This window comes from Paroedura picta, chromosome 1 (genome assembly GCF_049243985.1).
Source record: "Paroedura picta isolate Pp20150507F chromosome 1, Ppicta_v3.0, whole genome shotgun sequence".
In the NCBI taxonomy this organism is placed as follows: domain Eukaryota; kingdom Metazoa; phylum Chordata; class Lepidosauria; order Squamata; family Gekkonidae; genus Paroedura; species Paroedura picta.
The window spans coordinates 169,100,845-169,169,260 of record NC_135369.1 but is presented as its reverse complement, the minus strand read 5'-3'; the positions used below and the strand labels follow the sequence as shown (position 1 = coordinate 169,169,260).

The window sequence follows — 68,416 nt, the reverse complement described above, 5'->3', positions numbered from 1 at the left end:
AAGGCAGACTTCAAACGATGGGCAGATCGAAAGCGCCAGAGCTCCCCCCAGTACACTGTGTGGGATGAGGTGTACATCTCCACGAAACACCTAAAAAACCGGCGGCCCTGTAAGAAGCTGAGTTACCAGTTCGTGGGTCCCTTCAAGGTGGTGCAAGTACTGAATGAGGTCACAGTCCAGGTGGAACTTCCCAAGGCGTACTGCAAAGTCCACCCGGTCTTTCATGTCAGCCTGGTCTTGGCATGCTTAAGCTTTCTGTGGACTTTGCCTAATAAAGCTCTTCTTAGAAATTTGCAACCGGCTGTTGGATTTCGGATGTGCTTTTACTTGGGACTCCACAGGCTGGGCTCAGCCTGATTCCTGACACAAAGTTCCCAGTGCGGAAATGATCCTAGACCATCCAACCATGTACCTTCTGGGGATATTTTGCAAACAAGATTGGAATGCTTCCTTGCTGTTCTAACAATTTGCCTTTTATTTGTGATTGGGATGGGGAAGGGGGGAGAAAAACCGCCAGCAGGATTTGCCGTCCTGCATGGTTCAGAACCTCACCTTAAGGGGAAAGAAGGGCTACCAACTAATCATAGCAAATCATGGCCAGTAAAAGTGATCCCTACCAATGCGCTCAGCAAATCCATGCCTAAGGCTATACAGCTGCTTGTTTATTAATTTATTTTTGCCTCTAATTAGAGTTGCCAGAATCACAAGAGAAAAACTGGCCTTTTCAGCAAGAAAATGGAGGAAGACATAAAAAGAGGAAGAGAAAAAGAGAAAGAGCTCTTTCAGTCCAACTTACTTCATAAGGTGCCTGTTGTGGAGAGGGGAAGGCGATTGTGAACTGCCTTGAGACTCCGGGTAGTGAAAAGTAGGGTATAAAACCCAACTCTCCTTCTTCTTGTCCCTGTCTTCTTCTGGCACAGGGAAGAAAGGCAAGGTATAAAAGCAGTAAATATAAATAAAACCAGTTATTCCAATCCTATTGCTTGTTTTCAAAGCTTTTGAGAAAAAAGCAAGAACACATTGACGGGAAGGCTCCCCTCCCAACTAGCAGGAAGATATTCATGGGGGACAGGGATGCCTGATCTCCGGTCCATCCATAGTGCAGAAGGAGCAAAATACGGGCAGGGAGGAACCAACGTTGGCACATCACTTCTGCCAGAAGCCCAGAACTGACATCACCATATCAGGGCACAGTTCTAGGATCCCCCTGAAGGTAGAGTTTGGGGTGAATCCTATAGCAGTATCCCAAAACGGTGACACCAGCCTGATGCCAATTCCATTCTCCCTGCCTCTAGATCAGGGGTAGTCAAACTGCGGCCCTCCAGATGTCCATGGACTACAATTCCCAGGAGCCCCTGCCAGCGTTCGCTGGCAGGGGCTCCTGGGAATTGTAGTCCATGGACATCTGGAGGGCCGCAGTTTGACTACCCCTGATCTAGATCTTCCTGGCAAGTGTTCAAAAATATTGCAATCCACATAGCCTTGAGTGGCACGATCTACCCTGCCAGCTCAAGATCTGCCAGCCCATTCCACTACCTGTGTACCTGCAAATGTCACTGTGGCATAATGGTTATAGCCAGTAGTATAGTAGTTAAGTTCCACCAACCACACAGGGCGCCTGCTGTGTTTGTAAGCCAGTTTAGGATTCTTTCCGGTAGTGAAAAAGCAGGCTATAAAAACTAGCTGCTCTTCAACACTCAAAAGCATAAAGGAATGCGAAGTAAATGATGCTGACTTTTGTCACTCTAGATCCCAGGTCTTGCGCACTCTTTGTTCTTGTCCCGATCTTGTCCTGGCCCCTTCCTGTCGGAGCCACTGCTGCTCTCCGTTCTTTGTTGTCGCCAGCCAGCCACCCACACCTTTTCCACCTCTCCCATTCCCGCAAGGGAGGGTGCCAGCTGGGAAAGACTTCCGGCTTGGCACGCCTGCAAGGGTTTTGCCATCCCCTGCCTGCTTCTCCTTCCAGGAAGGAAGTGGAATGGCCTAGGCAAGCAATCCATTAGGAACTGGACTGCCCCGTGGCAGACAGTCTGGGATAGCGATGATGATTAAGAAGCAGAGTTTCGAGAGTTGTGCAAAATGGACACTCCTGGGCAGAACCAGAAGGAGGAGACTTCTAGATAGACGGAAGGGAGAAAGTTTAACAAGATGCCACTTGGAAAATGCTAAGAGGATTTCCCCTCTATGCGTTTGGAATCGGATCATCCAAACTGATGAACTGTAGAAGTGGGACCTGGAGATCACCTGGGATTATAGCCCATCTCCAGGGGACAGAGGTCCCTGGAGAAAATGGCTGCTTTGGAGGGGGGACTCCACTGAGGTCTCTCCTTGTCCCAAATCCTGCCCTCTCCCGGCTCCACCCCAAAGACTCCAGGTATTTCCCAACCCATAGCTGGAAACCCTAACTGTAGAGAACATAAAAACATGCATCATAGCTTTTGTTTGCGGTTTTTGCTGTTACCTGCACCTTTTATCTGGGAAAAAAGTAACCAAGGTAGGTGTGTTTTTCTGCTTGCTGGCCACAGGGTTGAAGAGGGGAAGGGGAAGCAGAGGCAAGACAGAGTGCATTTCCATACCCATTAAATGTAGTGAAATGCTTATCTAATGTAGTTATGTTCCGGCCCCTCCATATAATGTTGCCAACATCCAACATCTGGGCAGTAACCAGTGGGCTACATCTTCCATTTTAAAGCGCGAGTTGGAGAATCACATAAAGTGGATTCCACAAACTATTTAGCATGAGCTACTAGAGAGCAACCAGCAGGCAAACAGCAGAGGGAAGGTATGGAGGCTCAAACATGCTAAAGGCACTTGCCTCATCCCACCCTCGCACCCACCTCCCTCTCCCTTGTTCCCAGGGATGGGAATTTCTTTTTTTTAATGGCTAACTTGCTGGAGCAACCAATAGGCAGACAAGCATGCAGGCACTGCCAGAAATAAAATGTTTTTTTCACAGTTATAACACAATGCATACCTCTCTCTCTCCCCCCCCCCCATCCCAAATCAGGAACAAGATTAATTTTTAAAAGTATCAAAACACTTGTGATCCCATAAGGGGTGGCGTTCAAAAAGCACTATGACTCTATGCATAGGCGTTTCAACGGAGAAGAATGAATAAAAAAAATAGCAGGCATCACAGGACCTTTAAAACATGGAGAAAGGGGATTGGTTGCCTGGATTGATAGACAGGTGGAAGCAAATTGTGTATAAGGTACATTGCTCTCTTCCATCACTTTTAGCAGCAGATGTGGAAGGTAAGACACATGAAAAGAAGGCAGACAAAGGCGAGACAGCAAGGTGAGGAGGGGCTGAGAGGCGCAATATGATTTAGCACTACGCCATTCAGCTGGCGTAACGCTGTTTTTACTGATGTGCGGAAATTGCCAGAGATTCTCAGCAATATTCATACTGAAGCCTGTCACAGTCACTGCTTCCTTCATAAATGCAATCCGTCTTCTGCCCTGGCCCCAATCTGCTCTGACTTCCCAAGATTCAATCTGTCCTCAAGCTTAGATTCCCTGAATATGAAACATAGAGATTAAATCCAGATTTGGAAGGCATAGAGGGGTAGCAATCACAGCCACATATATAAAAATGTGAAAGAAGGGCCAGATCAGGACCTTACAGGTGTGCCTTTTAAAAGCCAAGCAACAGATGCACTTTCCCTAAACAAACCACTGCACACAGCTCTCTTACTCTGATATCCGTATGCAAATCTAGTCTGCAGAAAGCCACTGTGAGTTTACGGACAAGCTAGAAGCTGCAAATTGGGACACAGTTGTGTCCCCGTACCCCCCCCCCCCCTCAAAAAAAAAGTATAATTCAGGAGATCGTGCTTATTTTTATATATTTAACCTTTCTCTCCTCCAGACCTTGGGAGAGAGCAAGGTGCCTAAATTAACGTAAGCAAGGGCTCTAGCACCAATTAGAGATAATGCAGAAATATTTCACTGTTGAGGGAAGATGCACTGTCAGGTTTCACATCAGAATGCAACACCAGCCTCTGCAAAAAAACGGAAAATGCTGGCTTAAGCTCCCTCACTCAGAACTGACTAGTCCAACCCTACAAACGGGAGCATCACTCCTCATTCAGGGCAAAGATGGGAAGGAGATCCTCGACGAACCTGCAAGGTTTGGAAGAAGGATCTGAGGAGGAACCCTGGCTTTGTGATAGAGCATCTGACTATAAGTAGGTTTTAGAGGAGGACTGTGACTTCCTTTTTGCCCACTCTACTGCTAACTCCATCATGGCAAGTGGTCATCCCAGCCAAGCAGCTGAGCGTAGTAGCCAAGAGTGGCAGCCTCTAATCTCGAGGACCAGGTTTGATTCCCCGCTCCTCCACATGCAGCCATCTGGGGTACCTTGGGCTAGTCACAGTTCTCTGAGAGTTCTCTCAGCCTCACCTCCCTCACAGGGTGTCTGTTGTGGGGAGAGGAAAGGGAAAGGGAGAGCCAGTTTGGTGTAGTGGTTAGGTGCACGGACTTCTAATCTGGCGAGCCGGGTTCGATTCTGCGCTCCCCCACATGCAACCAGCTGGGTGACCTTGAGCTCGCCACGACACTGATAAAGCTGTTCTGACTGAGCAGTAATATCAGGGCTCTCTCAGCCTCACCCACCTCACAGGGTGTCTGTTGTGGGGAGAGGAAAGGGAAGGCGACTGTATGCCGCTTTGATGCTCCTTTGGGTAGGGAAAAGCGGCATATAAGAACCAACTCTTCTTCTTCTTCGAAGGCGACTGTAAGCCACTTGAGACTCCTTCAGGTGGTGAAAAGCAGCATATAAGAACCAACTCTTCTTCTCCTCTTTGATGCTTATTCTGCACCGTTTGACCAAGGAGGGACTACGTTTAATGGCCTCTGCTACAAAATCTACACATTGTCGTCCCTAACTCTCCACATGGCAAACTTTAATGCCACTCTGGGGCACAACCAATGGCTACATTCGTTGATTGACTCCTGGAAGAGCACAAAACGGTGTCCAAAGCACCACGAGCAGAAGACTTCAGCCTTGGAAAGCAGCAACAAAATGCTACATGGCACATCACAGACTCATGCAGTAGATTCATCGCTTCTGCCATAGGCCTTTGGCCCCACTCCTGGCTCCATTGTACCACCACACCCAACGATACTAAAGCGTCAATTGAGGACCTCGCTTCTGAAAAAAGGCATCTGCTGAACTCCCAGACAGACGATGTTCTAGAACAGAGGTGGCTAAACTGGGGCTGTCCAGATGTCTACGTACTACAATAACCACAAGCCCCTGACAGCTGCAGGGATTCGTGGCAATTGTAGTCTAGAGGCAACTGGAGAGCCACAATTTGGCCACCCCTGTCCTAGAGACTGTTTGTGAAAGAATAAGGTCTTTGCAAGTTACCTTGGCATCTCTGGTCCACCCGCCCAGACTCACAAACCTCACATGAAGCTCACCTGGGTTCAACCAGGACCATGGCCTTTTTCGTCCTGGGCCCTACATGGTGGAATGAGCTTCCAGAAGAGCTGAGGGCCCTGGCGGAACTGACCCAGTTCCGTAGGGCCTGTAGGAAGGACCTTTTCCACCAGGCGTTTGGATGAGGCTGGTCTGAGGAACTATAGCCCCTCCTCTGATGTTCCAGCTTAAGCAATCTGCCCTGGACATATGGCAGATAGGAGTTAGGATCAAAGAGAGTCGGGGAGGGTGGGAATATTTTTTAATGGTACTGTTCTTTGCTTTTTATTTTTGGAATTACTGTTGTTTTATTGGGGTTTTAGTGGGGACAATGTGTAACCTGCCACGAGCTGGTCTTGGGAGTGGCAGGAAACAGAAATAATAATAATGAATAATACTTGCTTGGAAAATGTCTCATTGAAAGGGAGATCTTCTCTGTGGATGGCCCAGGCTAGCCTGATCCTCATCAGCTCTTGGAAGCTAAGCCGATTCTGCCCTGACTAGTATTTGGTTGGGAGACCTCCAAGGAATACCGGTAGGGTAGGAGCATGGAGGCAGGACAGAGGCCAACCATCTCTGAATGTGTTTTGCCTTGAAAACACGACAGGCTGTGACTTGACAGGGAGGAAAAAAATAACTAAAATAAACATTGAAAAGATCCGGATGGACAGAGGAGAGGAATTCCCATTTTCCTTTCCTTTCCCCTACTTACAATAAAACCAGAGTCCAGTAGCATCTTTAAGACCAACAAAGATGTATTCAAGGCATGAGCTTTCGAGTGCAAGCACTCTTCCTCAGACTACTTACAAATAACTTTGATAGAAAAAAAAGGAAACGGTGTTTCTGAGCATGTTCAGAGTACTGAATTCTTTCTCATTGTCATGCACATCTGACTGTAATGAACGCAGTTTGGATTTTTACCCGGCAAAACCGAAAAATGTGCAAACGTCTCCTGCAAAGTGGATGCTCCGTCTTTACTAAACAAGCATATCCTTCACGGGTGAAAGAAAGAGCTTAATACTCCGAAACGCACAGGGTTTTTCTAGAACTGCTGTCTAAGGAACAATTTGTCATTGGATTTCATTCAGCGTTGCTGAACTGGGGCTGTATGCATCAGACTATTCCATCCCCAGGTAGGGCTGCCAACTTTCACTGGCATGGCTCTTGTGTCTTTAAAGAGTGACTGACAGCTAAGGGGGGAAACTTCCACGTCACCTTCCAGCAAACCAGGCAGGTGTTAAAGGCACCAGGGGGTGGGGAGAAGACAAGCAACATAGTCACTTTAAAGTCTAATAACAAGATATCATGTTACCTAGTTTCTTCATCTCCTCCGGGGTTCAGCCCCCCCCCCCAGTGCTTCTTTTAAATAAAAAAAGTTTTGCAGTTTGGAGTCGGCATGAACCTGACCCAAATCAATCAGCCAGGCCCACATCAGTTGCACTGGCTTTAAAGCCAAGATTTCTTGGGGAAGGGGGGAGGGTTGAAGGAAGTAAAGAAACCAGCACAGGGGAATCGCTGGAATTACAGCTCATCTCCAGGGCACAGAGATCAGTTCCCCTGGGAAAATGGATGCTGGGGGGGGTGGAGACTGCGGTTCCTGTCCTCTCCAGGCTCCATCCCCAAACCTCCAGACCTGGATCTGGCAACCCAACTCCTCCCCTAATCCTCTGATGGGGGCTAAGGGAGACCTGGCAACCCTAACCTGCTCATTCCGCTCCTGTAGGATAATGCACTTTCAATGTGCTTTTGCAGCTGTATTTTCCTGTGCAGAACAGGAAAATCTACTTTGGAAGTGCATTAACCATGGTGTGCTGAATGAGTACAATCATGGGCATGTCTGTTCAGAGAAAGGAACTTCATCTGCCTTGATCCAGATGCTCCAAGCTAGACTGACCTCAGATTTCGGAAGCTAAGCAAGGTAGACCCTGGTTAGTACATGGATGGAAAAAACACTGAAGAGTACCAGGACTGGGGGATGCAGGGTGGTGGTGGAGGGGGGAGGCAATGGCGAGTCACCCCTGCATGCCCTTTGGCCCGCCAGCCAGAGAAGGGCATGGAGAAGGGCACCCTGGCGCTACAATCCAACGCGTCTGGTTGGCTCAGAAGGCGCTCTCCCGGGTCGGTGCGCACAGGATTGCGGCAGACTAGAAGCACGACCCAGGAGGCGCCATCCCGGAAGCTTCCACTGGAGGGCGAAGTGCGCGCGGGGGAGCGATCCTAAAGCGGACGACTCCGAAGCGCATCCCCGCTTGAGTAAAATGGGACTTTCCTCCCGGGCTGGCGTGCCCAAGTTTTGCAGCCTCCACGGAGCTCCTTGCAAGCGGGTTGCGCACAACGCTTCCGGAGGCGATCCTGTGAATTGTTTCGCGGGTGGAAGCAATACTGACGACCGAGCCGGGGATCGGGGACTAGGGGGGGGGGGGCTCTTTACTTCGGAGCCTAAGCCCGATCGGGGGCGGAAAACTGGAGACGCCGTCTCCGCTCGACGCTTGTCTCTCCCCGCCCCTCTCCCAGGTGCCCTTCGCGTCTCCGGCCTTGGGAAGGCGCGCTTAGGTCGGCGACCGGGGGCGGCAGGGATCTTGCGCCTTCCTGGACCCCCCCTCCCGTCTGGATGGCGAGACTGGGAAGGGGGGGCAGGAAAGGTGACTCCCCCGCGCGATCCGCGCTCCCGGCCGGGCCAGCGCCGACGGCTCTCCAGGGCCGTGTGAAATCAGGGGGCCGCGCAGGTGAGGGAGGGAGGGACGGAGGGAGGCGGCCGGGCTCTTTCGTCAGCCTCGCCGAGCGTCCCGCCGGGCGGAGGAAGCGCTCCTTATGGGCCGCGGGGCGGGGCGTGGGGAGGGGGCGTGGCGGGGTCCTGCCGGGGAGGGGGCGGGGCCGCCGGGCTAGGTGAAGGTTGGAGCCTGGTTGGGTTTCTATTAGAAGGCGGCCGGCGCCGGAGCTCCTTGCCAGGGTTGCCCCTCTGCCTTCCCTCCTTCCTTCCAGCGGTCGGGACGCGAGTCGGAGCAGGGCAGGCGCGCGGGAAGACAAGAGGCTCCTCGTCTGCTGCAAAATGGCAAAGCTGGTCCGCGCCCGGGTGCTGCTGCTGCTGCTGCTGTGCGCTTCGCTCTCCGCCTTCCACGCAGCCTGGGCGGTAAGTCGCGTGTGATTGTGGGCTCGAGCGGCGCTGCTCCCGTGGCCGCGGTCGGTCGCCTCCTGGGCTCCACGTGGCCGCGCAAGGAGCGCGGAGGCTGCCCAAAGCTGCAGGCGCCTCGCCTCCTCCTCCGTTCCAGCACTTGGGGGCCGGCAGGGCAGTCTCCAGCCCCCCCCCCCCCTAAGTGGAGGGAGAGGCCGGCGAAGAAAGCGAGGCAGCCGGTCCCCTCCATCCCTTCTCCGCCTGCAAAGCGGTTCCAGCTGGAGTGCAGAGCCGAGCGGCCGGGAAGGCGCGCCTTTTCCCCTTCCTTGGACGGGGGCTTCGCGTGGCGGGGAAGGGCGCCCCTCCCTTGCTGGGGGGTTCCGCGGGGACTTGAGGCGGCTTAAACTCTCTCTCCCCCCCCCCCCCACGGCCTATTGTGTCGGCTGCGGGTGTGTGTGTGTGTGAGGAAGGGGGGGATTGTAAGGCAGGCGAGGCTGCCCCTGAAGGCTTAATTCAAACCAGACCGCTGACTCTCATAACCTGCCTGGAATTTCTCTCCCCTGCCGCCCAGCTCCCGCCGCCTCTCTCTCTCTCTCCCACCCCCCTTCTGTGGAGCCAGCCGGATGTTTGCCTTGCTCGGGGACGTGGTGCGCCCTGGGCTTGCCATCCCTGGGGTGGAACTCTTTCCCCCAGAGGTGGAATCCGAGAGCTTCCCAAACTGCCCTCTCCCCTTTCGCCTTAATCAGGGCGATCTTTAAAAGAGCTGGTGTCTGTGTCACAACGACCCTGCAGAGTAGGTGAACCTGAAAAGCATTGCCCGGGCAACGTACCTGCCTTGTGTGAGTGGGCTTGGGAGTTGGGCGATCCGGCGCCACGTGGGAAAGGCTGCCTTTCCGCCTCATGGGAAGGAGCCGCCAGATGAGTCACTGGGGATGGCCTCGGAAGGAGGCCACTTTGCAGAGATCGGAGTTGTGCAGCTAAGGTTGAAGGCACAAAGTGCTCGCTGAGAGGTTCTTAGTAGCTGCGTCTTCTGTGGCTCCTCGTGGCTGTGTGGCTAAAAGAAGACGCCAAAGATCGCGGGCCAGTGATCTGAACTTAGGTGTTACTGGCTTCATTCCCTGGTTGCACAGAAACATGTAGTCTTTGTGTACCTTTGGAAATCAAGGCTGGAGGAGATTCATAGTAGGTTAGGCAGCAGGGGCTCATGGGAATTGTAGTCCATGGACATCTGGAGGACCACAGGTTGACTACCCCTGGTTTATGGAATTAATAGATCCTTAGTGACTTGAGGCTGCTGCTTCTGTGTAGGTGCCAACAAGTAGAATGGGACTCCTCAATGCCCAAACTTGGAGCACTGATAAGTATTCAGGGAGATTTCCCCGCCTTTTGCTCACAGAAGCAAAATTGGTGCGTCCTGCGCTTTTAATTTTGTTTGGTTTCTCTCTCCCCCCCCCCCTCCTCCTCTCCTAAGCTTGCTTAGTCAAATGGTTCAGGTTCCACTTGTAAAACTGACGCTTAAAAAAACAGAAAGCAGTCAGGAAACTTCTCAGGAGCTCTGGCTTCCTTGATGCCCTCCCAATTAGACGTAATGATTAACTTGCTCCCCTCACGGTATCATCAAGAGAGGGCATAGGTGCTTGTTAAGATGCCTGCGGCTTTCCGCATTGGCGCCTCTTAACAGATGGGAGAATTCTGTATATGCTTTAAGATTCCTTGGGTGTCTCTGCTGGCCCTTGTGATCAGAGCATAAAATCCGGACGCTGCAAGACACTTTCTCTCTGCCTTCTCCTCCCGTTTCCCACATACTTGTTGCTTGCTGACATGGCTCCCCTCTGTAGGCACGTTGGAAGTCGTTCAGGATGCCTAGACGTGTTGACTTGCGAGTAAGCCTATTGGCAGGGTCGCAGCACTGAACCTCCGAACCGGGGCCCAGTGTTACGACAAGCGCTGTCCTGAGATGCTTAGGCCCTCCCAAGGAATTTAGACTTTTCCCCCACCCTCTTCTCATCCCACAATAGTTAAACCTTTTTATTAGGCTGTGTGTTAATCTACTGCCCACGCTTCACCTGTAAGTATGGGCTGATATCCGAAGGAGTGCGGGTGCTCACAAAAGCTTATACCTTGAATCAAACTTGGCCTGTCTGAAAGGTGCCACTGGACTTAAAGTTTGTTCTACAACTTTTAGTAAGTGATAAAAACTGGGAGAGAGAGAGCCAGTGGCTAGGCACTTCTGATTGGAAAAGGGCTGTTGAAGTTTGGCTGTAGGATCTCTCATAAAAGCTGAGCGGGTGTAGGGAGTCATGGTTGGGGTAGGACAAAATGATAGGGGGGGAGCCCAGATTTCAAGGTCAGATCTCTCCTTGACTGAGGCTCCGTCCCCTCAATATTCCAAGGCCTCTGACTGTGCAACAGTTCTCATTAGGTTGTTTGGTGGGAGTTTTGGAGGAGGGCTGCATTGCTCTGGTTCCCTAGGGAGACCCACTGAGTACAGGCAAGGCCTGACCTTGACTCTCTGCTTCCCGGCCTTCCTGATAGGTCCTTGACCATGAACCTCGTTCAGAGGGATTTCTCCCTCAACCAGCAGATGTCGCCACTGAATCAAACCACGCTGGGTCTCACAACAACTGCCACTCCCATGTTCCTTTCGCTTGATTGTGGAAAATCTACATTTTGTGTAGTATACTGTGAGGGGAAAAATGTCAGAGCACACATTTCTCCAGAGTTTAAGCTGTAAAATTCCAAAGCTGTGTGTGTTCTACGTGGGTTTTCAGGACCAGCGCAATAGCAGTATTTGTGTGTGTGATAATCTTTAACTGCGTTTCCGCTAGGGTTTAATCTGGGTTATTGTTGCTTGTGCAGACATCAGTAAAACTTTGGGGTGAATGTACAGGATGACTTCAATGCATCATTGTGTTGGAGATGATGTGAGAGGCAGTTCTCTCAGTTTGTGTGGTGGTGGATCATTTACACACGCAGGTATTCATGTGAATAGTGTGAAGGAGCCAGCTTGGTGTAATGGTTAAGAACAATGGCCTCTAATGTGGAGAACCAGGTTGGATTTCCCGTTCCTCCACATGTAGCCAGGTGGGTGACCTTAGGTTACACGATCCTGCTAGAGCTGTTCTCACAGGGCAGTTCTTTCAGGGCTCTCACAGCGTGTCTGTTGTGGGAAGAGAAAGGGAAGGTTATCGTAAGCTGCTTTGACACTCCTTTGGGTACTGAAAAGCAGGGTATAAAAACCAACTCTTCTATAGATCAGCTAGCCCTGTGGGCTGTTAGTGGCAATGTAATTGCTTCGAAACAATATTTCTTGTAATCATGATGCATAAATAAGTGTGCATAAGTAAGAAAATACCTCAGTGCTCCAGAGATTAAATTTCAGGGTCAGATTGATGCGCATCTGTTACGGGGTCTCTAGCCTTGTTCGACCTATGGGCACTTCTGAGATTTTGAGACCAGGCAGTGGGTGTCACCACAAAATGGCTGCCTCAGAGGCTGGTTCCAATTTCAAAACTTTGGAGAGTTCCAGGAAATGCTAGGAGACTTTAAGGCAGGCTTTCTAGCTTGACTGCTGGGGGGAGGGGGCTAGAGTGACATAGGCCTGCTTCAGCCCTGGCCCCCTTTCTGGCATTGGGGGAGGGGGCAACAAACTACCATAGGCCTGCCCCTGTTTCTGCGGACTCCCACTGCAGACTCGATTTGGTGAAGAAGAGCAAACTGGTAGCCAGCCCAGAGTTCAGGTATAGTTCTGTTCACAAGTAATCTGAAAATATTTCTGTGCTGTCACTTCCCGTGCTGTGGGAGTGGTCTGCTGATGTCACATCCGGTGGGAGTGTCTGGGTGATGTCACTTCTGGTGACCTGTGACTTTCAGAGGCATGCCAGCGTGGTGTGGCCTGCTGGCATCACTTTTGGGGTTTCTCAAAGCCTGAAGAATGTTTCACGGGTTTCTTGATGGTAACAAAAGACTGGGCTAAGATAACTGTTTCCAGAAGATTGCTCCCTACTGACAGTTTTTGGGCTCTCCTAAAGCACTTCTTCGAGGGTAGGCAACAAATGCCCATGCTGTCCTTTTGCTTTAAGGAAGTGGCACGAGGACCCAGAGAACATACTGGTAGACACCACCATGGATCCCTTGTGTGTGAGGGTGAAATGCAGAGTAAATTACTTGGTATGCTCGCAGCTAGATTTGACTCGCTTAAAATACCTCACAATGCAGAGGTCAGATCCTGTGCATGCAGAGCCCTTTGGACTGTAATGCTGCTCAGAGAAAGATCCCAGGGAAATGCCTGTTGGTTTCTTGCCTATACAAAGGTAGATGTGGGTGACTTTTAATGATATGGCAAGGAGCCAGTGCAATCCCCAAGGATGCTTCCTGGCTCCTTTCTGCATGTTGGGCAACAAACTTGCCACGTTTACAGGGAGAGAAATACTCCAACTGGTTCTTCCTCTACTTCTCACACTATGTTTATACGCAAGCTTCCGTCTTAAGAATACATTGCATGCTGGATTAGAGTTGTCACCTCTTCAGCATCCACATTTAAAAAAAAAAATCTAGCTGGCATTCAGGTATTAAGCTTATAAGCATGCTTACTTGAAAGTAAGTCACTGTGACCTGTTCTGAGGTCTACCTGTTTTGGGATCTGTGAGTGGTGTGTAATAAATGTACGTTTTGCTGTGGGTGTCTTCCTCAAATCTCATGGAAGGGCATTTTCATTTCTCTAAGGAAAAGGTTTTGAGCTCTGCTGGTGGTGGTTATGCTCACTAGGTTTCTAGAGTTTAGCTGTAAACTTGAGAATGCTCCTTTGGGAGTGATCCCCATTCAGTAGAATGGGAGCCGAGTTCTGAACAAACCTGCTTAGGATTCCTCCCTTTGTTGTGGTTGATATACACCTGCCTAAGTTTTCGAAAGCTATTTTAGAGCCTGTAACTTTCACAACGCCACCAATAGACAGCTGGCCATATAGGGTACTTTGCCACGTTCCCGTACTTGAAAGATGAGTTACTGCCTCTCTGATAAAGGCTGCATATTATGTTTAATTGCTTTACAGTGTGGTGTATTGAAGACCAACGTTTAAACTAGAAATTTGGGCAAAACGTTAAAGCTTCCTATGGTGCAATCTCATCTCCGCTAAGCTAAAGTTCAGGGGCGCCTTTAAGACCAACCAAGGTACAAGCTTTTGTCTATATATGCATTTCAGGTAGATGCACAATAAAAGTCCATACCTTGAATAAACCTTGGTTGGCCAAAAGGTGTCACAGGACCAGCATGGCTGCCCAGCTGAATCTCTGCTAAGCTTGGAGAGGTTGCTAACATTGTTTTTTGAAATGCCCTGTCTGGAGTTAGCTAGTTTAAGTGTGTGTAATTAACTGGAATCTCATAGCAGTCAGTGCTGTCAAAATCCAACTATTATCTTATTTATAGCACTTCCTGTCTGTAACAAGGTACCTAAAAGTAGGCTACAAGGATATCTAGAGCAGCCTTCCTCAACTTTTTTTACTCTTGAGAAACCCCTGAAACATTCTTCAGGATTTGGAAAACCCCAGAAGTGGCTCATTCATACAGAATATGGTTGGGAAGGGGAGCTGGATGCACACCCACCTGGGACCCCTCCCTTTTCCACCCCCTTCAGGCCCATCATTGGCTATTTGGGGGGGGGAGTCAACATGGCCATATATGGTCATAGCACTTGATAAATGCTTAACAAATGGAAAAAATATATTAAAATTTTACTCCCACCCATTTGGAAAACCATTCCAGGACTGTCAAGAAACCCCAAGGTTTCATGAAACCCTGGTTGAGAAAGCCTGTAGAGTATTTAAAAAGTGAAACTGCATGACCAGTCACTCTAGAAGAAAAAGAAGAGTAGGTTCTTATATGCCGCTTTTCTCTACCCAAAGGAGTCTCAAAGCGGCTTACAATTGCCTTCCCTTTCCTCTCCCCACAGCAGACACCCAGTGAGGGAGGGGAGGTTGTGAGAGCCCTGATATTACTGCTAGGTCAGAACAGCTTTATCAGTGTTGTGGTGAGCCCAAGGTCATCCAGCTGGCTGCATGTGGGAGAGGAGTGGGGAATCAAACCCAGATCGCCAGATTAGAAGTCTGGTCTCCTAACCACAACACCAAGCTGGCTCTCTCTAGTAGCATTTGTCTGATTGGTACTATCTTAGACTGCAGGCAGGAGAGTTCTCTATTACATGCTAACAATGATGATGCTGGGAGTCTGGGGCAGGGGAAAATATTCAAACATTATGTCCTTTCCCTCCTGCTTACTTGGTACAGGCCAGCCACTGATCCTGAGTTTTGTCTCTGAAAGTTACTAGCTATTTTGGTGGACGGAAAGTCTGACATCCGAAACAACGTGGACCAAACATCCTTTCAGCCAACATATAACTCTTTGGCCATGCATATTGTCAGCAACAATGCTTTCAACACTTGGCCAAGTCAGAGTTGACTGCTCACTCTGCTGTTTGACCCATTTGCTGGCAGGGGCTTATGGGAACTGTAGTCAATGGACATCTGGAGGACCACAGGCTGACTATCCCTGCTCTAGAAGATATGAGGGGAAAAAGCACTCAAGTTTTGAGCCCAGGAGATTCCTAAGAGAAATACTCCTGTAGACAAATACAGGACTCTCTCACTTAACTGAACTGCAAAACAAAATCAGAGTCCAGTGGCCCCTTTAAGACCAACAAAGATTTATTCAAGGTGTGAGCTTCCGAGTGCAAGCACTCTTCTTCAGACTAAGAACTCCCTTCAAGTCTGAGGAAGAGCACTTGCACTCGAAAGCTCATGCCTTGAATAAATCTTTGTTGGTCTTAAAGGGGCCACTGGACTCTGATTTTGTTTTGTTGTGCTGCTTCAGACCAACACGGCTACCCACTTGAATCTATACTTAACTCTCGACCATTTCTGTATTGTTTATGTCTTTCAAAGTTAACCTTTCACTGCATATTCTGAAAGTTGCGGCTCTTTGCTAACTCTCCTAAGAACAGTTGTGAACTCTGCACACACACACACATTATTTGCTGCAAGACTTTCACTGGCAAAATATTAGTGGTTCTGGAATGGGCTCTTAGTTCTGCATTCCAGACACTGGCAGGACATCTCTATGACTGAGAAGCAGGAGTGTATTATCTTGTCTGTGAAACAGGCTCAGATATTTAATTTCCCACGAGTTAGACAGAGCTTGGCTTTGTCAACAGTTAATTAGAGAAGGGATTGGACCTCCTTAACTTAATTGGGAAAGCAGTTGTTTAGGGAGTATTTGTTTTACACAATTGAGGTTTAGTGATACAGAATAGACGGGCTTTACTGTATTTGCATCTGATGGACTCCTGATAGCCCAGGCAATTTTGAGAACTCCTGACAACATTATGCACAAGCTGTGTGATGCGATAAAATAATAGATAAGATGCACTGTATTATTAGTTAGATACATGCTTGGATTATTAAGCAGTAGTGGCTGAGTTCCACTGGTGTAGAACAGTGGTCCCCAACCCCCGGTCTGGGGACCGGGACTGGCCCGTGGATCAGTCGGTACCGGGCTGTGGCTCCTCTTCGTCCTCCTCCCTGGGTGCTGCCTCGCCCTGCCACTCTGCAGCCGGCTCACCTTTGGTGCTCTCCAGCAGCCGCCATGGCTGGGGCTCTCCCTCGGCAGCGCCCCCCAGTGGGCAGCAGGAAGTCAGGGGCGCTGGCAGGAAAGCAAGTGGAGCAGGGGCTCAGGCGGCGGCAATGTCCCTTGGCAAAAAACTAACCCCCCCCCCACCAGGCCTCAGTAAAATTGTCAAGCATAGACCGGTCCCCAGTGATAAAAAAAAGTTGGGGACCACTGGTATAGAAGATAAAAATAGCTGGTTTTTTGTACCTCACTTATTATTACCCAGAGGAGTCTCAAAGTAGTTTGTAATCGCCTATGCCTCCTCTTCCTCACAACAAACACCCTGTTAAGTAGGTGGGGCTGGGAGAGCTGTGACAGAACTGTGACAGGCCCAAGGTCACCCAGATGGCTTCATGTGGAGGAGTGGGGAATCAAACCTGGTTCTCCAGATTAGAAGCTACCGCTCTTAACCATGCTGGCTCTCCAGTATTAAGAGTATTAATTAGCCAGGTCATCAGGGACCCCTGGAATTGCCCCAGAGGTACTGTGCCGTCTATATATCGTGTAGGGTTGGGGGAGACTTTCGCTGCCAGGGAGTAGTGGATTTTTATAGAGATTTTATTATTATTTTAGGGGGATTTTAATGTATATTTATTATTGTAACCTACCACGAGCCATGATATGGGAGTGACGGGATATGAATAAAATAATAAATAAAATACATTTAAATTAGGCTTAAATAGAAATGGTCTTCGACTCAGATTTTGCCCCGTTGGGTGGTCCAAAATAACTCTTATAGGAGGAAATACAGCTTTAAGGCTCGGTTGTTACCCACTCCTGGTTAATTGTTGTGTTTTGGCAACACCAGTTGCATTTGCCAGCTCTAAAAGTTAAGTCCTAAGAGTGTAGTTCTGGTTTGGGATGCCTGGTTGCCTCGGGAATGCCAGATGAAAACTGATTCCCAATGCGGATTGCCCTTGAAGATGTTTATCCAGATCAGAAAGGGACTTTGCACAAGCTCCAGCATGCATTCTACTTTCTGTCATCCAGCTAAAAAAAAAAAATAGCATAAGTACATCATTGTCATGTTGGCATCTGAATACAGATTTACCAGTCTAGCAAGGCAGATACGTTGCCCTGCTCTGCCTTCTTCTGGGAAGTTCTGGCCTGAGCTGGCACTGATTGTTACCCTGAGGCCGCCCGGGATTAATTGACTTCAGTGTGTTTCTCAGAATGGTGAGGAGCTTTACCCCTACCTTCCTGAGCTATTTGAACTGCATTAGAAGCGTTGATTCTTGCATGAAATAAAAGAAGGGTTCTCCACCACTGTAAAGAATTAACAAAGTTTACCCCAGCATAAGCTTTCGTATTGTATGCGTATGGTTTCATATAGTTGACGGGTGGCCAGACTGTGGCTCTCCAGAGGTCCGTGGACTACAATTCCCATGAGCCCCTGCCAGCATGCTGGCAGGGGCTCATGGGAATTGTAGTCCACGGACCTCTGGAGAGCCACAGTCTGGCCACCTCTGATAATAGTCAAATCTGCAGGCAACAAAGGTGGTTGATGAAGGGAGTTATTTGACAGGGAGGCCCAGCTTTTAAAACAAAATCCGATCAAGGGTAATTAATCAACTCGGTCCATCCCAACTGACAAAGGAATTTGGGGTATTCGGCTTTATCGAACATAATATATCCTAAAGTTTGAGTTTTGTGGCATCTTCAATAGAGCATTTCTGGGTATAAGCTTCCAGGTACATGCATTCTTCATTAGATACCATGCACACAAAAGCTTATACAGAATTAAACTTAGTCCAATGGAACCTTTAAGACCAACAAAGTTTTATTAAAGGTGTGAGCTTTCGAGTGCACCTCCACTAGCATGTGCATGTGGGTTGTTAATACCTTGAAAACATGGTACTCATCGAGAGGGGAAACGCATGTTAAAAGCATAGAAAGTTACTGGCCATGATTCACTCAGACTGTAATATTTGTCTTTGTGTGAAGGTGACAGTCTTATTAAATAAGCAAAGCCTGCTTATATGGAAGCATTCACAATGTAGAAGAGAGGGAAATGGAAGAACCAGGCCTACTGTGTTAGTAGAGAGAGCACTAAAACATTCCTTTCTGTAGTAGGGAAAAGTAAATCTAGTTTGGCTTTTCTAGGGGGAGAGTGTTGGGGAAACCTTTGCATCTGGTGTCTTAAACTTTGACTGAAACAGTCTGTTAATTGCTTAGGCAAGTGGACTGATCAAATTGATGTACTCATTCCCCCCCCCCCATAGCCAAAAACACAGCTCCATGCTCTAGGCCTGTGGTCCTCCAGATGTTCATGGACTAAAATTCCCATGAGATTCACTTCATGGGAATTGTAGTCCATGGACATCTGGTGGGCCACAGGTTGACTACCCCTGCTCTAGGCTGCAAGACACCCACAGTTGGAATTGTGTGAGCTCAGCTGGTCTTCTCTGGCACGGTATAAAGCCCAAGGTGATACTGGATGATCTTAAAACATCAGGTCTCAGGCAGTACTTGTTCTTCTAAGGCCTGTTCAGACTTGAGGGTGAAGCATTTTCTGTGCATACCTAGGATAAGAGCAGAGTGGCCATTGAGGATATTTGCCAGGAAAGAATAGGTGGGTGAGTCGGGCCCTTTAGAGTCGTGATACAACAAAATTTGAGTCCAATAGCACCTTTAAGACCAACCAAGATTTATACTACACAATTTGGATATTATGACACATTTTACTAATTTGCTGCAAATTTACTTTTACTTTATATCTACACTCTTCTGATTCTTGCTCCATTGTCTGAGGAAGAGGACCTGCACTTGAAAGCTCACGCCTTGAATAAATCTTTGTTGGTCTTAAAGGTGCCACGGGACTCAAATTTGGTGGCAATACTTCCGACCAACACGGCTACCCACTTGAATCTATCTTGCAGTAGTGACGTAGTTGCTAAGTTAGAAACTTTAAATGTGAAGGTTTCTGTTTATCCATTTTCTGCAGTATGCATTTGAGTTTACATTTGTGGTTTTTCAGATACTACTTTGACCTCATGTTGTGCTAACTGGCATCCCTGTGGAGGACAGGGACCTCTGGGGTGCAATGCCATCAAAGCAGCCATTACTGATCTGTGTAGTCCAGAGATGAGCTATGATTCCGGGGGATCCCCAAGTCCCACCTGCAGGCTGGTATTCCTGCTCTATGACTTTGTGTGTTCTCTCCCTCCACCCCCCCCCCCAGGTAATGTAGCGGCTACTCATAAAGGTACAGGGTACTCCTTTGTGCTCTGTGGACAGCTGTTTTTAGGTAGGAAGCATACGTCCCTTGCAGCATGATTTCCCCATCAGTTCTGGTCTTGGTACAACTGTACTATCGGATGGAAAAAACCACCACTGTCCTGTTACACATTAACAGTTACAGAGATAGCAGAACAGAGTTTGAGTCCAAAGCCACGGTTTAGACCGATGAAGGTGTAATCTTTCATGTGCACAGCATACTCAGACAATGAAATGAGAGTGATGGGACCATATATATAAGTAGATAATTGGTCATGGGTTAGTACACAGCATAATGCAGATGTTTACCAGATTCAAGGGCCTTATAGAAATAACAAGCTACCTGGTAAGCGTCTGCATTATGCTGTATACTCATTTATTGCTCAACCTCTGCCTGTACTTATGGACTAGTGAATTCCCATTTCATTGTGTTTGAGAAAGGGTGCATGCACACAAAAGCTCGTTGGCTTTAAAGGTTGGACTCAGACTTTGTTCTGCCACTTCAGACCAACATGGCTGCCCACTGGGATCTGTCACAGAGATAGGTGAATGATGGCTCCACAGAAGAACTTCTCATCCTGCTTCTTAGTTGAAAAAAATCAACTTTCCATCTTGAATCTTGGTCCGCAATGAGTACAGCCATTTCTGACAAATGCATTTGTACAATGGTGTAAACACATATCTATTGCAGCTTTATTTCAGACTAGCTTCAAAGCCCATTCCTAAGAATGGGCCTTGAAAGGGCCCCCTTCCCTGGCCCCTAGCCAGGCAGCTTAAGGTGGCTTTGGACTGCAGCTTGCAGCCGGATCAGGTTGGGTGGGAGGGGACTGGGCAGCTCAGTAGCAGGCCCGGGCCAGAGCAGGCCCAGCCTAGCAGGCCAAGGGGTCCTCGTTAGCAGGCCCAGCCTAGCAGGCCAAGGGGTCCTCGTTAGCAGGCTCAACTTAGCAGGCCAAGAGGCCCTTGTTAGCAGGCCCAGCAGGCCATGACCCTTTGCCCAGGGCCCTCTTCCCTTACCTGCTCCAGACAGTGAGGTGAGTCTGAGAATAAAGAGGCTAGAGTCCAGGGGCAGAGGGCGGGAGCAAAGCTGGCTGCACCCTGATTGGCCCTATTCCAACTTGGACAGCCGGACACGTTCCACCCCCTAGGCTGTTGCACAAATATATAGAGGAACCATGGATGGATAAGGATATATCTGTGAGGTGTGTAAACATATTTCTATTGCAGTTTTATTTCAGATATATCTGATGTGCGTCAGACAAATGCAGAATTTGAATATGTGTGAAGCACGGTGATAGGGCTTGGCTGCAAGACTGATTTTAGATCAGTGGAACTGCCATGTGTGTCTTTTAGTGAGTTGCTAACTGTTCTAGTTAGAAGAACTGGAAATTTGGAGCTGTATTGCTGTAATACTGTATCCTTGAACAGGCACCAAAAATGTCGGGTTGAAACAAAATATAGTTAAGTAGCTTATTTGTAGTGGCTACTTCTTTCCTGGGTGCCAAATAATACATGATTCCCCCCCCTTCCAAAAAAACAAAATATGCTGACAGTAGAATGTGGGAACAAAACAGGTCTCCTTCTATTTGGATAAGTGAACCTAGCAAAAATGTGGTCTTACAAGTTGCATGCATGCTTTGTCTTAAAAATCATAGTTCAGGCTGAATTTCTTTTCTGCACCACCAGTTTAGTAGTTTTATCAGTTCTTCTGCCCTTTAGGTAGGAAAAAATCAGGCATGTATTATGGCTAGAATTGTGAGATCATTACTGGAAATGGGGAAGCATTATTTTGACGGCTATTTGCTTGCTGAGGGAGTCTCTGTTGAAATGTATGTTGCAGTGGGGTTATGTGCAGGATGGTGCTTGTGTGGACTGTCCCAGGGTTACTTTCTCATGATATCCCAGATAGCCACCTTCACACACACACAGAGACAGTAATTTAGAAACTTTCCTACTTTCTGGCGACTTGCAAAGGAGTTTATAGTAGATTCTCCTGTTTCTTCATTGAGCTTGCAAGATCATTTAGGTTGCATGAGGTTTGTGTTGTTTCCTTATTAGTTCTGCTGTAATAAGTATACATTTCCACATTCTTCTAAAACCATGCTTCATCACACAAAGCCCCCAATTGTGCAGTATTTGGTATGTCTAAAACAGGTATTTTCCTAATGATATTGTTGGGGACTTCAGGCAGCCCAAAGGTCATGTTTGAGATTCAAGGAGCGTTGTGGCTGAAGTTAAACTAAAAAGTTTTGGGGAGAGCTGAAGCTTAAAGCAGCTAAGGGTCCCTATCTCTTGGAAGAAGTACACAACTCATAAAAACACTTGAGAACCTAAATCTTGAGAACCTAAATCCGTCTTCCTGTTAGACTGATTTCAGCCACATTTTAGTGTGTGTGTGGGGGAGAGAAAGGATAATAGGTACTTTTTTATTGAAAACTAAAAACTGGTGATTTTCCTATGTGGCAAACTTGTTTGTAAATTCAGATGGAAATGCGGCAGTTATTCCAGTACTGTGGCTCAAATGGCTGCCGTTAGGGGGGGGAGCCACCTGACATGTGTTAAGTTAGAACAATCCAACTGGGTAGTTAAGCTAATTCAAAAATGTATCATTGGGGTGGGAAGGCTTGGGTGATGCATTAAACTTCAGACACCAACTTCCCTGCAAATAAAGAATAACATGTCCAAAAAGAGTAGTCTAAATCTGACCTGCAAAGCATCTCTGAAGGGATTGAGCAGCATTCCACTTGACCAACGTCTAGTGCAGGGGTAGTCAACCTGTGGTCCTCCAGCAAACGCTGGCAGGGGATCATGGGAATTGTAGTCCATGAACATCTGGAAGACCACAGGTTGACTACCCTGCTCTAGAGTTCTACTTAGTTAAATACTCTCCCTCCCCCCCAGAAGCTCAAGGGAATGCATTTGGTGGCTCTTGAGGTAGGTAAGGCAAATGTGTGTGACCAACCCAAGATCACCTGCGGTTCCATGAAAGCCTGGAGATTTGAAGAATAGAAGAGCTGGTCTTTGTACCCTGCTTTTCTCTACCTTAAGGAGGCTCAGAGCAGCTTACAATCGCTTCCCTTCTTCTCCCTACCTCACAGGGTGTCTGTTGTGGGGAGAAGAGGGGTAGCAGATTGTAAGGCACTTTCAGATACCTTTGGTTAGTAAAACGTGGGATACAAAAACCCGCTCTTCTTCCCCACAACAGGCATCCTGCGAAGTAGGTAGAAGAAGCACAAGAATTGGTTTCTTATATGCTGCTTTTCTCTACCAGAAGGAGTCTCAAAGCGGCTTACAGTTGCCTTCCCTTTCCTCTCCCCACAACAGTCACCCTGTGGGGTGGGTGAGGCTGAGAGAGCCTTGATATCACTGCCCGGTCAGAACAGCTTTATCAGTGTTGTGGGGAGCCCAAGGTCACCCAGCTGGCTGCATGTGGGGGAGTGCAGAATCAAACCCGGCATGCCAGATTAGAAGTCCGCACTCCTAACCACTACACCAATCTGGCTCTCCTGTAACGAGCTCCAATTGCCAACTTTGCTACAGTTTGAACGTGTTGGTCAGATCTATTTCTTTCCTGCATCAAGTTTTGTGAGTGACCCCTTATAAATTTTAATAATCTCATCAGGATCTCTGCTGCAAACCTTGAGGGCTGCTCATGGAGACTGCCAGCAGAAGGTCCTCTGCCTACGCACTGGCGGCCGTCCATGCCGAAGCAGAAAGCTCAGACTGTTCAATGTCATGGAGCCGGTTGATCTTTTTCAGCAGTTCATGCAGATCAGTGGATGACCTTCATGGTTCTGGGCTGATAACCTCTCAGAGAGTGAAAAATGACCTGCTCGGATATGTTATACGCAGGCCTCCTTCTGCACCCATGTGAGAGAACTCATGAGCAGGGCCTGTATGATCTGAGATGGGACAGAAGCTTCCAGACTGGCTGTAAATTTTCTCTATTTACAGGCCTGAGGCAAATATAGGAGAGCTCTATGGACTATACGCCAGGGGTAGTCAAACTGCGGCCCTCCAGATGTCTGTGGACTACAATTCCCAGGAGCCCATGCCAGCATTCGCTGGCAGGGGCTCCTGGGAATTGTAGTCCACGGACATCTGGAGGGCCGCCGTTTGATTACCCCTGCTATACGCTGTGTGCTTGTGATTTGGGGAATTCCCAGCTCAAAATTCAGGCTGTGCCATGAACTTGCTTGGTCCATTCGCTTGACTTTTCAGTTTCAGCCCTTCCCTCCTCTCCTCAACCTGGCCTGTTTTGCAAAATGGCCAAAGGGCTGCAGATGAATTATGTTTATGAACTATTATCTAGTCCTCTCCTTAAGAGCCTAACTAGCCGGACATCCCATTCCCCATAATTAGTTTCAAGTTGACCATCTGCCCTCAGGTCTCGAAGGATAATTACATAGCACTTGGGACCTGGTTGGCTCCTGAGGCACAATGAAACTGCCTTGTCAGTCACAGAATGAGAGAGGCGGTGATGTCCTGAGTTAACATTTCTTGAATGTGACAAAAAATGTTGTGAACAGAAGAGCCAGGGCTTGTTTAGCTCCTGCAGGGTGGACAGTAGCTAGGGGTGGTGATGGGAGAATCTTATCATGGAGGCAGGACTCCCCGAATCTCTCAGTCTCCCCCACACCCTCTCACCAGTATTGCAATTGCTTGGAGCCTGAGCTTACCGTATATACTCGCATATATGCCGACCCGCATATAAGCTGTGGCACCTAATTTTACCCCAAAATCTGGGCAAACGTATTGACTCGCAAATAAGCCAAGGGTGGGAAATGCTCCATCATCAAAGGCTCTCCCATCCAGTCAAGAGGATGAAGAGCTGCTGGTTTTTGTACCCCGCTTTTCATCCACAGAAACCAAAAGAATAGTTTGGAAGAAGTGATTAAGAAGAGGAAGAAGTGAAGGCAAAAGGGAAAAAAGGATTAGAGTCCCTCAGTCAAACTGTTGATGTCCTACAAGCTGCCAGAGCAACGATTGGATGGCTGGAGCAGGCTTTTATTTCAGTTACCGTATACACCCACGTATAAGCCGAGGAGGCTTGTGAAAAAAAGGTGCTGAAAAACTAGGCTTATATGTGAGTATATAGGGTATTTATACAGCAGATTGAAGTGGGGTGTGTGGGGGCATTTGGATTTCTGTTTCTGGTAGGGAGAGAAGGATTCCTTGCGAGTAAACTGGCATGACAAGGAATCCTATCTGCTGTGCTAGTTTTATACTTTTGGTATGTTGTGTGCTGAGTCTTTTTTTTTTTTTAACACAAGTATTCAGAGTAGATTATCTGCTGATTATCACCAGCAAAAGCCAGGAAATACTAGGGCATTTCTAACGCCTCATTCTTTGCTGCATGTGTAGGCAAGGCCTCACTCTGTAGGACATGCGAATGTATAGTGTTTTGTCAAGGCCACACACAAAGGGGAATTTTGGGGGGGCGAAGAATTTAACTCCCCCAAACAGATCAGGTAATAGAACTAATACAAAAAAAACTACTAATTGAACCAATGTAAACGTATTGATGATGATAGAAACATAATAGGAAAAGGATTGAAACATTCAAGAAAAAGTGAGAAAGAACTAATTAAAAAGTTTCACGAGAGTTTGGGATTGCTGTAGCCAGTGGCCTTTAAAAATCCTATGTGTGAGCCTTTGTCTTGTGTTGTGCATATTACGATTTTACAAGCAGTATGGGAGAGAATTCTAAGCTCAGCTGTGAATATATTTTTACAAAATTGTTCACAGTTAACTGGATTGAGTGTAGCTGTTCTAGTTTGATTGTTATGGAATAATAGCCAATAGGTGTCCCTGGATTTATTGAATCTACGGGCACTGGGCACCTTTTGGATTTCGGACACACACATAAAATTGGAGTGAAGTTATGCATACACTTAACAGTAGCCTTAACGTTTCAGGAAGAAGGTGTCATTAATGCAGGGGTGGCCAAACTGGCTCTCCCGATGTCCATAGTCTATAATTCCCATGAGCCCCTGCCAGTAGAATGCTGGCAGGGAATCATGGGAATTGCAGTCCATAGACATCTGGAGAGCCACAGTTTGGCCATCCCTGCAATAATAGGATATCTCTTAAAGTGAACATGCAGTTTAGAGTATTTATTATTTTGCCCATACACAGCTAACCCTCAGTTCTATGCTGAAGATCTTTGTGGTGTTCTGGCAGTGGCTGTCAAAGTAGTTGGAAAAATCTGCACAGCACATCAGAAGTCCTGCTAGGCAAAAGCCCCAGTGGCTCATCCCATTTCCTACGAACACTTAGTGTTGGCAGATGCCACATCAAGGATCCCTGTGGACTACGATTCCCATGAGCCCCTGTTAACACATGATGGCAGGGGCTCATGGGGATTGTAGTCAGTGGGTGCCTGGAGAGCCACAGTTCAGCTATTGCCTTTACCAAGGCACCATGTTCAGTGGAAGAGTCAAATTCTGTAGATTTATAGGTATAGGTATAATACATTGAAGAAAATAGAAGTGTGAGAGTCAACACTTTTATTGAATTGTCTGATAAGTGGGTTACAGATATAAAGGTACCTATTTATTTATTTATTTTTCAGTTTATATACCACCGCTCCCGGAATGGCCTCGCGGCGGTTCACACAGTAAAACATTAAAATACAATAAAACCCCAATAAAATCCTCCCAAATTACAGCAGCAAAGGCAGCAGTGGTCACATCCTCTTTACCCAGTTCTATCTCACCTTGTTCAGCCAGAGGCCAAGTCCTCTTCTGGTGAGAGTGGGAGCAGGTCTAATAGACCTTGGGGGGAGGGGGAATCCTTGGTTGGAATACCTGGACTCTGCCCTGGCCTCAACCATTCGCCTGGCGGAAGAGCTCCGTCTTACAGGCCCTGCGGAAAGCTGGTAGATCCTGCAGGGCCCTCAGCTCTTCCGGGACCTCATTCCACCAGGCTGGGGCCAGGGCCAAAAAGGCCCTTGCTCCGGTCAAGGCCGGGCAAACATCCTGAGGGCCCCGGACATCCAGTACATTCATACCTGCAGAGCGCTCTGTGGGGGGCATAAGCAACCAAGCGGTCTCACAGGTAGGTGGGACCCAGACCGTGTATGGCCTTAGATGTCCACAACTTTCAGGGAATGGCATACAGGAAATCAGGATCCCTCAGTTCAAGCCCTCTTTGCACTCTGATGGAAACCTGCAAAAGAAATTACATTTTAACTGTTCTATTTCTATATAGCTTCCTTCTGTTTATGAGTTCTGCACGTGGTGCAGCCTCTTTTGCAAAAAATAGCAACAACCATTACCAGCTTTCCTTTTGGGAAATAACACTGCCACAAGACTCCTGCAACACACTAACACAGTGACCCTCTTTTCCCTAGTAGTTATATTGCTTTGATTGATACCTTAGCACCCTCCTCCAAGATGGCTCTTACTTGATCAGCTACTTGAAGTGGTTGTACACTTAGTAATTAGCTCATGGATTGATAGTTACTTGGTGGGTTTGCTTAAACACTTGAATAATACAAAATAAATAAGTCATCCAGCAGTTTAAAAAAAAAGCATTGCATAGGTGGCTGGGCAGAAAGTGAAGAGGAACTAAAGAGCCTGTTGATGCGGGTGAAGGAGGAGAGTGCCAAAGTTGGCTTGAAACTCAACATCAAGAAAACAAAGATCATGGCATCCGGCCCTCTCAATTCCTGGCAAATAGAAGGGGAAGAAATGGAGATAGTGACAGATTTTATTTTCCTGGGCTCCAAGATCACTGCAGATGGGGACTGCAGCAAAGAAATTAAAAGACGCTTGCTCCTGGGGAGGAAAGCTATGGCAAATCTAGACAGCATCCTAAAAAGCAGAGACATCACCCTGCCAACAAAAGTGCGTTTAGTCAAGGCTATGGTCTTCCCAGTTGCAATGTATGGCTGCGAAAGTTGGACCATAAGGAAGGCCGAGCGTCAAAGAATTGAGGCTTTTGAACTCTGGTGCTGGAGAAGACTCTTGCGAGTCCCTTGGACTGCAAGGCGAACAAACCAGTCAGTCCTAGAGGAGATCAGCCCTGACTGCTCTTTAGAAGGCCAGATCCTGAAGATGAAACTCAAATATTTTGGCCACCTCATGAGAAGGAAGGACTCCCTGGAGAAGAGCCTAATGCTGGGAGAGATCGAGGGCAAAAGAAGAAGGGGACGACAGAGAATGAGGTGGATGGATGGAGTCACTGAAGCAGTAGGTGCAAACTTAAATGGACTCCGGGGAATGGTAGAGGACAGGAAGGCCTGGAGGATCATTGTCCATGGGGTCGCGATGGGTCGGACACGACTTCGCACATAACAACAACAAAGGTGGCTGGGAGGTTGTAAATTGGCAAGAGCTCATTAGTGACACCGCTGACTGTACAAACTTCATTATGAACACAGCTTTCCTTTGCTGCTGGTCAATTTAAAATGCACCCCATTGTTTTGAAGTTCAAAGGTGGAGAGACCATGGAGGGAACAGGGACGAGGGAGAAAGAGCAGTTGTGTGGGATGGGCCTCTGTTGAATATGGAAGTTCAAGGCAGAAACCTGCTGCATCTCATCAAGCTGGCTGGCTTTTTTGGCCTCTGCCCCATTGCAATCCCGTCCAGAAGCACAAGAAACTGTTGCCTGCAAGGCAGTGGGGAAGCTGTCTGCCTTCCTAAAAACATTCATCCCCCAGCAATGAATCTGTGCAAAGTGCATCAGTCTGTTTTATAGTACGCAATACTTCTGTGCATGAGTAGTTGTTTGTAGAACTGTTAGGAGTAACCCTGAAAGTTGTTCCAAGGCCAATCCTGTCAGACTTCAGAAGCCATGCATGGCTGCTAGTATTTTTTTTTTGGGGGGGGGGGGAGACCTCCAAGGATTTGGGGGTAGTTCCTCCAAGAACATTAGGGGGTCATGACGTGGATGCAGGAACTGGCAAACCACCTCCAAGCATCCCGTGTCTGGTTGGCAGAAAATCCCCGGATCTCCTGACTGCACTACCTACACAATATGATAATCTGACAAATAAATAAATGCTGTTTCTCTAGCCTTGTATGAAAAACCTCACAGTGAGTGTCTTCCTTGCTGGTGCCGTATGGCAGCTGGCTGCGTGGTGGCATTAAGCCTTCTGGTGGAAAAGGAAGAACACCCCGTCGAGGCAAAGCCCTTTGCTGCAAGGGATGCTCACTGTCTGGTCAATGTAATCCTTCTTGATTGGGCATCTGTCGCCAGAGCCCCCTGTCTGCAGATGGGCATTCCCCACAGAGTGTCCAGTTTCTGCCTTTGTTATGTCTGAGGCAGGGAAGCAGTGACTCAGCAGGGGAACTATCTCTCCTCTCCTTCCCAAGGACGTCCCCCGCTGTCTGGTCAGGTGCGTGCCAAAATGTCTGAGGTGTGGGAGTGACGGGGAACCCAAAGCTGCAACAACGATAGGGAGAAGTTTCCTGTTGGAGCGCAGCCTAATCCTGCTTTTCATTTGGAGCACTTAAATGTGGCCTTGAGAAGTTCCCTGTGTACTTTTAGCACAGGGCCGAATCTCGGGCTTCCCTTATTTGCTTGCTCCTGCTTGGTAAATTGTATTGATGATGTGGCAGCTACTGAAGTGTTTCCCATCTGCCTACTTTTCCACGGGAGGCAGTTTGGAAGGATTGCCTTGAATTGTGTGATTTATGCTAGGTGGGGGGGTCATGTTGTCCAAATCAGGATGATGGCTTATTGGCCCAGTTCAGGGGAGAAAAGCCTTCTCTTGAATGAGCTACTTTTGAGTTAAAATTCCCTGTCGATATATGAAACTTGCTTCCCCACCCTGGCACGTTAGTAAGTTTTCTGTCCTAGAAAAATAAGAGTTGTTTTTTTATCCCCCATTGTTCTCTGCCCGATGCAGTCTCATAGTGGCGTACAGTCACCTTCCCTTTCCTCTCCCCACAACAGACACCCTGTGAGGGAAGTGAGGCTGAGAGAGCCCTGAGATTACTGCTCTGTGAGAACAGCACTATCAGGGCTGTGGCAAGCCCAAGGTCACCCAGCTGGCTGCATGTGGGGGAGTGGGGAATCAAACCCGGCTTGCCAGATTAGAAGCCACTGCTCTTAACCACTGCGCCATGCTGAAGCAGCAGAGCATGGACTAGAAAAAGTGCCAAAGCGGCTGCTGTCAGCTAAGCACAGAGGAAAATCATGTAAAACCTCGATTTTTAAAATGTCTCTTCCTGAGTTTTCCACAAGGGGCGCAATGTGCTCAGCAGCCGTCAGTAAGATACTGGTAACTCATTAATTTTCTTTTGGGGCCTCCAATCGAGTTTCCAGATCCCTCGTAGTTGCTAGACGGGGCATATTCCAGGTGCCGGGAGAAACATGGGAAATTAATGCAACGTTCTGATGTCACCTGGAAGTGATGCTGGGAGGACACTCTGGCTTCAGGGCAAAAAACTCTATGGTAGAATTCTTACCATAGAGTCTTGCCCCCAAACCAGAACATTGTTCACCAACATGCCTGCATCGCTCCTGGTGATGTCAGCATGTCACAGTGGCATTATCTCTTCCCTTACCTAGCAAGTTCCTCCTGGGCTCTGAGTCCAAGAGAGTGTGTGGGGGTGAGAGGCTCCAAACCAGGGGATCACTGGCCCTGACCTGGAAACAAGCAACCCTGGCCGCCTGTCTTGTTCACATTAACTCCTCTTGTGGATATGAAACTGCTTGGCTGGCCCCATTTCAAACTCTCGGTCAAAACCCTAAGGCGAGAGTTTCCTGAAACCCTGGGTTTTCTTGATAGCCCCGGAAGGGTTTCCCAAGTGGGAAGGACTTAATTAATTTCTAATATATTTTATTTATTTGATGATATGACAATATAAGGTCCATCAGTGCCCAGGGAGGGGCCCCAGATGGGAATGTACACAGCTATGCTTCCCAGCCATATTCTGCATGATCGTACCAATTCTGGGTTTTATCAATGCCCGTAGAAGGTTTCTGGGGGGGTTTCTCAATGGCAAAAAGTTGAGAAAGGCTGTCCTTGGGGGGAGTCTTGTGGTCAGAATATTGGGCAGGGGAGTGATGTTATAGAATTCCAGACTAACTCATGTATATTCAGGGAGTTTTTAAAAAACTGGGGAAAGTTCAGTCAGGCAGTCTTAGCTGGTAGTGCAAAGTGTTGAGCTCCCAGGTGCCTTCTGTGATCATTTGCTGGTCTTTTGTGGAATACTTTGATTCTTTTCTATGGTGCGTATTCTAGGTCAGTGTCTATATTTATTTACTTCATCTATACTTTGCCTTCCTCCCTAGTGGGGACTTGAAACAGCTTACATTATTTCTCCCCTCCAATTCCGTCCTTCTAGCAACAACCTTGTAAGGTAGTGAGGCAGAGGGTGATTGGCCCAAAGCCACCCTTTAAGCAGAGTGGGCATTCAAACCAGGCTCTCCTTGGTCCTAGGCTGGTTCTCCGTTCACCGTGCCATGCTGGGGAATGGAAATATAACTATAAAAATAGACCCAGGTGGGTAGCCATCTTGGTCTGAAGCAGCAAACAAAGTTGGGAGCCCAGTGGCACCTTTAAGACCAACAAAATCCTATTCAGGGCGCGAGCTTTCGTGTGCATGCCCATGAAAACGTATCCCTTGAATATCCTTGTTGGTCTTAAAGATTGCCACTGGACTACGACTTTGTTCTTATAATAAAACATTTACGGTTCCAGCATTCTTCTCCAATAACAGCTGCAAGGGGCAGAATCCTCGGCATGCAAGGCAGAAAGGACTAGAATTGGTCTAGACAGCAGTTTCTTCAGAGCCCCATCTGGCAATAGATCCTTCCTTTTTTACATGGAGTTCTGCTACTTGCTTTATAAGCAACCTAAACGAAGGTCCGGGGATTTATATAAGCCACAGCAAAACTGCTGGAAGCACAATAATTGGTTACAGCTGAGAAACGTACAGTTTCTTACAGCTCATTAGGCGTTTACTTTAGGAGTAACTAGAATGCGAAAACGGTGCCGTTCTTCAAGGCATCTCTTCAAAACGTAACGATTTGTAAGTCTGGCCGTTCCCCCCCCCCCTCCCCTCTTGTATAGAGCTATTCGTAACTGGAGTTCAGAAATAGTTGGTACTCCCTTTCTTAGGCTACAATGCAAGATAAAAGGAAAGAGGCCGCAGAATATAGGGCTGGCTGCCGTAATCTCGATAAGCAAGTGGTAGGCCTCCTTAGGGATCTTCTTAAGATGTAGGCATAGAGGCAGATGTGGTCTTCGGACTGCAGACCCAAGGCTCTCTAAACTGCAAGGATGTGACATCAGAGCCATGTGACAGGAAGAGGGGGAGCCAGGTTTGCGACCTCAGTCACGTCTAGTCCAAGACTGTGGTCATGTGACCGAGCAATGGAGGGAGCTGATTTGCAGGAGCTGTGTTGCAGTTAAAGATCAGGGCATTGGAAGGAAACCCGCCCACCGCCGAGTGATCCGTCTGTTCCTCTCAGTGGGGAAACGATGAGGCAGGGTACAGAACAACAGCACGGCCTGACAACTAGTAGCAACAAACGACCATCTCAGTGCTTGCAACCCCAAAGTTGAACTCTGGACATACCTCCCAACCTTGGAGTTGAGTGCCATTGCTCAAGACAATCGTGGTTTATTTCTGTGTTAGGAATTTTGGCGTGATGCTTTGTCTAGAGGGCTTCTTTGGATACCAGCTTCCTCCCTGTGGGATGGGGTGCCTTGTTCCCTAGTTGTTTTGCTCCAAAAAGAGAAGAAGATTTGGTTTTTATACTCTTATTTTTCACTTCCTGAAGGAGTCTCAAAGCGGCTTACAATCACCTTCCCTTCCTCTCATCTCCCCACAACAGACATCCTGTGAGGTAGCTGGGGCTGAGAGAACTCTGACAGGACTGCTCTGTGAGAACAGCTCTGACAGGACTTTGACTAGCCCAAGGTCATCCAGATGACTGCACGTGGAGGAGCAATGAATCAAACCTAGCTGGCCAGATTAGAAGCCACCACTCCTAACTACTAGAAGCCCTCCTCCCATGGGGAAGGAATCCCTCCTCTTCAGACTTTTTAAAAAGCAGGGCAGCGACCTGCACGTACCAGTTAAAAGTGTTGCTTCTCATGAGAACTTAACCCCTATTTCTGGTTGCTTCTTATCTCGGCCACCCAAAGGGCAGCTGGACTCTGACAAGGGGAGGAGCTCTCCCAAGCATTCTGGAGCCCATGCAGCTGGCTTGCTGCTATTAAGGAAAGCCAGGTCAGCAAAGAGGGGGACTCAGGGTTATCTCCAGGGTGGCAGAAACGAAAAAAGAAAAGCAGCAATGTGAAAATGCATGGAGCTGCCAGTGGTTCGGTCTGTCGAGGGGTTATGGAAACCAAGCCAGAGGTCGGTGCTTGTTTGTGCGTTCTGTCTAAGGGTTCCTGCCCTTAATCCCTGCAGGTGCCGGAGCATTTATCTGTCACCCTCTGGGAACACTGCGTAGTTCCAACTGTCTGGGTGACAGTGGACAAAATGAGGTTGCAGTGGGGCGCTGAAGTTAAATGCAGGCCTTTGCAAAGCAGCCGAAAGACGGAAATCAAGTTGTCAGTTGAAAATCAGCAGCTGTTCTGATTGCACGGAGGGATATTTCACTTGCGTCAGCCTCCGACATGCAACCTTAGAACTCGTAATGCTACCTTCTCATGCATGTACAGTCGAAATTGCCTGGGGGGTGCAAAATAACAAGTACTTTTGGCTAGCTCATAAGGCTATACTTTTCTACCAGAGATCTGCCTCCCATCTAGCCACATCCTACGTTAAGAACCGTCTGTTTTAGCAAACTACACACCCGTTTAGAACAAGCTTCTACAAGACAGAGTTCTGAGTAGAATCCATACTGCATGGTTGAGATGACTGCAAGGGTTCACTGCCAGTTCTTCCAACTAGCAACTAGTTGGGAGCCATTTTAGAACTAAAGGTTTGTTATGCACAGCTTGCTAGGAATCTTTTTCCGAACACTGTAGAATGGGCTCTTGCCAACTTGCTTGAGCCTGTGAGCACCTCTGGGCACAGCCACAAAATGGCCACCGTAGCAAATGGAGCCAGCCACAAAATGGCCACCGTAGCAATGGCCACCATAGCAAATGGAGTCAGCCACAAAATGGCCACCGTAGCAAATGGAGTCAGCCACAAAATGGCCACCATAGCAAATGGAGCCAGCCACAAAATGGCTGTAACTCAGGGCAGAACCAACTACAAAATGTTAGGGGTTGAAGTCATGTATCACTTCAATAGTATCTCCTCAACATTTCAGATAGATGCTCCATCTGCACAGTCAATCAAAAGCCCTATCTTGCTCTGCCCACTATCAAATCACTTGGCGAAAGCCAGAAAAGCTATTGGTGGGGACCATGATGTGGGGACCCCTGCTTTAGGATTATGCTAAAGTTGTTTTCTGTATGATCATAAGATCTGCCCTGAGTCACTTGAGACAGGGAGGAATATAAATTTAAGAAATAAGCAATAAAAGAACGTGAGAAGAGTCCTGCTGGACCAGACTGGTGGTCTATCTATTCCAGCTTCCTGTCTTGCCCAGTTCTTCTGGAGGGCCAACAACAGGGCGTAAAAGCCAAGACCTTCCCCTGATCTGGTCTTCTGCCTCTGGGATTCATAGGTTTAGTGCCTTCTGGGGAAAGTGAGGCCATCCTCCCATCCCAAGGCGGTGCTCCCTAACCTGTGTTTCCTGGTGAACGCCCAAGTGTGTGTGAGCATTTGTAGAGGTGGGTCTGTATCGTATCAAATTAGATCCATGCACAAGATCGTTTCTTCAGGGCTAAGAACACTCGTAGAAAATAGCATCCTTCTCGTTCATGACACAGGGAAATGGTGTCATCAGGGCATTTTAATTTATGCAGTTTGTTTACATTTGGGTTTTATGGTGTTGGGGGATGTTCTTGATGGGGTCTTTGGTAATTTGGGTACCATAACTGAAGAAGAGACTTAAAGGCTGAGATCATACAGAGTTTACCAGGAAGTGGTCCAGAAATGTGACAAGCCATTTTGAGTGTGTTTTTATTTATTTTCTTAGATTTTTATTCCGCCCTCCCATGCGGCCCAGGGTGGTTTTGTACATGTACTGCCACAGTTAGGAGGGGCTGCAAAGAGCTTTAATTGGTGCGTGTGAATGGACGGCCATATGGAAGAGTTCATATAACCTGCAGAAATGACAGCAACCCAAGGCAGCATGTGCTGGGAGGGGCTCATGGGAATTGTAGTTCATGGATATCTGGAGAAGCCACAGTTTGGCCTCCCCTGCTTTGTGGCGCAGTTCTCTGGTGCTATCAGCTTTTCGCCTTCATTGCTTCCCTTTAAAGACCAGTTTCTTCAGGAATGAAGCTGAACTCCTCAGTGAATACTGCTTCCAGACCATCCTGAATTATCCTGAGCTTAAATTCGGTGCATCTTATTATGTGAAAAACTCATCAGTAGCCATGTCGGTCTGAAGCAGTAGAACAAAGTTTGAGTCTAGAGGCACCGTTAAGACCAACAAAGTTTTATTGAAGGTGTCATCTTTCGTGTGTGCTTGGACAAACAAATGGTAACCTTAGGCGTTAAGTCCGCTATTCCTATTTGGTCCCTGAATCTGTGAAACATCTCCATTATGCTGTTTACCTCATCCCTACCTATAAATGTGTCATTGTGTCTGGAGACAGTGTTAAGAGTGGTGGCTTCTAATCTGGAGAGCCAGGTTTGATTCCGCAGGCAGCCAACTGTGTGACCTTGGGCAGGTCACAATCCTGATAGATTGTTTCTCTCAGAGCTCTCTCAGCCTTGCCTGCCTCACAGGTAGTCTGTTGTGGGGAGAGGAAGAGAAGGTGATTGTTAGCTGCTTTGAGACTTGTTCGGGTAGCGAAAAGCACGGTCTAGAAACCAGCTCTTCTATAGATCAGTTGACCCTAAGGCCTGTTAGTGGCAATGTAATTGCTTTGAAACCAATTAAGCTTAGTTTGTAGGCAGAGTGAACACAAGATAGATTCTTGTCATCCAGCTGTTGAAAAGCGGAATGAGTTTTGTATTTGTTACATTCTAGTATCATGAAGCTCTAGTTCATAATGGCTCTGTAGTTTTCCGTACCAGCCTTACCTGTGGCAGGTGGGGACACGGTTAGTCTGCAACGAAGAAGAAGAATATGCCATTAATAGGCTCATGTTCAAGTCAAGAGATGAGCAGAGGGGGGTTACCATTCCCATTCTTCCTTGCTAGTCTCCCAGCCAGGTACTGACCATGGCTGATGCTACTTAGCTCCAGCCCTTGTCAGGCTCAGGCCAAACTAGGTTCTCTAGGCCAGGGGCAGTCAACCTGTGTTCCTCCAGATGTCCATGGACTACAATTCCCATGAGCCCCTGCCAGCAAATGCTGGCAGGGGCTCATGGGAATTGTAGTCCATGGACATCTGGAGGAACACAGGTTGACTACTCCTGCTCTAGATTGCTAGCCTGTGATGAGCTTTTTTATCAAGCAAAGCAAAACACTGTGGGTTGGCCACAGTGTGTTACATGTGCGGCTTGTCTGAACAGAATGCGCAGGCATGCACAATGCCTCTGCCCCGCATGGCACACTGATGATCACCTTACTAGAATTCAAAAATGTGTCTAAACCGGAGAGTTACTTCATTAGCTCGATGCCCTTTTCAGAAAACGGTCGCCTGAATAAATTCTTAAAATTTCCTCTGTTTTCTCTTGTGCAGCAAACCACGGACTTCAATCTCCCCCCTGAAGATCTTGACTCGTCAGGTGATGACGATGACTCATTCTCTGGTTCTGGGGAAGGTACGTACAGCTCCATATAGGCCTGACTAGTTCTACATGACTAGTTGTGGTGTAAACACTCTCTCTTTCTGGCCGCTCTGGCAATTAAGAAAAGTGCTACCAGACTTTCTCAACCTGCATGATCCATTTTTGTAGGATTCCCATCAGGATTGGCATATTGGTGGAGGGAAGTGCTGTGACTTGTGGGACTCCATGCGGTTTAGGAGGCAAGAGATGTTCAGAGAGGGTTTGCCATTGCTGGCTTCCGTGTCAAGACCCCGATATTCCTTGGAGGTCTCCCATCCAAATACTAGCTAGGGCTGACCCTGCTTAGATTCAGAGATCTGATGAGATCAGGCTCACTTGGCCTGTCCAGATCATAGAGTTGAAAGGGACCTCCAGAGTCATCTAGTCCTATCCCCTGCACAGTGTGTAGGACACTCACAACTACCTGCCCATCCACGGTGACCCCAATTTCATGCCCACGTGATTCCCCCCACGCACACCAAAAATCTCCAGAATCCAGCCTGGCCTGGAGGAAACTCACCTACCATCCCAGAGTAAAAAGGTTAAGGTATCCCCTTTGCAAGCACCGGGTCATATCTGACCCTTGGGGTGACGCCCTCTAGCGTTTTCATGGCAGACTCAATATGGGGTGGTTTGCCAGTGCCTTCCCCAGTCATTACCGTTTACCCCCCCCCCCCCACAGCAAGCTGGGTACTCATTTTACCGACCTCGGAAGGATAGAAGGTTGGCTAGGTTGATTTTTAACCTAATTATCGTTAACATTGTCTCCAGAGCTTTCAAGATCTCATCTTCACAAAAGGGTGGTGGGGGTGGTGGTGGTGGGGGGGGGGTGAACCACAGTAGTTTAGTGAGTGGGTCTTGGCACATCAGAATTAATGAAATTCTACATTAATTTTAAAGCGGGGGGATGAGTTTTTGTAGCAGTGGTAAGTAATTGTTATGATCCAGCCTTGGGGACGTAGAGTTGAGCTGTGGAGTGTCATTCTCACAAAAATTCCCTGCTCTTTATCATCTTGGGGCTAGTCTTCCAAATATTGACTAAAACAAATCTTGATGTTTCAGATTCTCTGCCAGCCGTGGCTACCTGGGATGTCCCCCTGCAAGGAAGCATAAACACATCATCAAGCCCATCAGTGGCTCCTGATGTGGAAGTGCATGAACTGGGCGCCCAATGGACAACAGCACCTTCAGAAGATTATCAAAGAATACCTGTATCCCCAACAAGCAGACATGTATTCCTTATGAACGATCTGGCGACTGATAAACCAGTGGTGGCTGTAGAAGAGGAAGTCAGTGTATCCACGGAGCAAATGATAACAAGCCCAGCCGTCGTAACCATGAGAGTCCCAGTGACTCATCATACTTACACACAGAGAATCACTACTACACACGTTTCTACTACAGATGGTATTATTGAGCCTGAAGTCTACCACAATGTCCACTATGAAGTGAGCAGCAGTGATAAAGAAGAGCCTCCCAGTGATATTGTACCCACCACGAACAGTCGGGATCCTGCCGGTCCCACTACAACGTCCTTGGTTCTTGTCAAGGAGACTTCCTCTCAGCCTGAAGAAAGCGTTTTGTCATCTGAGGATGGATCTGGAGATCAGGTAAGGATCCGTTTAGTTGTCCACGCCTCTTAATGTGATCAAGTTTTATGGGTGTTTATCAAGTTTATATGAGCCTCTTGTGGCGCAGAGTGGTAAGGCAGCAGACACGCAGTCTGAAAGCTCTGCCCATGAGGCTGGGAGTTCAATCCCAGCAGCCGGCTCAAGGTTGACTCAGCCTTCCATCCTTCCGAGGTCGGTAAGATGAGCACCAAGCTTGCTTGCTGGGCAGTAAACGGTAATGACTGGGGAAGGGAATGGCAAAACCACCCCATATTGAGTCTGCCATGAAAACGCTGGAGGGTGTCACCCCAAGGGTCAAGCATGACCCGGTGCTTGCACAGGGGATACCTTTATCAAGTTTATCTGTGCTGTGATTTTAAAAAGGTGGGACGTCACAGATTCCAGTTGTTGAATTGTTTTAGGGCGTGTTGTATAGTGTTTCTCTTGTTTACGTTTTTTATCTTAATTCTATAACTCACCTTGAGTCTCTGCAAGCAAGGCCGATTGTGCATAAAGTGGCAAGAAGAAATGTGATATGGTTGATCTCTCTTCTCAGGGCGATTTCATGTTTGGACTGCCAGAGGAAAAAACAGAACTCGAAGCAGAAAACAGGGCTGTGGATGAGCTTGGAACAGAAAGCAGGGCGCTGGGTCCTGGAACACGAGACACAAAAGCTGCGGGGGCCTCTCAAGGACTTATGGACAGAAAAGATGTTCTAGCAGGTATGCAGAAATAGTTAGCGATGACAAAGGATTGTTCCTCTCCACACAGTTCACATGGTCCATAACTTCTGAGATAGTACTGGGCGTCACGCATCTGCAATTAGATCTAACACCAGCGTGTTAGTTCTTTGCAAAGAACAAAGCAAACTTTGTAAAAGTTCTTTGCAGTGCATAGCATCATGACTTTGCGGGAACTCCAGTCACATCCTGTAACCTGTTACAGTAGCTGTTGGCCACAGGGCACTGTTAACCATTCTTGGAGCAAGCTGGAACAGTTTGCAACCATCTTACAACTGGAAGCTGGTAATCACTTAGGTTTGCCATTTCCTTGGGGGTGGCAGGCAAAATCCCACCCGTGGCCTCCAAGCCCCATGAGGCTTGTTTGTCCTAGCAGAAGCAAATATATGGAGTGTGGGAGTATCTCACTTCTGGTTGCATCCAGAGGTGACATCAAGATGTTCTAGGCCAGTGGCTCCCAACCTTTTCTCTCTGGTGAGCTACAAGTCCATATTTACCTAGTATGATGCCTCATCCTGGACCAAAGTTTTTGGTGCCCTTGGCAAACTATGACCTTAATGCCCATCTAGTTCAGCATTCCATTTTCTGCAGTGGCTAACAGATGTCTTTGAGACACCAATAAAGGGTGCAGCTGTCCCCAGCATGATCCAAGCAAGTGGCATTCCAACATATGCGTCCTTTGCATGTGGAGGTGGCACCTTGGCCTTTGAACCTCTTCTCCTTCTCCATTACTCCCTCTAATCCAGGCTTCCTCGACAGCCCAAGGAGGATTTCTCGAATGGGTGGGAGTTAGTTAATTTTTAATATAATTTAAAACTTTGCTAAATATTTATCATGTATGGTCATGTTAACCTGTCTGCCCCTCCCAAAATGTGGCCAATGATGGGCCCGGGGGAGGGGCCTCAGGTGGTTGAGTACACAGCTGTGTGTCCCAGCCATATGATCTGCATGATTGCATCACTTCTGGGGTTCCTTGAAGCCTGAAGAATGCTTCAGGGGTTTCTCAATGGTTGAAAAAGTTGAGAAAAGCTGCTCTGATCTCTCCCCCCCCAAAGATCCTAAGAAACTCTCCAGTGACCATCAGGACACATTTTACTGGATCAGGGTTTGTTGATGTGGAAGAGACTGTTTCCAGGATCTGATCTTGGTTTCCAAAATACAAAAAATAGCAGTGGAAAGGGTGGGGGGCAACCACTGGGGGGCTGGTCTACGACCCACTTTCAAAGGCTTCGTGACCCATTTTAGTGGGTCACTGCAACTCTGCTCTAGGCATTCCTCAAATCTCTATAGTTCCTACCATTAGAGAGCAGGAGATTCCTAGAGCGCCTGGTAACCCTATAATGATTACCTGTATTCCTTCGTATGTATAGTGAGAAGTAGCTGAACTCCGTGGATACCTTCTTCCTTTGTTCGCTATGTCAAGGTGACAGCGTTCTTTCTGTTAAAAAAAAATCCATATTTGAGCTTTGCTCATATGGAGCCCTTGGCAGTCCCTATCATACCACAGATTGTGAAGTGTCCTAATTCAAACGTATTTTAGAACTCCTTAGAATTTGTGGCTATAGGCTGCATTGCAGAGTTGAAATCTGGTACATGCATCATCAGGAATTCTCTTGACAGCACAAGACAAAAGGGTGTATAAGGCCCCCCCCCCTCATGATTTTATGAACTTCTTCACCAGGGTTGTTGAACTTTTCCATGCCCATGTTTCTTCGGGGCATCCTTCTGTTATGCCCAGTTCCACTGGATCATGAATGATGAGAAGAGAGTGGATCTATGTTTCATTATAGCTACTCTGGGGGCGAAAACACCTCTCAATCCCTAATCCTTTCCTTTTCTCACAGGGGTCATTGCTGGTGGACTGGTTGGTTTGCTATTTGCTGGTTTCCTGGTTGGGTTCATGTTGTACCGAATGAAGAAAAAAGATGAAGGAAGCTACTCACTGGACGAACCGAAGCAATCAAACGGGGGCTATCAGAAACCACACAAACAAGAAGAATTTTATGCATGAACGAGCTGAATTGAAGGACACTCTGGTTTCGCTCGGATTTCTCTTCTGTCTCTGGACATCGCGAGTTCTCGCTGCATTTTAAAAAGGGGGAAAAAACTACAAGCCATAAGACTGAGTGTAAACCTCTGCCTCCTTATTCCTGGGAACAGCTATATTTTTTTTCCAAAGTCAATCTGGATGAATTAAAGCCCTAACCTGCTTTCTTGCACAGAGATCACCTGTAAAGTTGGACAGATGGGGGGGTGGGGTGGGGGGGAGGAACTACCTTTGTCTTATCTAAGGACTCCTGGGGGAGATCAAGAACAGATTGTACATAGCCTTAATGTCTTAGAAAACGCTAAGTAATTAGTAAAGTGTAACTTTGTGTATATTGAAAACGAAACCAACCCCACCCTTCAACCTTTATTGGCCACAAGTGAACATTCTTTCATGCATTTAAAAAGGCTGCTACATGGCTTTGAAAGGGGCAAAAAGAAACCTGTGGAATGATTATATAGCCAAGTCACTTAACCTTTCAGACTAAATGGAGGGAGGAAACCCAACCAGAAAGCTGAAAGATTTGTCTAAAATGGTGAGATTGTTAAACCATAGCCCTTGCTACAGCAGGGGGTGGCTCTCTTCTAGAATGCCTTGAAAAATAGAGAGGAGAGATCAAGGGGAGAAATTTATACACTGCTTTAGAATCTGAAGCAACACCGACTCCTGGGGAGTGGGTATTTTGAAACGTGCACATTTTTTCCCCCAGTTCCTTCTGGTCTTCTTGCCTGTGGTGTTATTCCTGTCTGCAGTGTATAAAATCCATGGTAGTACTCCTGGGGCCACCAATTGGTTATCTACCTCTTCAGCGTTACCTTTTCACGGCAGTGGCTACTTCTCAGCTAGATCTCCCAAGCTCACCTTACCACAGGCGTTAGCCCTACAGGACCGAGCATGCTGAGAGGTAATGAGGAATTCCTGCCGCTGCCAAGACCCAGGGACTAGAATCACATCAGATTGGCAAATACACGTATTTTATACAGCGAGGTTCTCGGAGTATAGGCTCAGCATGCGGAGCCTAGGGGAGTTAGCATCTGTTATGTAAATATTTGGCTTTTATCTCGGTCCAACTTGAACTGGAGCATTTAACATGCGGTTTGAAGAGCGAGCGTCTTCAGAAGCTATGTGGAAGAGAGTTAGCGATGAACCATGTGCCTTCATCTCCCGCCTGAGCCCGGACTGTAAAGCAGGGTCTTGTCCGGCCGTAGATTGGTGGGACCCCAACCCATGAATGTCGGCACTTCCGAAGCAGTATTTGAAATAACTTCAGAACTCCAGGTGCCTGGGAGAAGGGGGAGAGCTCTCTTGAGGACAGTGGCTGATGCAGAGGAGCTATGGATGTATGATTTCTGTCATGTACAGGATGACATGGATGTGAAATGATCTATGCTGAAACGGATTTTGTTTTTTGTAAAAGCTTTGGGTTTTTCTTGTTTGTTTGTTTTTTTAAACAGGCAAATGTATACACAACCATCACTGGCTTTCCTTTTATTTCACCATTTACACTTGTTAGCTTGCAACGTGCTTCTGCTTGTAAGGAAAGGGTGTAGGCTAAAAGCCTGAATTGACCAGTGTGTGTGAGGGGGGTTCTTTACAGGTAAGGGGAAGAGACCACAGTCAGAATTTTTTCCCAGGTCCGCGTAACAGTGTGTGCTGCCCATCAAAACGGTTAATGCCTTCAGAATCTGCCCCTGTTAGGAAGATCTTGATCTTCCTTCTGGGAGTGTAGTAAACACTCGTTCCAGTGTGTAGAACTTGGCTGCCAAACACTTGGAGTAACACAGATATATCCCTTATTGCCTTTTTACAGAATAGGTTTTTTAAAAGTGTCGGTGGGTCCTTTTATGTTGTGAAAAGATAATGACGTTGACATTCTTGTGCATAGGAAACGGCTTCGGTTTGGCAAGACTGATTGTATAAAACTGGTGGTTTTTAATGGTCAAGCGGAGATTGGAATCTCAGAAATGTAAATGGTGAAAATGAATTGCTGATTTCCAAATGCAAGTACTTTGTTTGGTTCCTTTTTTTTTTTTTTTTTTGTATTCCACAACCATACACATGCAATAAAAAGGCACTCTGCCAAATCAAATAGCCTCCTGTCATTGTCTGAACACGTCCTTCCTGTTGCTCCAGCTCCGGCGTGTCTCTTCTCTCTCCCTCCAAAGTAGGCTTTCTCAACCAGGGTTTCATGAAACCTTGGGGTTTCTTGATGGCCCTGGAAAGGTTTCCCAAATGGGTGGGAGTTAATTTTTAATATATTTTAAAATTACTAGGCATTTATTGGGTGACATGGAATCATAGAATCATAGAGTTGGAAGGGACCTCATGGGTCATCTAGTCCAACCCCCTGCACTATGCTGGACACTCACAACCGTATCGCTCATCCACTGTAACCTGCCACCGCCTTGAACCTTCACAGAATCAGCCTCTCCGTCAGATGGCTATCGAGCCTCTGTTTAAACATTTCCAAAGATGGAGAACTCGCCACCTCCCGAGGAAGCCTGTCCCACTGAGAAACCGCTCTACCTGTCAGGAACTTCTTCCGTATGTTTAGATGGAATTTCTTTTGAATTAATTTCTTCCCATTCGTTCTGGTCTGTCCCTCCGGGGCAAGAGAGAACAATTCAATATGACGGTGTACAGTCATGTTGACCTGCCTTCTCCTCCCAGAATGGCCCATGATGGGGCTTTGAGGGAGGGGGAGAGGGAGGAGCCCCAGGTGGGCATGTATACAGGTGTGCTTCTCAACCATATCCTGCATGCTCTTGTGCCACTTCTGGGTCTCTTTAAGCCTGACAAATGTTTCAGGGGTTTCTTAATGGTAAAGAATATTGAGAATGGCTACTCCAAAGGATAGTTCTTGGAGCAGCAATTCACTAGATTTTTTTTTTTAATGCTCATGCGAAATTCTATCAGAGTGACCCTGCTTTGGTAACTAGGTTTAAATTGCAATGCACTTGAACCCAAATGGGCATTCATCCTCCTGTGGGATTGCATAAGTCGAAAGGAAAATGTACTTAAGCGCCGTTCTGCTTGTTCCAGCAATAGTGCAAAAGCTGTGTCAGCTGCATCAACATTGAACTCCACTGTAATTTTTATTGAAATAAGGGGCAAGCGAGCACATGTCTTTTTCTTTTGAAATTGTAACAGAAGAAATGTCTTGTGCAATGGGGTGTGGTCCCCCCTGTCTCTTCTATGCGCTCAGCCCTTTCAGTTAGCCCAAGGAAGACTTTCAGTGCTACTGTGTTCGCACAGCTGCCGGGTGCATAGCAGTATTCCCTGAGAGCCAACCTTTGGGCTACTTCTGCCTTGAAGGGAGCGATGACATATGGAAGCCCGTGACCCATAATTCTGAGCAGAAGTTCCTTTTCCCTATAGAAACACGAAAAAGGCTTCCTATGACATACTTCCCCCCCCCCCAACAATGCATAAAATAAGGCAAGGTTTTTGCATTGGAAAAAAGAAAGTGGATCCTTAAATTTTTCTGATAGGCAATTTTGGGGAGCGCTTGGAAATACCCTCGTATAGTGGAGACATTTGCATTGTTTTCAAGAGGTTTAAATGTACATTTTGGCAATGATTAGTATGACAATGTGTTTAATGATAATATATTAAAGCGTTCAGTGTTAACAACGTTCAGCTTAATTTCTAAGCACGCTGGCAGCCTTACCGGTTGTGGCTCTGAAAGAGTTCCTGCCCAGTATTCTACCTTTAACTCCTCTCTCCCAATGTCTCAAATGGCAGAAATTAAAGAAACATACCCCATGTACCCATATAGGGTGCAGCAGGTTGAACTCCTAAAGTATTTCTTATGCTTCCAATGTTGCTATAGAAAATCAATGTATTCTTCTAAATTCCATACATGTGCGAAATAGTATAATTGTATATGTTGACAGTTATAATTTGTTGACTGTTATTAAAATAACACCTGTTAATCAGTAAAACATTCTGAACACTGCATATAGTTCAATTCCCACCCACCCCAATTTTCTTTTCTAGGAGACAACCCCATTTCTCCTCCCTGCAGCTTTGAAATTTCCAGACATTTTACCTCTGTAAGGTAAAGATAAAGGTATCCCCTGTGCAAGCACCGGGTCATGTCTGACCCTTGGGGTGACGCCCTCTAGCGTTTTCTTGGCAGACTCAATACAGGATGGTTTGCTAGTGCCTTCCCCAGTCATTACCGTTTACCCCCCAGCAAGCTGGGTGCTCATTTTACCGACCTCGGAAGGATGGAAGGCTGAGTCAACGTGGAACCGGCTGCTGGGATTGAACTCCCAGCCTCATGGGCAGAGCTTCAGACTACATGTCTGCTGCTTTACCATCCTGCGCCACAAGAGGCTCTTTACCTCTGTATTGAGAATTGATTCTAAGAAGGCCTTTGGAGGCTCCTCACTGGGGTTTCTAATGTAGTGACCAGATATAGCATAGAACTATGTGAAGTAAGGATTGCGGATTATGGATCTTTTCCATGAACGCCCTCCTTCAACTTAAAGCACCTCTTACACAAGCAGAAGTCTTATGCCAGAGGGAGTGGAACAAATCAGTCAACAAATCAACACAGTTCAGGAGAACGTTGGAATTAAGAGGAAGAGGAAGAAGAAGAATTGGTTCTTATATGCTGCTTTTCTCTACCTGGAGTCTGAGAGCACTGGTATTCCTACTTGGTTTATAAGTGCCATGATGAGCCCAAGGTCGCCCAGCTGGCTGCATGTGGGGGAGTGCAGAATCAAACCCAGCTCGCCAGATTGGAAGCCCGTACTCCTAACCACTACACCAAGCTGGCTCAATGTTTGTGTTTGTATTTATTTCTCCCTTGCAGCACCCAAATCAGTTTACAATATAATACATGGAATATAGAAACACATTGAGAAAATAACGGTCTCCTCTGGTTGGAGTTTTTGGCAGCATGAGCTACTGAAGCATCATCCTTTATAGGTAGTTGTGGTGGGTTGCAAACAAAATTCTTTACTGTAGCAAAACTGGCCAGGTTGCATTCCTTGGTGAAGGTTATTTTTTGCCCCCTTCCAGACCATAGAGGTCTCCAGTTGCGTAAGTGACTATGCTGATAGTTCAATCATATTTTATTTTATTTTATATACCGCCCTCCCTGGAGGCTCACTCATGGGACATGGTAGGTCTCCAGGTCCCCCTCCCTGTATACAAGGAGGAGTTTGCCCTCCCGTTTATGTAACATTTCTGGTACACCTTAGCAAAATTTGACTTGGCCAGAGAGTTTGCTCTGACATGTTTGCATGCAGGACAAGAGTGCTCTATTGAGTTGCCATATCTCTCCAGAAGGATCTTGGCTATTGCAGAGTAACCTAATTAATTGCACAGGGGGGCATGATCCTTCACCCTGGAATGCCTCAAACAAAGGCATCTTTGGACTCTGGCAATTTGCTAACCTTCTCAGATAACCCACAGTGCTATCCCAATACCTAGAGTTATTCTTTTTTAAATTTCTTCCCTGATTAAGTTATCAATTTCCCTGTCTGTACGCACCAGATTGTCAAACCCATTTTAGCAAAGTGCTTCTGTGGCATCCAAACACCTATTCAGGTAAGAATGTAAATGCTGCAACTGCCTGAGAAAATCCCCTTTTGAATGATCTCACTCCCTTTAACTCAATCAAGGTTTCTTTGTCACAGACTTGTGAAAACCATCAGTGAGTCTCAGTTCCTTTATTTCACACCAATAACTAATTCAAACTCATTGTTTTAGGGGATAACCATCCACCTTGGCCTTAGGACATGTTTTTAGGTATTCAAATACCACACCAGACCTAGCCTTGTGTGTGATGTTCCTGAATCCACAATATTCACTCAACTTGCATGCTGTTTGTCTTGCTGTTTCATGGATTTCTTCACATTGTGGAAGGTAACTATTACCCTTATCCTGACACAAAACATTCTTCCTCTATTGTTGTTGTTATGTGCGAAGTCATGTCCGACCCATCGCGACCCCATGGACAATGATCCTCCAGGCCTTCCTGTCCTCTACCATTTCCCGAAGTCCATTTAAGTTTGCACCTACTGCTTCAGTGACTCCATCCAGCCACCTCATTCTCTGTCATCCCCTTCTTCTTTTGCCCTCAATCGCTCCCAGCATTAGGCTCTTCTCCAGGGAGTCCTTCTTTCTCATGAGGTGGCCAAAGTATTTGAGTTTCATCTTCAGGATCTGGCCTTCTAAGGAGCAGTCAGGGCTGATCTCCTCTAGGACTGACCGGTTTGTTCGCCTTGTAGTCCAAGGGACTCTTCCTCTATAGCACTGTATAAAGCCTTTCCTTTCTTCTTGTATGCTTGCTTTTTTAAATGTGCTACTGGACTCTGATTTTAAAGAACATGAAAGTATATTAGGGACTTTTATCAATAAAATCCTTTTTGGTTAATTTCGAAGTTTGCTTCTGCTAAGATTCCTGGCTAGGATACTCCCTGTGTATACACAGATGAGTAATCTCACTTGTTACCCTTTTTGCTCAGCAAGTCTTCTAGAATCGCTGATTCATATATTTAGAAGACAAGTCTATTTTAGGTAACAGGAGAAGCCTTAGCTTCTGTTTAGCTGAGCTTTTAATAATTCTGTAAAAAACATTACAGAAATATCAACATAGACTATAAAAAATTGCAATTATGTGTTAGTTTCTTAATGAGAACAAAAATTCAGTTGGGAGCCTAGCTATTAGGTGATCCTGAACAATAGATAAAGGAATGGAAGGAAACCATTCACGTAGAAGGTTTTGGGTGGGTAGGCATGCTACTCTGTAATAACAGAATTTGAGTGCAGCAGCACCTTAAAGACTAAGGAAATTTTCTAGGATATAACCTTCTCTGAGTCAAAGTTCACTTTGTTATCTGACAAAGTAAGCTTTGATTCACAAAGGCTTATATCCTGGAAAGTTTTGTCGGCCTTTAATGTGCTAATGGGTCTGAACTTCATTCATTCAGAAGCCTACTTCTGGACTTTTGGGACACAAAAGCCCAGCCACTGTATTATGATGAAAGGCTTTTTATACCTGATCATACATGCATTCACACTAAATGCACAGTGGCACAGATGGGTTGCTTGCTTCGTTGCATCAACATTGTTGGTTCATATTTGAATGCGACATGCGTAGTGAGCAATGTACATTGTTACAAAGGTCTAGAACACACACTGTAGCTCTAAATTGAATCTGACCACTTGGCTATCAAAGGCCATCTTGTCTGTTCTGGCCAGCCTTGGAGGTCTTGCACATGCCCTCCCACCTGATTCTTTTAACTGGAGATGCCTGTGATTGAATGTGGGGTCTTCTAATTCAAAGCAGATGTTTTGCCATTGAACCATAACCCTTCTTCAGACTGCCTTTAACCCTTGTATCCCTTACAAAGACACTCATATTTGTCAGAAAGTCCCCTAAGAACTCTCTCAGCTTCTCCAACCTCACAAGGTGTCTGTTGTGGGGAGACAAAGGGAAGGCGATTGTAAACTTCTTTGAGACTCCTTTGAGTAGAAAAAAAAGCAGGCTATAAAAACCAGCTCTTCTATTCATTCATTCATTCATTCATTCATTCATTCATTCATTCATTCATTCATTCATTCATTCATTCATATACTGCCCTCCTCGGAGGCTCAGGGCAGTTTACATGGAACGTATGAACAATGCATGAAACAATCCATAATGTATGAATAACCATAACAATAATACTAATAATTGATAGTGGTAACAATATAAACAATGCAACAGTGCAAACAGGTCCAGAGCGCTCTGGTGGAGTTCTGGTGTGGGGGGAGCAGGGGCCCTTCAGTTGCTGTTGGTAACACCTGGTCTCAACCAAATGCCTGGTGGAAGAGCTAATTTTTGCAGGCCCTGAGGTCTCTTCTTGAGGGGCACCGTCCCCATGTTCTATATATGAGATATGTGTGATACAGAGATGAATTTGATTGTGCATACAGGTAATGTGCATATCTGAGTAGCTATAAAGTTAGGAGTCATTCTTCCAAAGCTGGACTTGATTGGAGCAGAGGCCCATATGTTGTCTGTGTGGTAAACTCCCCCCCCCATCTGCCATCTTTTATGAACTGCAACCCTGAAAAAAGAACATAGCCTGAAGCGATTCACAATCCTTTTCAGAAGGGGAGGGGTGTCCTCAGACCTCATTGTGTTTAAACAAGAAGGCAAATTTATTAGATTTCAGTAGTTAGGCTGCCAGTGCTGGAGAACTCGCCTGTGTGTTAATTATTTGAAAGAATGTTGGCTGAAGCAAGGCCGGCTTTATTACAGCTATTAATATTTGATGGTCTTTGCCTACATAAGTCAAAGGTTTCTCCTTGCTTTGGTGACCTTTTTTTTTGTTGTTGCTGTCATAAAGAAACTCTACGGAGACTTATTTCTGAGGAGCATGTCCACGGCTAAAGCCAGTTTTAAAAAAATGTAACGGAGAAGTACATGCTGCTATGCTTTCTTTCAGAAGTCGCCAGTTCTTCTAACTTTCCCCTTTCCCTGCACAGTTTTTAAAGGAGTGGTGATGTGGTTATTCCACAATAAGCATTAGTTCTATGTTAACCACAGCTGTGAAAACACACAACTCTGGGAAAATGACACCCAAGCTGCGATACTGAAGCTCATTACCTTAAAGAGGCAGCTTTCCGGATTATTGTGTCTCTCGCAGATTGTGCAACCTTTCATCCATGGCCTATTTGCTGGGATGAGTCCTTGCCAGCCTGGATTCTGTTCCCAGCTTCTGCCATTTGCAGAGAGGTCCCTGATTCAGACAGGGTTGGAGGATGTAGCCTGCATGCCACTAATGGTTAAGAGCCACAGCCTTTAATCTGGAGAACTGGGCTTGACTCCCTGCTCCTCCACATGCAGCCAGCTGGGTGACCTTGGGCCAGTCACAGTTATGTCAGAACTCCTTCAGCCCCACCTCCCTCACAGGTTGTCTGTAGTGGGGAGAAGAATGGTAGGCAATTGTAAGCCACTTTGAGACTCCTTTCGGTAGTGGAAATCAGGGAAGGGACCTCAGTAGGGTATAACTCCATTGAGTCCAACTTCAACCATTTTCTCCAGGGGGAACTGATTTCTGCACCCTGGAAACTGCTGGGAAGTTGGCAGAAAATGCATTGGTGGTGGTGGTGGGGGGTCCAAGTCCTGGTGTAACAATCTGCCAGAGGTAGCCCTCACTGTAGGTGTTGAGGAAAAGAACTAACACATTTTTGTTTGTGAGGGCTTGTAGTGGTGGTGGATTTTTTTCTTGGTTGGTACTAATGGGTGAATATTTAGGAACTAAATTTATGATGTCAATTGAGATTGATTGCATGCCACTTGAAGCTGATTTGGGGGGAATCTAGAATATAAAATTTAAAATGTCATTAGAATTGCACTTCCTCTCCCTTCTGGGGCTCGTAGCCACTGTGTGGAGGGGCAGGGAGGGGTGACTTTTATGTGGGAAAAGTTACGGGAGGGCTAACCCTCCCAATACAAAAAAATTGAGACATTCTAGATCTTTACTGTTCGCTCTGGTTTGGCCCAAGCCTGTATGGGTCTCTCCTTTTAACTATTAGTACGGCATTTCAGAATACGCAAGCAGAACACCTGAGAGAACAGAATAGCAAGCAAGAGCCAACATTGCTTATAAAGAATGGAATCTGAGCCCTCAGTGAATGGCTGAATCAGTGTTTTGTGTGAACAACAGTTTTGAAAAACTGGTAGTATCAATATAATCTCTTTGGGTTTCAAGATAGGATTGTGTGGCTCTTCTAACTGGAAAGCACCCATGTCAGTTACAAATCTGTCAAGTTGCTTTCTGGCACCAGCATAACTCGGGCCCATTCTGCACACATTAGTTAATGGACTTTCAATGCACTTTAGAAGTGCGTTCTGCACAGGAAAACCCAGCTGCAAAAGTACACTGAAAGTGCATTATCCTACAGATGTGGAAAAGACCTAGGTGTCAGAATAGAAGGCACTAGAGCTTTTTGGGAACAGCCCCTATAGTTTTTTCATTTAAGATGAATCATTGTAGCCACATTAACCAAATAGGATATTTTCTGTTAGGGTTCTGATTTTACTTAACATCCAAATACATGTGCCTACTAATGATCTCTTAGTAAGCGAAAGGCTTTTCTCAAAGAAAATTTAAACTGATGACAGGAAAAGGCTCATCATATTTATAATAGACTGACCCTTGTAGTGTTTGTGACAGATCTGTTCCTTTAATCCACAACAGTGTTTTAGACTGCGGAAGTCCACTCCAAATCTTAATGCTGGCAAGTATAGAGTTGTTGTTACTGCAGCCACCACAGAGAAACCACCTGACATTAAAAACTGCCCTGGAGAGCCAGCTTGGTGTAGTGGATTGGGAGTGCCAACTTCTCATCTGCTGAGCCGGGTTTGATTCCCCACTTCTCCTCCACAGGCAGCCAGCCAGGTGACCTTGGGCTCACCACAGCACTGAGAAAGCTGTTCTGACCAAGCTGTAATGTCAGGGCTCTCTCAGCCTCACCTTCCTCACAGGGTGTCTGTTGTGGGGAGAAAGGGAAGGCGACTATAAGCCGCTTTGAGCCTATTTCAGGTAGAGAAAAGCGGCATATAAGAACCAACTCTTTTTATTCCTTTCTGTTAAAAAAGCAAACTAGGTTGCCTTTTTATTCTTATGTCTAGCATTAAGGGCACAACAGACTGCACAGAATATTTCTGTTGATGGGAGGGATTTCCTGCCTCCCACTGCAGCCCCAAATGCCTTGCTGTAAGGGTATCACGAAGAGCAGCTATAGGGATGGAGGAATTAATTCTGCATACAGCTAGTGGCATCAGGTTGCAAGTGGCAATAATCAAGAGCAAAAAGGGGGCGGGACCTGGCATGCTGATGTCATTTCCAGTAAAAAATCAGCTATGCCATCACTGGATGCTCTAGAGTAGTGATCCCCAACCTGTGGGCTGCGGACCACATGTGGTCCTTCGACTAATTGGAGGTGGGCCGCAAAGGACGCCTTCTCCCCCCCCCCCGGCCTTTTACTTCATCCCCCCCCCAGCCCTTTACAACACACTTTGGGTGCCATTGTCTCCCATCACTCCCAGATGGGACTATCTCATTGCAGAGAAACAAGCTCAGGGTTCCCATTGATTTGTCATTGCCATGAGTTAAAATTTCCATGAAAATAAAATGTTCCTTATGTTCATTGTTGTGGCGTGTCTGTATCTTATTTTGAAGGGATGTTTAAACATTACCATAGCGATCAGAGAGCGTTAGGGCAGTGGTTGAGAGTAGAGGAGGAAACTACCCCCCCCACCGGGCCTCAGTAAAATTGTCAAGTGTTGAGTGGTCCCCAGTGATAAATGTTGGGGACCACTGCTCTAGAGTAGCCTTTCTCTACTTTAGGACCATTGAGAAATCCCTGAAACATTCTTCAGGCTTCAAGAAACCCAGAAATTTCACGACGGTGCAGAATATGGTTAGGAAGCATCTGTGCACATGCCCACTCGGGACCCCTCCCCTTCCCACCCCCTCGAAGCCCATCATTGGCCATTTTGGGGGAGGGTGGGTCAACATGACCGTATATGGACATATCACATATTTAACATTTAAAAAATAAATAAACAATTAATTAACTCCCATCTGTTGATGAAAGCCTGAATGAGAATGACTGTTCTATTGCCTAGTCATTTGAAAAACTCTATGGTAAAACCATAAAGTTTTTGAAAATTCTAGACTGTCCTTTTCGTGTGCTATAGGTTTTATCCCATGCTCTGCAGTTCTTCTCCCCATTTCCTCTTGCTAGCAAAGAACAGGTTTGCTGAGAGGTCTCTTGCTGGAACCAACCATGAAGACTAGATCCAACTTCTTTTTAGCATAGCATGAAGTTGATTTTAGAATACAAGTGAATGACAAATTGCATTGTAAGCAACAGGAACCAAATCCTTATTAGCTTTACAAGCGTGTTTTCAGAGTAAGGCTGGGGGAGGTTGTTTTAGGTGTGAGGGAGAGGCTTGTTTTGGGTGGTGGTTGGCATTTGGCAGAGACAAGTCCTTCGGTGTATATTTAACGGGGATCAGCAGCCAGTCATGGGTTTCTGAGTATACTTAACAATGAGTACATCTGGCCCTAGTTAGACTTGATATATGAAGATATATGCTTAAACACCTAAAAACAATGAGATTGCAGTCAATGCAAAATACAGGTGGGAAAGGACAGCACTAAAAGTATAGGATAAGGCTTTTTTTTGGGGGGGAGGGGGTTGCAGATGAAGGATTTGTGATTTGGAGAGTCTTCAACTACATTGTAGACCAGCAGGGTTACTTAAAAAAATGATTTTAATATTTTAATTTGAACACCCTCCACAACTACCCAGGGAAAAACCTAATATATCTAAATTATGATTGAAACTAAATTATGTGAGTCCCTTGGATTGCAAGGCAAACAAACCGGTCAATCCTAGAGGAGATCAGCCCTGACTGCTCCTTAGAAAGCCAGATCCTGAAGATGAAACTCAAATACTTTGGCCACCTCATGAGAAGGAAGGACTCCCTGGAGAAGAGCCTAATGCTGGGAGTGATCGAGCGATCGAGGGCAAAAGAAGAAGGGGATGACAGAGAATGAGGTGGCTGGATGGAGTCACTGAAGCAGTCGGTGCAAACTTAAATGGACTTTGAGGAATGGTGGAGGACAGGAAAGCCTGGAGGATCATTGTCCATGGGGTCGCGATGGGTCAGACACGACTTCGCACACAACAACAACAGGATTGAAACAATCTGCCCCAATTCAGAATCTTAAACCAGTTACAAATATGGTACAGTCTTGCTGGAATGTTTTAGAGAAGAACAGTTGGGCTTTATACCCCGCTTTTCTCTACCAGCCCACAACAGGCCCCTCCTCCTCCTTCTTGGGGAGGGACTTCAAAGGGATATTATGTCATAAAAGGGCACCTTCCAAAGCAACCATTTTCTCCAGGTGAGCTGACTCCCATCACTTGGAGCTCAGTTGTAAGAGCAAGCGATCTCCAGCCACCGTCTGGAGGCTGGCAACCCTATGATAGATTCCACTCTCCCACGCAGCTGTTTCCCGATCTTGATACTCTGGAGATCAGTTTGAATTCTGGGAAAACTCCAGGCCCCACATGGAGGTGGTTGACTCTGTTCCCCACCACAGCTGCTGTGTGGCTGCAAGGAGACCCTCAACCAGTTTCTTAAAACCAGAATGGGTAGCAGTGGTTCTCAGCCTGGCGGTCGAACGACCCTTTCACAGGGGTCGCGGGAGGCCAAGCAGCTTGGCCAGATGGGGCACCATCCACACAACAGCCTTGCGGGGTAGATCGAGATAGAGTATTCATCTGTCTGAAGCAGCAGAAAAGAGCGAGATCTGCATGGTGGGACAAGAGGCAGAACTGAACTGAGAAACCTCGGGGGGGGGGGAAACAATGTATTTACAATCATGAACAATGGATCTTCAGCCATTGGTCAGCTTTGGTTTAATTTCTGTGAAAGAACCCTTGCATAGTTTTATGGTTGGGGGTCCCCACAACATGAGGAACTGTGTTAAAGGGTCGCGGCATTAGGGAGGTTGAGAACCACTAGGCTAGAGGGAGACAAACGGTCCTGCAAAAAGAACTGGAAGGATGAGCTTCCTTTGTGTATCGGTGTGTCTTGAACATTCTTCAGTTTGCCTCCCCTTGAAAGGGCTCATTAACATTCAAACACCCAGCCTCCGTTTGTCATAAACAGGCAGGCACTTGCCTTTAATCTGCCAGGTATTCCCCCCCACCTTTGATACTCCTTTCAAAAGGGAGCATGCCTTGGCCTGGCCGGATCTCTCCTTGAAAAGAGGGCTTTGTTTCACTTGTCAGGATTCATATCAGCAGTCTCTCTTTCTCTGGGAGTTGCAAATGAGTGTTCTGTCTAGCTCCTTCGTAAGATCTATTGGAAGCCCTAAATAAAAGCACTTGTTTGCAGGTGCTTAAAAGCCCGCATCCATCGCCATCCGTTCAGTCACCCTGGGTCCTTTCTTCTCTTTTGTTTCCGAGCAGGGAGAAAGTCTAATGTGCTAAGCACCATTTAAGACTCTGGAGTTCACAGGAGGGTGTGTGATTGGGAAGGCGTGGCGTCTGGCTACGTTTATTTTGCCGTTATCGGTTTCCCATCCTTCAGTGGAGATTGCGTATGGAGGACGGCGGCAGATGGGACGGCTGAGGGAAAGGCATGCTCTCCAAGGCAAGTTTAATTCAACTGGGAGGCCAGAATTCACCTGGGAGCCAGTGCAGCTGCCAGAGGACTGGCTGATGTGGACACCCCTCCAGGGTGTTCTGCTGAGAAGCCATGTGGCCACATTCTGGACCACATTCTGCAATTTCCAGAGCAGGGACAAGGGAAGACCCATGTACAGCAAGTGACATGAATAATCTCTCAGTCTCTGCTGCACCACTGGTGTGCTTTGGAAGATATTAAAAAAAAAACATAATGGTTATTTAACACTAGGGGCAAAGCCCGTTGCATTCAGGAATTCAACGGGCGCTAGATTAGGGGGGTGGGGTAGAAGAACTTTGCGCACGACTTCCCCTTCCTCCCAGGACCTGGAAAGGATGCAGGCAGCTGTTATGGAACTCACCAGCAGGGGCAGCTCTCACACGGAAGGGATCTGCAGCCTCCGAGCCTCAGAGGGAAATGGAAGGAGGAGGGGGTGATCAGGGGTGGGGGACGGAAGGAGATTGGATGGCCGCTGGACAGACAGGCAAGCCAGTTGGAGGAGGAGGCACTCAGGGGTGGGACAGCCACCCTGAGTGGGTGTTAAGCCATAAGACACACTCCTCCTCCAAGGCCTTACCAGAAAAATTAAGTGGAACAGATATGGCGTGTGAAGTGTAGCTGGGAGAGCCATGGAAAACAGCCCCAGGAGGGGGCAGCCCTTTGAAAATCCAGATCTTCACATCCAGAATGTATTAGGGAGGAAGAGGGAAAGGTGGAGCATGGTTAGACCATGGCATTGTGTGGATGCTCCAGGAGCCCAGTAATGGAAGTGTGTGCTATCTGTGATGCTCCCAGTATGTGTGGACAAAACATGGGTCTTCCATGCTTCAGGGCATGCTACACAGGGAGTATTGAATCTGCATGTACATAGAAAAATCTGTGCATTGATGATTGTGTGCTAAATGGATTCAAGTGGGTAGCCTTGAATAAAAGTTTGTTGGTCTTAAAGGTGCCACTGGACTCTAAATTTGTTCTGTGTGCTAAATGGTGCATGTTGGGAGCATCATGCCTAGCGTACTGTCCAGGGATGTGTAGCTGCAAAAATCTGGGACTTTACTTTGCCACTTGGACTGGTTTTTATGGTGTCAAGGTGTTAAGGGTAAGGCTCGTTCAATCTGTGGGTTCAGAGGCGGACACATAAACGGGTAGTGAATTGAGCTCCTTATTAAGACCCCAGCATGGTATAAGTAGATCGGAGAATTGAACACAACCCACCCAAACACCCCAACATATATACACAAGCCACACAATAGATCTTCTCACCAGTGCATGCTGTTGGTCAGTTTCACTTTGAACTGGATCCAGAAGAGGGGATGTAGCCACACATTGGCCAATTTTGTACTGGCTACGATCCTGCCGCAGATCTCAAACTTGGTCCTCAGCAGGGCTACAAACACAACAATTCTTTAGTGCTTTGGATGGGATTTTAGATATTTGAAGGGGTTTCCTTTTAATCTTTAGTTCCTTGCTATTGAATATTGAGTTCAATAAGGTGTGAAGTCACTTGTAGGGTGTAACATCAGTTCTTAATTTAGGGCACATCACTAAAAATAGCATTACACCAGCTGAATGGTGTAGGGCTAAATATTATCGTGCCTCGGAGCCATTCCTCACTTTCTTGCTATCTCGATGTAGTCTGCCGCTTTTTCGCAGTTTCCCTCCACAAGCACTGCTGGAAATGGCGGAAGAGAATAGCACACTTTATATGCGACTCTCTTCTGCTTGTCAATCAAGCCAGGCAGCCAATCCCCTTTCTCCTTTTTTTAAAGTTCTTGCAAAGCCCGCCAATTTATTTTTTGTTAATTAAGTTCTCAGTTTAAACACCTATGCATCTAATCATAGATGCATAGTGCTTTTTGAAGGCCACCCCTTATGGAATCATGAGTCTTGACTCTTTTAATAATTAATCTCGTTCCTGATTTTTAATGAGGGGGGGGGGACTTTAGAGATTCATGTTTTGTGTTTTAACGTTTGGAAAAAATTATTTTTGGCTTTTCCTGCGTGCTTGGATGCCTATTTATTGCTCCAGGCAGTTCACCTTAAAAAATATTCCATCCCCTGGAGAAGGAAGCAGGTGTGAGGGTGGGATGTTGGAGGTGGAGATAGCGCTTCTTTGCCTCCATACATTTGTGTGTAGTCTGCTGGGGGAAAGCGCTTTTTAAGTTGGTAAAGCCACTTTATGGGATTCATCAACTTGTGCTTTAAAATGACAGATATCGTGAGTAGACTGCTGGCCGGATGCAGGAGGTTGGCGACGTCATGTAGAGCACCCGGAATATAGCATCTGCGGGGGGTGAGTATGATGCTAAATTTATGGCGTGCGGAATGGCCTTTAGTTCACAGCAGAGAACTGAACTCAACAACCCAACTCCTGAACTTATATACAGTCTGGTTCCTACCAAAGCCTGTGATTGACCCCGTGCGAGTACCCCAGGTTTGAACTGATTGGATCATGTAAACGATCCAATGGCAGGATGGATCCTTCATGCTGACCAACGGCCTTACAAGTTCCCGCTGTTTGAATGGCAGTTCCTGCTCTGCAGGTCGTCTTCTCCGCATAGACAACGCTAGCCTGTCCTGAATTCTAAATCAGAATAAATATATTCAAAAGAGAGAATAATTAAATCAATTATTAAGTACGTTCAGCCACTTAACGTTTAGAAATTGACTGGGCCTTGGTCCAAAACAGGATGTTTCACATTTACAAGGAAGCTAGACTCTGTGGGGGCTTCAGTGAACACTTCCTGCACAATTCATTAGGGCTTCTCCAAGTGGAGGCACTATATTATGTCTGCCTTATTCATATTCTTTTCTCCCTCTCTGTGCCCCCTGCATTTCTCTGGATGTCATTTCCCAAACAGATTGCCTGCGATGATAGCTGCCTGGGGATTATCTCAGGTTAATCTCCGGTGCTACAGCAAGAGCTGAAGAAAAACCTCCGGCATGCCTAGATAGCACAGATATAAAATAGAGCAAGAAGATGAATGGAAGGATAACAGACCCTGGGCATCATACTGAGGTGGCTAGTGTGCTGTCTCTTTTCTGAAGGCCAACGTGGCACAGCAGATACTGTATTGCAGGGGTAGTCAACCTGTGGTCCTCCAGATGTCCATGGACTACAATTCCCATGAGCCCCTGCCAGTGTTTTCTGGCAGGGGCTCATGGGAATTGTAGTCCATGGACATCTGGAGGAACTACAGGTTGACTACCCCTGCTGTATTGGACTTGTTGGCAAAATTTCAATATGCAAAGAGGAGTGCCAGGCTGTGTAGGAAGTGGGAAGAGAGTATTCTTATTGTTCTGTCTGTCCTGGAGGCAAGCAGGGAGGAAGTGTGCAAGCAGGAAGTCTTCAAATGAGCCAATCAGGACCTAGGGAGAGACAATTTAAAAAATATCAGGACGTTTCTGATCTAATTAGGCTAAACACATGTCTCCCACGATGGTCCCTGTAGGATATTGAATCAGGCAAACTATGGATCGTGCATATTCCAACAGGACTGTCACCTAGGTAATCTGGGTTTGAATCCCAGCTCTGCCATAGAAATGTTTGGAGAAAATGAAAGGAAGAAGGGTGTTGTAAGCTGCTTAAATATGAATAAACAAATATACCTAGGAGGATTTTTTCCTTCTCAAAATCCTTAAGGAAGGGAATCCATGGGAGGATTGATACCACAAACGTAAACCAATTTTACAGCAAATCCTATTTGATATCTTCATGCGCCCTCTTGCTCAGCTGGTGCGGAGGTTTGGGCTGGGGTGTCATCAATGCACAGACGACACCCAGCTCCTCATCCTGATGGAGGACCACCCTGATTCTCCCCCTGAATCCTTAGCCAGATGCCTGGAAGTGGTGACAAGGTGGCTCAAGAAGATTCTTCTGAAGCTCTACCCTTCAAAGATGGAGGTCCTGTGGCCAGGAAGAAAGGGTCCAAGCAAGGAAGCATGCCTGCCCACCCTGGACAGGGTGCAGCTATCAGTAGCTCACTCTGCCAGAAACCTGAGTGTGATCTTTGATGCATTTCTCCCCATGGAGGCACAGAGAGCAGTACGGGAGGCTTTCTACCATCTGTGCCAAGCCAAACTACTAGCACCCTACTTGGCCCCGAAACCCCTAGCCACAGTCATCCACACAACAGTCACCTCTAGACTAGACTTCTGCAACTCGCTCCACACAGGCCTTCCCTTAGCCTTGATCCAGAAACCGCAACAGGTCCAGAATGCCACGTCCAGGATCTTCACAAATACACCGTGGAGGTCCCACATCTGGCCTGCCTTCAACTACTCCAATGGCTCCCAGCTGAATTCCGTATCAGGCTTAAGGTTTTGGTAATCACCTTCAAGGCCATACACGGTCCAGGACCAGTGTATCTGAGAGACTGCCTCTCTGCCTATACCCCCCAAAAAGCCCTACGCTCTGTCACCACCAACTGGCTGCCGATCCCTGGCCCCAAAGAAGCATGTCAGACCCCAACCAAGGCAAAGTGAGAAACACACAGGAGCATATTCTGTGCGTCTCTAACTCCTGGGATTGTTGGGTGTTCATAGGGTTGGCTGCTCAGGGCCACAGACTGAGAATAAAGGGTCACACCCGACCTTTGACTGCGCCAAAGAGCCTGTGCCTCTGGCCACATCCAAGATAGATACTCCCAACTAGGCCTGCCAACCTCCACGTAGCACCTGGATACTTCCCACTATTAAAATTGCACTCCAGAGGACCAAGACAAGTTCCCCTGGAAAAAATGGCTGTTTTGGAGGGAGGACATTATAGTATTATACCCTCCCCTCCCAAATCCCACCTCCCCCAGGCTCCACTCCCAAAGTCTCCAGGTATTTCTCAGCCCAAAGAGGGCAATTTTACCTCCACAGAGAAGAAACAAGCTCAGCCCCAATCCTATACAGATGGCCCAAAGATATTTCCAAGCTCCCTTTCCTTCCAGGGTGTCTGCTTGGATCCAGAGTCTTACCCCATGAACAGAAGAACTGAAACATGTTGCTTAAAGCAATCGGGGGAACAAAAGAGAGCACCGATGAAAGTTGATCCATTTCTTGTTCTGCTCTCCACGTATGTCTTCTCAAGTAGTCCCCTGGCTTTAATGGAAGCCTGCAAGAGGAAATCAGAGCTCTGCAGCTGGAGAGATGTAATTATCTTTAGGCAGCCGATAAGAAATTTATGATGATTCAGGAAAGCCACGTCTGAAGTTGATTTGATGCAGGAGAAAGACATGAAAGAAAAAATATATTAATCAGTAACTCAGAGATTCTCTCTAAGGCCTCTAGGCAAGAGGCTTGCATTTCATTTTTGTAATGCCCCCCATTATTTTTTTTTAAACGGAAGGTTGACAGAAGAAAGATGAGCAGGGTTCTAAGAGCAAGGGATAATTGGATCAGTGGAGATTTGGGCGTGGGGAATAGATGCTGTAGCATCTACATAGAATCATAGAATCATAGAATCATAGAATCATAGAGTTGGAAGGGGCCATACAGGCCATCTAGTTCCATCTAGAGTTGGAAGGGGCCATACAGGCCATCTACAGGCCATCTGGGCTCAACGCAGGATCAGCCGAAAGCATCCTAAAGCATCCAAGAAAAGTGTGTATCCAACCTTTGCTTGAAGACTGCCAGTGAGGGGGAGCTCACCACCTCCTTAGGCAGCCTATTCCACTGCTGAACTACTCTGACTGTGAATTTTTTTTTCCTGATATCTAGCCTATATCGTTGTACTTGTAGTTTAAACCCATTACTCTTTCCCTGCAGCCAATGGGAACAGCATCCTGCCCTCCTCCAAATGACAACCTTTCAAATACTTAAAAAGGGCTATCATGTCCCCTCTCAACCTCCTTTTCTCCAGGCTGAACATTCCCCTCAACCTATCTTCATAGGGCTTGGTCCCTTGGTCCCTTGATCTACCTTCCAAAGCGGCTATTTTCTCCAAGTGAACTGATCTCTCTTACACAGAAATCTGTTGTAATCCCAGGAGATCTCCAGCTGCCCCCTGGAGGTTTGAAGAAAATCTCTGAGAGGAAAACAATGAAAAGGAATGTAAATAATGTAGTGTATTCTGACCCCCAAATCGTAACAGACTCCTCCAAGGCCTAGAGGGAGCAGGAGCATTGTCTCTAATTCAACTCTTCAGGCGTGATGAAATATTTCTGAAGAAAGGAATAATTTCCTGAAAATAGCTCTAATCAATAGCTAGTCAAGCGTTATTTTGAAAGGATTCATTAATCTGAACATACTCGAAGCTTTTCTATTAAGACGCTTGGGGCAGAATAAACTACATTATTTACATTTCTTTTCATGGTTTACCTCTCACAGGCTTTTCTTCAAGCCTCATTACTATGTGGCCCATCTATTTCTCCTAGAGGTTGGCAAACGCATAACCATCACCACAAGCTGTAGTGTCAAGTGACCCAGTCCTGTCAAAGTACCTAATTAACCATCTAGAAACCTAAAACAAAATGGCAGTATGAGGCAGTCCCTATCCCAGAATGGAGTCTGATACTCCCTGTGGCTAGGTTTTGTGAAATCCTGGAGTTTCCTGATGGTCCTGGAAGGGTTTCCCAAATGGGTGGGAGTGGTTAATTTATTTATTTGTTACATTTCTATTTCACGCTCCCTTAATTTTAATATGTTTTTAAAATGTGTTAAGTATTTATTGATTGATATGGCCATAGGTGGTCATGTTGACCAGCCCTCCAAATGGCCAATGATAGGCCTGGAGGGGGTGGGAAAGGGAGGGACCCTGGGGGGGTGTACACAGCTATGCTTCCCAACCTAACCATATTCTGCATGATTCAGCCACTCAGGGCTGGTATATCCATATAGCACAGGTATTACATGCTATCAGCCCCGCATTTCCAGGGGTCCTGTGCAGTGCCTTCCCCCTATGGATCAGGGCCATAGCCTCTCACCTCCCACCTTTTCCCTCTTTAAGGACATTCACAGTGACACCCCTTTCCACTGTGGAGGGCCCTTCAGCCCCTGCTGCAATTGTACTTTGCTAGGGGCTTGTGAATCTTTAAACTGGCTTCCCTTGAATCCTTAGACCGATCCTTAAACCGACTCCGGTGCTACAGGCCCCTTGAATCCTTAGACCGATCCTTAAACCAGTTCCAATACTACAGGCCCCCTGAATCCTTAGGCCAATCCTTAAACCGAGTCTGATGCTACAGGCCCCTTGAATCCTTAGACTGATACTTAAATCAGCTCCAGTACTACAGGCCCCTTGAATCCTTAGACCAATCCTTAAACCGAGTCTGATGCTACAGGCCCCTTGAATCCTTAGACCAATCAAACTGGCTCTGATGCTACAGACCCCTTGAATCCTTAGACCAATCCTTAAACTGGTTCCAGTGCTACAGGCCCCTTGAATCCTTAGACTGATCCTGGCGCCACTTCTGGGGTTTCTCGAAGCCTGAAGAACGTTTCAAGGATTTCTCAGTAAAAAAGTTGAGAAAGGCTATGCTAAAAGATAGGCCTCCAGTTTGCCCTACAGGAGAAGGAGAAGAGTCGATGACAGGATCTTGGAAGAAATAAAACTGGATTTACCCCCTCTTCAGCAGGAATGAAATACGATGGTAAAGGTACAATCCCTGCAGCCACTCCTGCTTCCTTCCCAGGTTCCAACAGCGCACAAATTCAAAAGCTCCATCCTATCTTTAGAAACATTTAATATCTGTACTGGCTCAAAAAGTACAGATCCTTTGACAGTCGGTGGTGGAGGTGTTGATCAGTATATCGGGCACTTCAAGTGGAGAGGCCAGAGTTTTGATGTTCTCTTCTTGCATTAACCGTAGGCCTGGTGGAACAGCTCCATCTAACCAGCTCGGCCGAACTGATTAAGGTCCTGCAGGGCTCTGATCTCGCTTGGCAGACCATTTTTCCAGACCAAGGCCAGGGTCAAAAAAGCCCTGGCCGTGGTTGATGCCAATTTAACGAGGCTACCTCAGAAGCTAATCAGGTTAGCTCTGGCTGGTACTTGAATGAGCAACCTCAAAGGAATACCAGGGGCCATTCCGCACCGGGATCCATGTAGCAAATTGTTTGCTGAACGAAAAATCACCATTTTAAATAGTGGAATTCGTCGTTATGCATACCTGCCTTTGTAGTGGAATCCAGTTGCATTTCTATCGTTTCCCACAGGGTTCCGGTCTCGGCAAAAATCGCTAGAAAGGAAGCGCTATTGCTGAGCTGTGTCCCGCCCTTGGCCATCAAGCAGCCAATGGGCGTCCGTTAGCATGCTCCCAAACAGCCCCTTTCCTTTTAAGGAAGGTTTAAAAAAAAACACACACGTTGCAACGAATATGCGTTGATTCGTTGCAATGGAGAGACCCATCCAGCTAGCAGGTGATGTTTGAGCTGCCGTTTCATCGTTGCCATGCTCCCCCCGAGTGAAAAAAAAATCCCCCCCCTCATGGGCGCGATTTTCGGCCAAAAACAGTGTGAAAATAAAGTGAAAATAAAGTGAAAATAAACCAGCAAACGGGCTTGTGCTTGGTGACTTTAAACAGAGGGACTGCAGCCGGGGAAGTCTCACTGGGTAAATGAAGGCTTGCCAGTGCATTGATCTCCGCTCGCTCGGAGAAAAAAAAATGGCGATCGCTTCGCCGGAAGATCAGAGGAGAGAGCCAGGGGGAGGGACTTTGCAGAAACCGCAACAATGGTAACGCACACAACTTTCCCGCTAGTGTTGCAGATTGGTTGCAGGAGTGTAGCGCTTTCCGGAGGGTGAATCCACTTTTTGGGATTTCCCTGAAAGCGCTACAACGAAGCGCTTTTTGCGGATCGGTTTCAGGAGTGTTGCAGATTGTCAACAACGTTGTGCATAACGGCAAAACTGTAGTGATTTCAATTAGTAACCATTGTGCTATTTTGGATGAATGCGCAAAGCCCCCAGGATTGTGATGCAAAAGCAAACCACATGGGATGGGCATGAACTGCTCACAAACTAAAGTTTATGATGAATTATTGCCACTTCATGGTTCGTAAACTGAAGCTCACGGTAGGTCAACTGGCATGAACTTTCCACAAATGTTCAAGTGGCTCTTGGCGGTTCATGAATGGATACATTTCCAGACCGACTATCTCTGCTCAGTTAAAATGTTTACCAAACTTCAAAGCTACTGGAGGTCTTGGCAACAACAGTAGGGGTCCTCCAAAGCTTAACCAGCACTTCTGGCAGCCAATAACAGAGCTCCCAGTCCGCTCTATGGGATCAGAATTCCCAGGTGAGTTCCGCCCCCTCTCCCCTCTTGGGTGTTGGCAGTGAGACAGAGAAGCAGAGAACTTGTTAAAAGCAGAGTATATTCATTTATTCCTCATTGTGGTGGTGTTGGGGGTTAGGTGAACTCAGGGCTCTAAGCTCCCCCTTCTCTCTGTTTACACTGAGCAGAGGTGCTTAGCTATTGGGTGCCTCGACGGAGCACCCATATTTATATACTCCTATCCCTCCCAATTGTTAATACCTCTGTGTACTATAAGGGTGTAAATGGCGCTCGTCATGGGGGTGGGGGTGGGAAGAAGCCACCCTGCCAGGGTGCTGGAGCCTGGCCCTAGCAGGACATCCCCAGGGGCCTCCGTCTCTGGGGCTCTCCACAGAGAGAAGGAAGTTAGAATAGTAGAATCATAGAATCATAGGGGCTTTTCGCACGCCTTCAAAATCGCACAATGGTTGCCAATTGAAAACGCTACTGATTTGCCGTTATGCACAACGTCGTTGACAATCTGCCACACACCTGAAACTGATCTGCAAAAAGCGCTTCCTTGTAGCACTTTCAGGGAAATCCCCAAAAGTGGATTCACCCTCCGGAAAGTGATACACTCCTGCAACCAATCTGCAACACTAGCGAAAAAGACCTGTGCGTTAACATTGTTGCGGTTTCTACAAAGTCCCTCCCCCTGGCTCTCTCCTCTGATCTTCCGGCGAAGCGATCGCCATTTTTTTTTTCTCCGAGCGAGCGGGGATAAATGCACCAGCGAGCCTCTTTCTGTTTAGAGGCTTCCCCGGCTTCAGTCCCTCCCCAGAGTCACTAAGCACAAACAACAGAAAAGCCCATTTGCTGATGTATTTTCCCTTTATTTTTTACACTTTCAGCTGAAAATTGGGCCCGTGAGAGGGGGGGGATTTTTTTTTTCACTCGGAGGGAGCGTGGCAACGATGAAATGACAGCTCAAACACACCAGGCAGCTGGATGGGTCTCTCCGTTGCAACGAATCAACACAGATTCGTTGCAATGGGTCTGTTTTTTTTTTTTTTAAACTTTCTTAAAGGGAAAGGGGCTGTTTGGGAGCATGCTAACGGCTGCCCATTGGATTTTCAGCCGAAAATCGGGCCCGTGAGGGGGGGGGATTTTTTTTTTTTCACTCGGAGGGAGCGTGGCAACGATGAAATGACAGCTCAAACACACCAGGCAGCTGGATGGGTCTCTCCGTTGCAACGAATCAACACAGATTCGTTGCAATGGGTCTGTTTTTTTTTAAAAAAACTTTCTTAAAGGGAAAGGGGCTGTTTGGGAGCATGCTAACAGCTGCCCATTGGTTTCTTGACGGCCAGGGGCGGGACGAGCTTGGCAATAGCGCTTCCTTTCTAGCGATTTTTGCCGAGACCGGAAGCCTGTGGGAAACGCTACAAAACGCAACTGGATTCCACTACAAAGGCAGGTATGCATAACGACGAATTCCACTATTTTAAATGGCGATTTTTCATTCAGCAACCAATTTGCTACAAAGATCCCGGTGCAGAAAGCCCCATAGAGTTGGAAGGGGCCACACAGGACATCTAGTCCAACCCCCTGCTCAACACAGGATCAGCCTAAAGCATTTAAGAAAAGTGTGCCAGTGAGGGGGAGCTTAGGCAGCCTATTCCACTGCTGAACTAATCTGACTGTGAAAAAATGTGTTGTTAGCACTGCCCAGTTGTTAGCACTGCCCAGACACCTGTAGTTGCTAACACACCTGCCTGGGACAGGAGGACTCTGACAACAGTGATTCAGAGGGTGTGTGGAGGAAACATCTTCCCCTTCTACATCCCAGCTCTCCGTAGCTGCTCCTACCTCGAGTACACCCCTCCATGACCCCTCCTAGCCCAGTCCAGAAAGAAGTTGTGCCTGCCATCTTCTCCAATCCGGCCCCCTCATTTCCAGCCCACAGCTTGGAAACATTTCTACCCCCTCTCCCTGACCCTCATGTGGCAGAATACCACGTGCTCTCTGTCACAGGGCTAGGGAGAAGGTGAAAAAAAAAAGAGTGTGGCTTTGGGAAGCTTAAGGACAGATATGGGTTTGTCCCTGCATAAGGTGAGAAATGGCCATGAAGTACAGCCCAGAAATGGTGAGGCCATTTCTTTAGAAATGCTAAACAGGGAAAATGCATTCTTGACTGGTTTAGCGTTAAGGGGTGGGTGAGATTTCTGCATTTTGGGTTGGGAGTGGAGATGGTGTGAATTTTACAAAGGGGGTCCCAGAAACTTACAGTAAGTTTGGAAATGGTGATGCTTCTACATTTAATGCTACTGATTTTTTTTCAAGCCAGCCAGTAGCACACAAGGGAATAGCAGGAAAATGATAGATAACCATCTTCCTGGAAGGTCATACCAAAGCCAGTTTAGGAATGCGCAGAGTAATGCTGGGGGAATACTCAGGGATTTGGATGACCACATGATGCTGTAATGTGGGACCCCTTGTTGGGTGGTGGGGATTTGAAGTAAGAGCTCCCATGTGGAAGTTTCTCTTCTGTGCAGTGAGTTCTGTCAACAGACTAAGAAAGCCCTTGAATTGCTCAACTCGCTTTTACTGATTGATCAATTCCTTAACAGAGAACAATAAATATATGGCGAGTGTATCTCAATGAAGATGCTCGTGGAGGATCCTGAAGAAAGGAAAAAGCCTGGAAAAAGCCTCCTTAAATTTGGGACAACAAATTAGTAAGAACAAGCTGCTAGTTTTGATGATCAAGATTTGAGTGCAATAGGACTTTGATTCAGTCGTGTCCGACTCTTGGCAAGCCTATGGCTCAGCTGTCGCCATGTCTTTTCATCTCTCACTGTTTCCTTTAGTTCAGGGGTAGTCAACCTGTGGTCCTCCAGATGTCCATGGACTACAATTCCCATGAGCCCCTGCCAGCAAATGGGAATTGTAGTCCATGAACATCTGGAGGATCACAGGCTGACTACCCCTGGACTAATGCTCTAGCCAGCATCCATGTTGATCATGTGTAACCATCGTGTTTTTCATCGGCCTGGTTTCCTTTGACCACCGACCAGTCCTACCATAATTGCTTCTCCATTTGGTCAGATCGCATAATGTGGTCAAAGTAAGTGAACCAGAGTTTTGTGATTCTGCCTTCCAGTGATATATCAGGTTTTATGCACTGTAGTATTTCCTTGCTGGTGATTTTGGCTGTCCATGGACTCTGCAGAAGCCGTCTCCAGTATGAACTTTCAAGAATCCAAACTCCCTTTGCCAGATACCGAAAAAATCTTGTTAGTCTTGAAGGTTCTCTTTGATCCAAATCCTGCTTTTTGACTGCAGGCCAAACACAACTACTGTCCTGAAATGAGTTTTAGCGAGGCCACCTTTAATTGTTCCTTTTAATCAAATTGGAGAATATGGAATATTATTAAGGAGCAATCTTAAGCACATTTTCTTGGAGGTAAGTCTAACTATTTACCGGGGATAATCCTCGGACAGTATCCTGTAGCTGTCAACGAAGATACAACTTCCAGGGGGGAAAATGTTGTGCTAAAGATCTTAGGGATGCCAATCTCCAGGTGGGTTTGGGGGATTCCCTGGAATTATAGCTCATTTCCAGACTAAAGAGATCAGTTCCCCTGGAGAAAACGGCTGCTTTGGAGGGTGGGCTCCATAACATGATACTCCACTGGGGTCCCTCCCTGCCCCAAATCCCGCCCACTCCTGACTCCATACTAAAGTCTCCACCCCTAACCCAGAGTTGGCAATCCTCATGTTTATTTTTATTTATTTATATTTTAACATATATACCTCCGCTCTCAAAGACTTGTGGCAGTTTACAATAAAAGAATAAAACAACAACTCTTAAAATCCCCACATATAATAGATGGCAATTCATTAAAATGAACCCCCCATCTCCTCCCTTGCCCAGCATGCAGTCCGGAGCGCTTTCATTAGGAGCGAGGGTCCTGATCTCATTGGTTCTAGGGGATCCCCTGATGGTGACTCCGGGACCACAGCCCAGCCTCAACCATACGCCTGGCGGAAGAGCTCCGTCTTATAGGCCCTGCGGAAAGCTGGCACGGCCCTTAGCTCTTCCGGGAGCTCATTCCGCCAGGTTGGGGCCAGGGCCGAAAAAGCCCTGGTCCTGGTCAAGGCCAGGCGAATGTCCCAGGGTTCTGGGGCCACCAGCAGATTCATACCCACAGTCCAGAGTGCCCTGAGGGTGTGGGGTGTGGGTGGGCATAGGCAGACAAGATTCTCAGTTGGCTGCAGTTCTTATTGCTTAAAAGAAAGACAAGGAAGAAAACAGCAACAACTCAAACCAGCAACAACCTGGATAATTTCAGTACAAATAAGACATTTTAAAAAGTTTTAAATTTGGCTCCAGAACTAGGCAGCCGACCCCTTTGGGCTTGCAATGCAGAGCCGGCCCATCATGTCCCAGAATCTTT

The 68,416-nt window shown here is 46.9% G+C and overlaps 1 protein-coding gene across 1 annotated transcript; it reads left to right on the top strand.

Annotated features, from left to right (window-relative positions):
• Positions 1–8,132: 8,132 nt before the first annotated feature.
• SDC1 (syndecan 1) lies at positions 8,133–42,645 on the top strand. The gene is made up of 6 exons (XM_077311438.1): positions 8,133–8,151; positions 8,408–8,555; positions 36,072–36,153; positions 37,222–37,769; positions 38,326–38,491; positions 40,354–42,645. Exons 2-6 carry the CDS (start codon positions 8,475–8,477, stop codon positions 40,518–40,520), a joined length of 1,044 nt encoding a protein of 347 aa, XP_077167553.1. The 5' UTR covers positions 8,133–8,151; positions 8,408–8,474; the 3' UTR covers positions 40,521–42,645.
• The last annotated feature ends 25,771 nt before the right edge of the window (positions 42,646–68,416 follow it).

Coding starts and splice junctions, on each gene's coding strand:
- SDC1 (XM_077311438.1), top strand. CDS start 8,475: ATGGCAAAGCTGGTCCGCGCCCGGGTGCTGCTGCTGCTGCTGCTGTGC. Junction 8,556..36,071: donor CCTTCCACGCAGCCTGGGCG/GTAAGTCGCGTG, acceptor TCTCTTGTGCAG/CAAACCACGGACTTCAATCT. Junction 36,154..37,221: donor ATTCTCTGGTTCTGGGGAAG/GTACGTACAGCT, acceptor TTGATGTTTCAG/ATTCTCTGCCAGCCGTGGCT.